Raw genomic sequence first — 60774 nt, forward strand, 5'->3', positions numbered from 1 at the left:
CTGATTCGCGTATAATTTATATGTATGCGAAGCCCCTGATGTCTAGTTTCTATATATCAAAGAATACTTTTTTAAGCTGTTGATTTCGAATTTACATCATTTTTGCAAGACAGGCTGTTTTCAGGAAAATCAGAGTTGCGCAGCGAAAGCCTTTTAAAAAATTATTTGCTGTTTTTATTTTTTTTAAAGTCAGCTTTCTAGGCAAGATTTTATAGTTGGTGATATGAAACAGTTTTTACTGAACAAGAATTTTTCTCGTTAACAATTCAACTCTAATCTGCTTAGCAGACGACTCCCTTGGACGCGTACAGGGGAGGGTGTCACACTAAATGACCCATGTATAAAGCATAAGAGATAGATGATCAGAATTATCATTGTGCAATTATAAAAATAAAAGAACATACTTACTTGTTAGATAGTTGAGACAAAATGATGAAACAGATGATGATATCAGAGGAATAAAATATGCAGAATCAGAGGAAAAAAACCGAGCCCACAGAATGTGTCTCCTTAAGACAATTTTCCCTCTCACTGTTGCCAAAGGTTGATGGACACTTGTCTCCCAGGATAGAACGAATTTCGTCTGAAGAATGGCGACACTACCAGTCAACAGTCCAAACGAAAACAACAATATGCCAGAGGGATCACACCAGAGGATGAACAGAAATATGCAAACCGGAAGGAAGAAAAATTTAGGCAGAGTTTTAGTGCAGAAAAAATCGACAAATTTCTGAAGTGTCAGTGTCTATTTATAGACACTGACCGGTCACGATGAACCGCAGTCGACGACGAACCGCCATGTCTGACGGCCGCGAACGGGTGCAACCGGTGACCGTTTCGGCGAACAGGTACAACCAGTGACTGACTCAGTGAGCAGACACAACCAGTGACCGGTTCACGAAAGGAAAGAACCGGTTCGGTTCAAAATTGCTAAAAAAACTGGCGAGTGAAAACGTTTGAATTTGAAAATTGGAGGGAAGCAACAGATACTTTTTTGGACAAAAATTTAAAAATTATTTATTAAAAAATTATTTTTATTACACCGAATCGAACCGATCCGAGTCGGCCAGACGGCAGCGCGCGTATGTGTGTGGTGGACCAAAGCCCACCTAGCTCCTCCCCCTCCACAAAATGTGTAGTGACCCAAGGGCCAATCTAGGAACCGAACCGATCCAGACGGCGGCGGCGACGCGCGTGTGTGTGTGTGTGGTGGACCAAAGCCCACCTAGGTCCTCCCCCTCCACAAAATATGTAGTGACCCAAGGGCCAATCTAGGAGAGTGATGTGGGAGCTTGTAAACTCTCTCACTTCCTACTAGTTGTCCAATGTGGGACTTGTTAACTCACACACCCCTTCAACTTTCCTTTTCTCTTTTCTTTATTAACTCACTTCTTATTCATAGCCAATGGATTATCAACATAAATTTTTCAACAGTTACCACTACTATTTTTGTTATTCGTGATGTTAATGTGTGGTCATTTTCCTATTACTATTATTGTTTAGTACCACCAAATGCCATTCCATTTTCAATTATCACCATCACTCTAGTAACTATTAATACTCAGTGGCGGACCCAGAAAAATCAATTCATGTCTGCACATTTAATGGCGGGGGCTGCCCCCAAATTTTTTTATTATTTAACTTTCACATAAAGGAGTTGACTTATCAATGCAGGAAAAAACATATAGGGTGAATAGCAATTCTAGGCGGATAGAAACATAAACTAGTAAAAAATGATGTATAAATTAAATATTACCAGTGAAGATATGTCCAATGATTGTTGAGTTGAGCGATTGAAGTGTGCAAACCCAGAAAATTAAGCCATCATATCTCTTCAGTTACTACCTGAAGAACAATATTTTGTCATAAGAATTACTGACATTTAGTCTCATCACAAAAAAGGTATTTAACATCTGAATTGCAAAATTAACAGTGACTAAACTCCATGAAAAGCTGGTACACTGAGATGGAGGAAAATGCAAAAATGTCCCAAAGTGGCCAAACCATCTAATTGAATTTATAAATGCGTTAAAAAACAAAAGAATATAAACAAGAAACATTTTATCTCTGAGGTTGAAACATTTTGTCTCTAAGGTTGATAGGATTCTTGGACAATTGGAACTGAAATACTATTTGAAACTTGTTCACTTTGAGATCTGGGTTTTGTATTTGTGGGTTTTAGACGTTTGAAATAAGATTGTATCCATGACAAATTTTAATTTATACTTAAATCAATTATACTCAGTATGTTAGTGAAACAATTACAACCTAAAAATCCAAAAATAAATATCAATTATACCGTTTGTTGCTATTAAAACAGTTATAACAAATAAATAAATATAGAAAGTTACCTTTCATTGACACCTGTCGAATTACTACGAACCTACAATTATTTCTGCTCTCAATATTTCAACATCATGATCCAATTTTTGCTTCCACTTCAAAAGTAAAGCTTTGGAGAATCAAACAAAGTTATCCTATATTACAATCAAACATAAACCAATTAGAGAATCAACAAAGAGATAAAGAAATATTAACTGTACAATTCAAAAAAATAAAGATTAAACTGTAACTCCTTACAAAGGGAATATGAACTAAGAAGTCTTTCTCTAATAAAGAAATATTAATTGTGCAATTCAAAAAAATAAATATTAACTTGATGTTCAAATTTTGGGAATTTGTTAATATAATTACCCATTGGAAAAAATTACAAGCAAACAAGAAAGGTCATATTCCGTTTTCTTGCTATCAAAAGAAGAATAATTTCTTTGTTTTATCAAAAAGAATAGTTACTTCGAAGTTCGAATAATCTTCCATACAACAAGATAAAATAACTAAATTTTTCCTTTATTTTCACGCTTGTGCATCAGGTTCTGTGGATGGGATAGTAACTATCAAATAAGATTTAAGTATAAATTTGCATCTTTGTTTTGTACCCCCAAAAAGATAAAAATAAAAAACATGTCATGGTTGTGTAATTGGTATGCTTCTTTTCTAGCTACTTTAAACCAATGATCTAATGCATTCTTATAGGAAGGAAAAAGCAAGAAGAATAGCATAATAGCGGGACCATGGGGAGGTAACGATGGGAGTAGCTGGGATGATGGTACCTTGTGTTAGAGAAATCACACTTGTTTATTTACACGGTAGGATTGTCGAAAAATGAAGAAGGCCAAAATATCAACTCTTATCACTTCGCTCAAGGCACAATTACATACTATTCTATGAGTGTACTATACTAAGAATGTATAACTGGTAAGATATAAATACTTGTACTACTGATTCTACAATGCTGAATGAAAATTAGATAAATGTATTATCAATCTACTAATTTAGGAAAGCAAGCAGGGCAACTAATTGTGTGTATTTGAATTTACATGTATGCAAATTCAAGCATATACCTCTGACATTCTAGGCACAGGGCAGTTAAGCACAACATCAAAGATTCAGAGTCGTGTCCATGTCTTTTTTTTTGAATCCACAGTTCATCCTTATCATCAAGATGAAGATATTGTACAAGAGAGAGAGAAGCAGTGTTTCCCTTGATCCACCGTGTTGTCTCAGTCAATCAAATTTGCAGCAGTAGAGAGAATGGAGAGGTAGCGTGTGGAGAAATTTGTTGCAAACTCTAACTTTTTTTTAAGATTTTTTTTTTAAATATTCATGTCTGCAAGTGCGGTCATGTGCGCCTACGTGGGTTCGCCCCTGAATATTACCACAAACATCACTTCTTATATCCAGTTCCTACAATGACTTCGAAATTCTAAAGTAATCAATAATTATTTGTTAAAATGATAAGAAATTCATTAGTCTCGAGTTGGAGCTTGCAAATGAAAAAAATGGTTTTTTATTTTATTTTTCAGTGAAGAAGTAAAAAAAATTAAAAATTAAGAATTAAAAATTAAAATATTATATACATATAAGAGTCTATATATAAATGTCCGAATGGATAAAAAGAGCGAAGAGGTTGAAAAATATTTCAGGTCTAAATTAAAATGAAAGATAGGCAATGTTGTACCTTGCAATTTGCATCATGGAGAAGATTCTTTGTAAGTAGAAACCCAACACATACTGCGCTGTCATCCCGAAAATAATCCAGCACAAAGACTCATCCACATGAGACTATAATTTCCTGTGTTTCAATACCTACATCAAATTTGGATATGAATATTTTAGACAGCCTCTCATTTTTTAAAAGTAACATTGCAACATTAGACACTTCAACTTAATATCTTCTTAATATAAATCATGACAGTGCCTTATTTAGATTTAAAAATTTCACGATGAGGATAATATATAAGGAATTTATAAAAAAAAATTCTAAATATCATTCTTCATTTTGAAGGTAATGGCATATGGTGCCAATATAAACTAAATATATTATTGGTTACGTCAAAAACTAATTAGGGAATGTTTTGGATGAATTTTTTTTTGGAAGCTGTTTTTTTACAATAAAAATATATTAATTTTATTTCATATGTGTTTATGGATGCAGTTTTTTTAAATAAAAATTAGGAAAAAAAACCCCAAAATAATGTCCTTCGATTTAAAATACTTTTTAAATATTGATAAATAACTTCAACTTTTTAAAAAGTTTTTTTTTTTAATTTTTTTAATATAAATGTGTTTGTTATTGTATAATTTTACTTGTATCTATTACTTTTTGTGCATTTAGATCCATTTCAATTTATAACTAGGTTATAAGAGGGGAGTGTGATTGTTAAAATTGTTGTGTATATGTAGATTAGAGTTTATAAACTTGATTTAGACTATTTTAATTTTGTAAATTTAATTTCGACGAAGAATAAGTTTCAAAGAAAGTTATTTATATTTAAAAACTTATATGTAAGGTTTGATTTTAATAAAATGAATCATTTTTGAATGGATAGTTACCAACATATATAAGTTTTATGAAAACATTCATTTGAAGTGAAAATATTTTAAAATAAATAAATTTAATTTTAAATTTTAGTAAATTAAAATTACGATTAAAATTAAATAAAATAAATTCAACGGTGACTTCTGATTGGTAGAAGAGTCATACAATAAAATAAAATAAAAACACAGGACCCAATTGGGTTACCAAGGGCCAGAGTAAGCAACAATATTATAAAGTGAGACACCATTGTTGTTTTGGCATCATCATTTGGTCCTTTCCATGGCTTCAGAGAAAGAAGCTGCTCTTGCAGCCACTCCCTCTGATGCTCCTACCATGTGAGTTTTTGATTCCACTCTTTTCCCTCCTCTTCTTTCTTCAGTTGCTTCTATAATCTCTGCACAATGTGATCCTGCATTGTTCTCTTTTTTTTTTTTTTTTTTTTTTTTTTGCGCTTAATATCTTCCGGTCTTGCAAATACTTTTTATGGGTAATCTGTTATATGTTCTGATTTCCTCGGTCAGTTTGAAAAACCCTGAAAAGCTTGCATTTTTATGTAGTTAGGCTTTATTTTTATTTTTTTGTTTCCCCATAATTGAAAAGCGAAATCTTATGGCCACAAAATTCTGTAAAGATATATGTTTGATGCAATCCGTTTGAATTTGAAAGCTAGCTGTTTCTATTATGGCTTAATTACCCTTTTTTTTTTTTGGGTGCGTGTGTGTGCTTACCTCATTTATTTGAATATCCAGATGTTCTGCCTTTTTGTGCTTTGAGACAGGAGCAGGACATGATACTATGTATTTATTGTGATTTTTATTTTATTTTATTTATTTTTATTTCCTTGTATTTACGTCCTTTCTCTTGTATTCTATGATGAACAGATTTGACAAGATCATCAATAAGGAAATTCCTTCTACTGTGGTTTATGAGGATGATAAGGTGCTGTCTGATGCTTGATGGAGTCTCCCAACATACCTTTATTATAGCGTTGTGCCTTTTTTTCCTCTCCTTGTTTGAGGATGTGACTGTAATTACAGATATAGGGTATTATACATTAAATAATGTTTCAAATGCCACACCTACTAGAAATGATAACATAGAGAAGTTTGCTATCCAAAGTTAAAACAGTACAGAAAAGATCTAAAAATGTGTATTGTAGTTCATTTGTTGTCTTAAGAGGTGCTGTTCAGTTTTGTTTTCCACAGTTTTAATGAAAGTTCTGGCTCTTCTGCGTTGCTTCTGAAGTCTTCTTGTTAACATTTCTTTACTTTCTAGAGTCTATACTTGTTGATCAGGTGAACATGTTAAATGGTTCAATGAATTGACCACCTTCAAAAGAAACTAGTTTTAGTTTTCTTGCTGGATAGCACTTTCTTAGACATAGCTCAAGTTCAGAGGTGAAATAGGTTGCCAATCAATTTATATGATCCTGCTAATTAATGAATCTATATGGATATTCCAAATTCTTTATGTTAATCTTTGCTGGAGTGAGTTTTCTACTGCACTCGTATTCTAGTCTTGGTTACTGCTTGATTACTTTCTTTGACATAAGTAAAACTCGGCCAAACTCATATATAGTTAAAATGTTTGGAAATTAAATATGCTTTATAGATTTGATTTCTTGAGAATATTTTTTTTTGTTCTTTCTTATTGTTAGTGATGAGTTCATCTTGAAATATTATCCTACCCTCTTCTCTCTAGGTTTCCTTCTCCCTTGAAGAAATTAAATTACATGATAAGAACATTGTTTCCAATTACATATTTTCAGTCCTTGCCTGATTGTAGACATAATTGAACATTTTATTTCCTAATTTCTTTTGGAATAGAACTTTTATTTCTTATCTTGTTCTAAAGGAAACATGACCATATTTTGCACTGGAACCTCTGATATATGATATGATCTGAAGGTTGGTCTGAGGAAAACAATAATCACTAAATTGCCAAAAATAGATTTGAGGAAATTCTTCTAATTGCACCTTCTGCGAAATGTTAAGAAATTTCTTAGAAGCAAGTCATCATTAGCTTTTATCTGGTGAAGCTATGCTATTTGATTTAATGGTGTGTCATAGGAATTGATAATCCTTTCATTTTTGTGTTTGACAGGTTCTTGCCTTTAGGGACATAGCTCCTCAAGCTCCTACCCATATTCTAATCATTCCTAAAGTTAGGGATGGGTTAACTGGTCTATCCAAGGTATTTGTTAAAGGCTTTTCTGCGTCAGTAGGCACATTATGTTATCTCAGATGTTCATTTGGAAACAAGCACCACATATATACATGTGTTCAGTATAGTTAATACATTAATTTATTATATAAAGTAAAAAGTTCTTTTTTTAAAAATAAAAATCATTAAAAAATAACATTAAGAAATTTACATTAGTAATGGATTTTCTTAAGTATCAGCATGCTGATAGCAGAAATTGTGCAACTTATATACTCATTTAGTAAATGATTTTGTTTTGAAGTTATTATTTGTGGAATCTATGACTCTGGAAGAATTATTTAATTGAATCCCTGTAATTTACCATCCATGTGCTAGATAAAACCGCTATTGTCTATAATCTTATAGTTATGAAATGGGCTGCATATTTTAGGATCCATACTTAGCTGTGTGGATGTGCTAAATTTAGGCAGGGTTGTGGTTAATTTGAATTGCTTTGTAAATATACTGCATATGATTATTCTTTTAAATTGCTTATGCTGATTCTGAATCTTTGTTTGTGCCAGTTGATTACACATATCTGGTGATGGCATTTATTAGTTACACTTAGTCATAGGCAACTTCTTTTTCAATTGGCAAATCAAACTGCATGCATAAACTTTTCAACACCTTGGATCTCCACCTACATGTGTTATCATATACTGATTTAGTATGGTATTGTTTCCAGGCTGAGGAGAGGCACTGTGAGATTCTTGGCCACCTTCTGTACACAGCTAAGCTTGTTGCAAAGCAAGAAGGTCTTGATGATGGCTACAGGATTGTAATTAATGATGGGCCAAACGGATGTAAGTGTTCTTCTCCATGTCATTGCAGGAACTTTGACCAATCATATTGTATTTTGATTTGTAGGTTCTTGTGAGTGTTTGTTCTATATTTTTATTGAGATGAGGATTTGTTTTTTTTTGCAGGCCAATCAGTTTACCACATTCATGTGCACCTCATTGGGGGAAGACAGATGAACTGGCCCCCTGGCTAAAATGTGTTCAAAGGATTCATAGTGACTTATATGGGTTTTACAACCTCTGCAGTTAAAATATTCTGCTTAATGCTATCAATCAATAATGGTTTCAAATGACTTAGAAGTGGCTACATGTTACACTAAGAAACTATGATGATGAGTTAGATGACCTATATTAATTATGTTTAACCTGGTATGTTGAATATATGCTAAAACTAAATTATGAAGTCGTATCTGGATTAGTGTTGTTGATGTTATTGCCTATGCTACGTTATAACAACATTAGTGTCAAGTTTGTCGTGTATGTGAAAAATGCTGGATACTGCCGTGCTCGTTTTGAGAATTGAGGAGTTGAGTTTTGGTAAAACTATTATTTTATTATTTTTTAAGAAATTAAAATAATCAAGTCATATGATTTTTATAATAAAAGATATTAATCAAAAGTTGAGACTTAATACAACTAATATAGAGATTAATGGTCAAGATTATTAATCGTTAGTGAGTTAACATCATCCTAACTAATTTCAGATAATGGTGATGTGGATATTGTAGTGACTTAACACATACAATTTATTATAATTATAGTTGGAGTTAAAAAAGTAATTGAGAAAAAGTTAAAAGTTGAAAATGTCTGTGTAGAAGACATAAAATTTAGGGTGATTCTATGTTATTTATTTATGGGAAAAACTACTCTTATGTTACATGTGATAAGTTTCTCTCCTATACATCTTTCGATAACTGTGCCATCTTTTTCTTTTCTTTTCTTTTTTATTTTTCAAGTGGTGGAACTCACAAGTTTATCTCTATGACATAAGATAAGTTATCTCCTTTAACATGAGATTAATAAAATCCTTTATTTATTACGGTCAAGTAAGCAACTCTATCTTTCATTTGATTGTTGGCAGTGAAATCTTTTATATATATATATATATATATATATATATATATATATATATATATAGCAACCTTTGATACCAGTGTCAAATTTAAAATTAAATTTGACACCTCAGCTGAGAGCCGTTAGATCAAAAAAGATCAATGACTCTGATTTGTAAGCATGTGACACCATTGATCTTTTTTGATCTAACAGTTATCAGATGAGGTGTCAAATTTTAAATTTGACACTGGTGTTAAAGGATATATATATATATATATATATATATATATATATATATATATATATATATATGGGTCAGGATCATTTTACACTAGTATAAGTTACATTCTCAATCTTGACCATTGATTTCACTTATATCTAAGGGCTCTAATATTTTAGTTATGTGAGCCATTGGATATAAGGATACAAGTGGATCAATGATCAAGATTGAGTGTAAGACTTCTAATTCTTACACCGGTGTAAGAATATCATGTCCCTATATATATATATTATCATTTATTTGAATTAATAATTAATTAATTGTTATAACTTATTAAATTATAACCGTTAGATGAACATAAATCAAAGGTTGGGATGAGGAGTAAGACTTTTGGAGTCAAAAGATCCCTTTCCATATATATATGTATGAGATAGGATATTCTTACACCAGTATAAGAGTTAGAAGTCTTACACTCAATCTTAACCATTGATCAACTTGTATCCAATAGCTCACATTACTAAAAAAATTTGAGCCCTTAGATATAAGTAGGATCAACGGACAAGATTGAGAGTGTAACTTACACTGGTGTAAAATGATCCTGACCCTATATATATAGGATGTATGGTTATTATTTCTGCAACTGCTTTACGTACAACAACGACAGATGTATGGTTATTGATAGGACCAAATACAGTATGGACAGACCAAGGTGTATTGGGCCTAATCACAAACGGTTGATATGAGGACGTGGATCTGCTTCTAGGGCTGGAGGATGTTGATGATGTTGTGGAGCCTCTAATCCTTTGTTGGCGCAATGGCTGACACTGAATGGGGTACCTGCGATGACGCTCCGATGCCTAAGTCAGTATCGGTCACAGGTGTTGTGTATTCTTAATGAATTAGATAATCATACCTGGGTATGTACCCTCTGTTTATATAGTGGTTATGATGCCGCCTTCAGAAGACGGTGTGGCCTCTGAATGGCCGTTTATGGGCTGCAAGTTTTGCTAGAGCCTCAGGATTTTTTTTCCTTTTTTATTGAGAATTGAGTAGTTGAGTTTTGGTAAAACTATTATTTTATTTTAAGAAATTAAAATAATCAGTTCATATGATTTTTATAATAAAAAATATTAATCAAAAGTTGAGACTTAATACAACTAATATAGAGATTAATGGTCAAATCGTTAGTGAGTTAACATCATCCTAACTAATTTCAGATAATGGTGATGTGGATATTGTAGTGACTTAACACATACAATATTTTAAAACCTTGCCCAACCAAGTCCAATGGTAGATAATACTTTAAAACTTATTTCAAAAAATAAAAACAAGTGATAAATTACAATATTTTTCAACTCCAATTAATATATTGCGTGTAGAAGTTAATTGAGAAAAATTAATTGAGAAAAAGTTAAAGTTGAAAATATCTGTGTAGAAGACATAAAATTTTGGGCGATTCTATGTTATTTATTTATGGGTAAAATGTATCTGGAGATAAATTATCTGCAATGACCCATAAAACTATATTGTTTTGAATTAATGAAGGGTATTTATATAATTTTGTTTATTTTTTAGGATTCACTTTTTCTGCAGTAAGTCCAATACGACGTCGTTTTAGGACGGAAATCATAGTGATTTTATAATTTTAATTTATTTCAGGGTTATTATAGTCTTTATATTTATAATTTTTTAATTTTTCAATCTCAAAACGACGTCGTTTTGGAAGTAAATTCAGATAACTTATCTGTAGTAATTGCAGAAATATTTTTCTATATTTTTTATCATATAAATTTTACCAAAACATCATTTATTAATTTAAAACGATATAATTTTAAGAGTCATTGAAAATAAATTATCTCAAGAAATACTTTCATTTATTTATTACAGTCAAGTAAGCAACTCTATCTTTCATTTGTGGCCCCCTTTACTTTTCAGTCAAAGGTTATTTGTCTCTCAACCTTTAAAAAAACAGGTTATTTATGAGGTTTGCAGTTTATAAAGGAACATTTAAGAATTATGATTTTGAGTTTAAAATATTGTATGGACTTACACACTTATAAAATCTTTGCTAAATGAATCAATTATATTATTTTTATCTGATTGTTTCATAAGCTTTTTAGACACTATTTGTTTGTACTTAACATATATTGTCAATTTTTTTTTCAGGATTATATTATTAAACCTCAAAAATGTTGACGATAATAATTCTTTCATTTGATTGTTGGCAGTGAAATCTTATATATATATATATATATATATATATATATATATATATATATATATATATATATCAACCAAAATAGAGATCTTTTAGTTGCTATTACGTTCGTTATAAAGACCACTCCTTTGAAGGGAAAGTAGCTGTGCTTGTAATCATCGGCAGAAGTGCAAAACCACACGTAATGTACAATAGCATAAGCTTTTTCTAAAATTGGAGAAAAAAGATTTAAGAAATAAAAAATATAGGAATCTCGTTATTCTTATCTATGTATGTATTCAGCACTTCTAGTCTTTGCTATTATGGTTTAGGTTAGAATTTTTAGTTCCAGTAACGTACTTTTCTATTTTTGTGTTTGGGGTAATCGTTCAGTAATGTATTTTTAATAAAATTTTCAAGTGTTATAATTATTTTTTAGTTTAGTATTTCTGTTTTTAGTTTAATGTTTCTGCTTTTGATGCAGAAAATATTTATCATCCGTATTTATATAAAATTAACTAAATTTTATTAATTTTTTTTTTTTCACTTTACATTAAGACTCATTCACTTTTATGTTAATGTATCAGAAAAATATTTTCTGCAGTAAAAATAAAAAAAGAATTCCCTTCATTTTTATGTAATAAAATAAAGCATAACTTTTAAAAATAAGATAAATTTTCATTGGGCTCCCTTTACATGACTTTGGGCCCGTTTGAATAAATTTTTTTAAAAGTAACTTTTTATGACTTATATTTTTGAGAATGAAATTTTTTTAAAAGTTAAAGTTATTCCCTTTTAGGGTTTGGTGTTTCTCGTGTTAAATGACAAAAGTTATATCATTTTAGGAGAGAGATAAATACAAAAAATGAAAATCATGAGAGAGAGAAAGTGAGTAATTTTTTTTAATTTAAAATTTAAATAAAAAATTTATTATGTGTTTATCTTTATCTTAAAATGACATAACTTTATGTCATTTAAAATGACAAATACTTTTTCCTTTTATATATGAATGAACCATATAAAAAGTATTTTTAAATAAAAAAATTATTTGAATATTAAAATTAATAAATACTTTTTATATATAAAATTACTGAATATATGGCGTAGTAGGGTGGAGTGGTTGGAGTCGGATTTAAGTAAAATTGTATTTTTTTAAAAAAAATATTTAACTTTTAATTTTTGCTTTTTTAAGAACGAATCCTAATTTTTTTTAAAAGCACTATTTTAGCTTTTTTTAAAAAATTTTTTCTAAAAATTGTTATCCATACACATAAAATTCTTCAAATAGGAAAAAAAAAATCACCCAAACGCACACTTTATCATTTTTAGTATTTTTTAATTTTTTTAAAATTATAAAAATTAATCATTTTAAATTTCTTTTTTTATATATTATGTTTCAAATCTCAACTGCTTACTCTTTTAATTTTTTATAAATCCACTCCTATATATTAAATTAGAATACACTATTAGAATAAATTAATCTTTTAGTAAGCATTTCTTAAAGAGCACATGCTATTTTCAACTTTTTTTTTTCTTCTTTTAAATTTTGTATTGTTTAGAGTTAAATTATCTTCTTTACAGGTGGGCTGTGGGGCCGAGGGAGTAGAGAGCAACAAGTGAACTGTGAACCCATATATTATGCCATAATTAGCCCAGCAAACAGATGTTGAAAAAAGGGATGAAAATACCCAAAAAGGCAACAACCCCCAACCAACTTTTGTAGCTCCTTAGCCTAATCTATTCTGTAGTAATAAAAATGGGAAGTCTCATCAATTTCTAGACTTATATAAACCAATGCAATTGCTCACTGGTTCGTTAGGTTAAATTAAAACTTGGAATTCATTATACTTCATGCTATGGCTTCTCTTGTACTTCTTCTGTCTTTGTTTGTACGTCCCAAGATTAGAAACCAAGCTTCCACTGTTATTGCTGCTGCCTCCTCAGACATTATAGAAGATGCTTCATGTTTCCATGCAAGATGGGCAAAGCAAAAAGAGAACAATGATCGTCACAATGAGTATGAGGAGATCATGGGGGAGAAGATTTTTCAGGAGCCAAGATTTTGTATCTATTTGATTTAGCCATAATATATATATGAGATTTATTAATCTCCAAGATAACTTACCTCGTGCATAGAAACAAGTTATGTGGATCCCACCATTTTTTAAAAATAAAAAAAGAATGACACAACTTCTTATGTCTCACTAACATGAGATAGTTGTCTTCTATAAAAGAAGATAATTTAAACCCAATATATATGGGAATATAGAGCTATTTGATTGTATTGTGATTTTTTTTGTTTTTAAAATTATTTTGTAGAATAGTTATGGAAATAAATATTTTTTATATTTTTTTTTGTTTTGAAAGTGAAAATCATTATATACATATTATTTCATGCATACGCTAAAAAGTGGGTGAGACCTATTATTTTCTTTCTTTCTTCTCTTTTTAATGGATCTCACTCATTTTTTTGTGTGTGCATGAAATAATTTTGTTTCGTATAATATGAGAAATTATATATATATATATATATATATATATAAGTAAAATCATTTCTGCAGCCGCTTTACGTACAACATCAACAGATGTATGGTTATGATTTTCCACATTTAATGCTTTCATCCTTTGTATGTAAGGGTGAAAGTGGGCTGGGCTAGGCCAAACATTGTCTCGAAAAACCCAAGCCTACGTAAAAAAATTTCAATTTGGCCTGACCCAAGCCTAGTACGAGTCTAACTGTTAGCCTGACTTGACCCGTTTATAAAAAAACAAATGGTCTGACCTAGCCTGTTAATTTTTAACTTCCAAGCATAACCATGAATCAACTTTACAAAATACTCAAATTCTGTTGCTAAACCAAAAATCATAATTTCAACGTCCAAACAGAATCATGAATCACAAAAAAACTCATACAATCTTCATTTAAGTCACTTTCAAAAGCAAAATGCTTAAACTAAATAACATATATTTCATCAAATCTAACAAACAAATTCATACTAAGTAAATTAAAATAACTACATGAATCCAACAAACGCATCATAATGCTTGTAGTAAGTATAACCTCTCCCAAAAACCTTTTAATATATTCATATACACAATCTAATATGTTCAATCTTCCTACATAAGAAATAAAGTCAAATTTCTATTAAAATATAATCGAATATAATTAAGTTATAAAATAATTGCAATTGATTAAATTTATTTCTTTTGTTTTTTCTTCAAGGCATATTTATTCCATTTTATTTTAGAGGAAAGTTATACTTACAACCTATTTTTGTTTACAACCATAATTTAACCGTTGATTTCCGCTAATCAACGGTTATCATTTATTGTGAATTAATAATTAATTAATAAATTTAATTTGTGAAAATAATAACCGTTGATTGGTGAAAATCAACGATTAAGATTATGGTTGTAAAAGGTTATAAACAAAAATAGGTTGTAAGTATAACCTTCCTCTTTATTTTATTTGAAATAAATAGTACAATATAGGCTGGTCTGTAGACTTATAGGCCAGTCCTTGTGAAAGTGAGTCTATGAACTTTATATTAAACAAGCTTTTTCAAGGCCCAAGTCCGGTCTGTTTTACGAAATATACTAAGTCAGGTCGGACGCCTGACGTAGGCCGAGCCGTACGCCCCTGTAGGCCGGCTCGGCCCAGTTTCACCCCTACTTGTATGGTTATGATTTTCCGCATTTAATACTTTCAAATATATATATGGCAAGTATTTGATTGCTGCACGTATAGCAGCTGCATAAATGTAAACCCCATATATATATATATGGGGCAGGATATTCTTACACTGGTGTAAGAGTTAGAAGTCTTACACTCAATCTTGACTATTGATTTACTTGTATCCAATGGCTCACATTACTAAAAAATTAGAGCCCTTCGATATAAGTGGAATCAACAGACAAGATTAAGAGTGTAACTTACACTTGTGTAAAATGATCTTGACCCTATATATATATATATATATATATATATATATAGAGGAATGATATTGTAACAACTAAGTTGTGTTACTATCATGTACTACCAATCAATCTCACCGTTAGATCGCTTACATTGATCCAACGATATTTCCATCTTGTATGGTCATGATTTTTCAAATTTAATACTTTATAATTGGTTCATGAATCATCTTCATATATTAATTAGCTTATGACTATCGTTCTAGGAAAATGAACAATTCCACGGTCCAATTCATGTCATTTTTTTTACCTATCCACTTTGTCATTTTCAGTTCCTCTCCTTTCCCCTGATAATTTCCATTTGTAAACTGAGACCTTATGAACAACCATATTGTAACATTACCACATTATTCTACTTACTCCACATGCTTTATGCACAAAATCTAAATAATCTTAGGGCACTCAAAACCGATTATTATTATTATTATTTAAAATAAACTAGAACAAACATGCATGATGCATGCAAGAGGTAAGTTGTTGCGCGTAGCAAAACTGTGGACTCTGTCTCTGTGGGCTGAAAGAAGAAGCAATCAACAATGGGTCTCTCTCTGGGCCCTGTTATTTTCGAGGGAGCATATCGAATCTGGCAAGCTGTAAATGCAATCAAGCTTACATTATTAAATATGAATCACCTAAATAAAGAAAAAAGAAGGGCCAAGTGCATTCACACATTGTTAGGGCCTGGAAAGGTTACCCCACAATTGCTTCTTGTAAGCTACTTTTTTGTTTTTGTTAGTAGTTGGATCTTGGATGTTATCATCTACTGTATCACATAATTTGAGGAAGCTATTGAAATTATTCTTTCTTTTCCTTTCTTATTTGGGTTCATATGTGATTGAATCCCATTTATTATAATTTGCCGTTAAGTCCATTGAATGAGCTCTTGTAATGATTTTAGACTCCCTTTTTTCATTCTAACAATGATATTAGAATCTATGATTTGACTCGACCAAATATTAAAGAGATTGTGATACAATTGAAGAGGCCTCATTAAAAGTTTGTATAATTTGTGATTATTAAGAATGTTTTTAGGGTAAGCTCCTCAACATTTAAGAGGCCTCATTAAAAGTTTGTATAATTTGTGATTATTAAGAATGTTTTTAGGGTAAGCTCGTCAACATTTAAGAATTTACCAATATAATATTAAAATAAATAAATTTATATTAAGTCGCGTATCAAATCAATGACTTCAAGAACTTATATTAAAAAAATAATTTTATACAGCAATTTGTTGTATATATATATATATATATATATATATATATATATATATATATATATATATATTTGTACCAACTTTAATTACCTCTTTGAAGCGAGTATCCTACAAGCTTCAACTATAAGATCTCAGGCACTGACGAGGGTGGAAAGTAGATAGTCCTTTGACATGTGAGTTGGAATGTACTACCAGTCGAAAATCCTAGTGCCTAGAGTCCAGAGGGCTGTGACAGTAGGATCCAGAGGTTATTCAGGTATGAGACTGTACATATGAGAATGACTTAAATGAATTAATACGTACTACCTATACTAAAAAGATGCATATACTTTTTGATAGCCCATAACTTAAGAACTCCATAGTTAAGCGTGCTTGACTTGGAGCAATTCCGGGATCTTGGGAAGTTTCTCAGGAAGTATGTGAATAAGAACAAAACACGCTGAAAAGTCTAGTGTTGATTTGTGGGGACAATAGTTCATTCTACTAGTGGTCGGACATTACAAGTGGTATCAGAGCAGGGCCTCTGTCCCAGTACGTTGTGGTTCGAGGATGAACCATGTGGAAGCTGGTGGGTAGGTAACATCCCGAGCGCTGACGAGGGCAGACTGTACAATTGACAATAACATGATGCATATACTTTTTGATAGCCCATAACTTAAGAACTCCATAGTTAAGCATTCTTGACTTGGAGCAATTCTGGGATGGGTCTAGTTTGCGTTGTGGGGATAGTCATTAATCCTGCAAGTGGCCGAGCGTTACAAGGTAATATTGGGTTTTTTTTCTCTTGTTTTGTCTGCTAAACTTTGGTTTTGTGGATTTGATGACCATGCTCCTATTGATTATAAGAATTATACTGAATCAAGACTACAAAACTAATGAACTCCTTTGATACCAAATGAATATCAACGAAACATGTAATCTTTAACTAAATAATTCTGATGTTAACCTACTCCCAAAGGTTTGGGTTCATACAGTAATCTGGTTAGGGAAGTCTTACGTGGCTTGAGCTCTGCCAATCAGAACCTTTCACATGCAGAGACCTACAAAGTTTTGAGCTTTAGTAGTTTTAGTTAAAGGTTACGTGTTCTTTTCTATGTTTATTATTCCAGTTATTATTTTCATATCATAAACATGCTTTGAGATAATGATATTTTTCGTTAAAGTGACTGGACTGGTTATAGTTTGAAAACTCCAATATTACTGAGATTTATCTCACATGTGTTTGTGTTTATACTAACTTTTCCAGAAAATAAAGATGCCTAGTATGTGTATCCTTGGAGATGGATGGAGTACCATGATTAATAACTTTGAGGACCGTACGAAGTTCAAAGTTATTTTGTATACTCGTGGAGTGACTTTAATTTTCTACCCCGGTAGAGTAGAAACATTTCTTTTTAATTTAGATGACGTAGTAGTCTAGTCTATTCCAGAATGTACTAGGGGAACTTGACTTTTTGTTTAATGTATAATTACATTTTAAGGATGTTTTGATATATGTCTTCTTTTTATAACCGTTGCTTTAGAATCTTATATCTCTATATAATTTTATAGTTCTTCTTATTTCATTTGAGATATGATTTAAGAAACAATGTGACATTCTTTATACTAACTAGATACAGAAGATGTTATATAAACTTTGTTAGCAGTGGCGGACGTAGGAATTTTAATGAGGAGGGGCGAAAATAAAAAATATTATATTATAAATAAAAATATTTGAAATATAATACAGACCTAATGTAAAAAAAATTAAAAGTAATCTATTACAAAGATTAAGACCACTTCATTTGACTCTTATTTTACGTATTTTCTTATTGTTAAACTCATATAATTGAATTCGTGTTAAAATTCAAAACAATTTCTTTTTTAATGTATGTAATCAAAGAATCATCAAGAAATTGGTCTTCTAGTTTATTTCAAAGCTTGTTCTTGATTTTATTTTACGCATGCAAATTCTGACTTTTTTCTTTTTTTTTTAAAATGTCAGAATCTACATGTGTAAATATGTTTGCTACAAAAAGTTTCATATGTTATTGCTGGAGAAGAGGTGAACCCATAAATAAATCATGTTATCCATTATCAATAAATTAGATACCCACAAAGTTATATATGTCCTTTCATTCTTTTTATAGCTAAAATTGTTGGAAATTTAAAGAGATTAAGAATAATTTAGAAGAACAGAATACAATTTTTTAATATCACAATCACATGTTTGGTAGGAGGTGAAAAAATTTTTCCTAGAAAAATGGGGTTGAAAAATTATTTGCCTATATTTGGTAGGAGGTGAAGTTAAAATATAGCTGAAATTTTTTTTTCCCATTATTTGCTTTTCTATATAAAATAGTTGGGGAAGATTACTATTGAAGGGGTGGAATTATTTTTTTCCCGTGTGATGGAAAAATTAATATAATATCATTAAAATTAACTAAACAATCCCGAAATTTTTTTGAAGAGTGTTTCAAGATTGATTCCCACGTCCCCTTCAATGAAAATGATTGTGCTTCCTCTTCAGTTGTCTTCTCTTGCAATTGCAAGCTGAACAATTTTTAAAAGTTTGATTTGAACCGTTGAGATTTTGTGCTTCCTCTTTACGCTTACGCATGTCAGTAATTTATCCACTCACACACATTTTTTAATATTATTAAAATACCATTTATATATATAATTTTTTTCTATCAAATTTTAAGGAGGACAGGGTCCCATCCTAGCCCCCTCTAGTTCCGCCTCTGTTTGTTAGTCATATTTAAAGCTTTTCACCCTTTCTCGAATATATATTTGGTGGGAAGAGAAATTACTTAACTTTGTGTCGTCAATTGAACAACCTATTTGATATTCACATTTTAATAACGAAATTTGAAAAGAATTACGTCGTAGTCCTGAGTGAAACTCAGACATTTTATAATTTACATAATTTTCGCTAATAAATTTGAAATTACACCAAATTATCACACGTGTATAGTTAGTTGCATTACACGAGGATTTGGGCTGCTTTCTTGCTATGCTATTTACGTAATTATAGAGAAGTAGATCTTTTGTATTAGAAACATTGTGCCTTTACCTCACTGGTGGGTGACTGGGGGAGCATCGGGACAAACATTATTGACAAAATACCGACAAGATAAAATTGATTCATAGGAAGAAGGTTTCTAGAATTATACAATTGGCCATCCTATTTCTTGTCCCAATCCCTGAAATGAAAGGCAGAGAAAATAGCTTTTGTGTTATTTTTTTTTATCTTGAATGGAGATTGATGTAAGTGTTGCGTGAGAATCCAATATCCTTATCTAACTTGTCTTTGGTAATGTGGCAGCCGCAATCGCATTGAAAATGCAATCAAGCTTTAGCGCCATTCTTTTTTTTTTTTTTTTTGTTGAGGCTTTAGCACCACTTTAGTAGTGTCCCCGTGTTTACAATTTTTTCGTCTGAATTAAGGTGAGCCAAATTTTTTAACTCTGGGTCTAGCCGTTGATTTTCTATAAGGGTAAAGACAAAAACAGAAGAAAGGTCTATGATTCAAGTAAAATTTGGATATGAAACATTTATAATCGGAAAACAAGGCTACTACAGATCCAGGTGGAAGAACTTTATGTTCCTGTCATTTTGTTTTAAAATATAATCTCGGTTCGTTACTTATTACCAACATAATCTATATTGATAAATTTTGAACGGAACTATATTTTTGAATTAAAAAAATGTGAATGCCCTGTAATCTATCAAACTATGAATAAAAATCATCATACCAGGCATATAAATCAACTGATATGAAATTGTTTAAGTTTAATCAGTAATTATAAATTCGAATCCTTCCTATTGAGTTGTATTAAAAAAAACTAGTTATAACCTACCTTATTCAACTGGTTTAAAATAAAATAAAAAATTACGTACTAACTGACTGATAGTGCAACCACCCATATTTGTTGAGGCCCGGAAATTTTAGCTCACAGATTGCCTCTTATCATCTCTGTTCCTCGTTGAGTCATAATTTTAGGAAGCCATTTAATTTTTTTTAGATATTCTAATCGGTTCATGGCTTCTCTACTAGTCTGATTCGAGGTGAGTCCGCAATTAAGGTTTTAATCACTCCGAAAGTTGGTAATAAAAATAATCAAACACATACTCTCACCTCGTCTACTCAGTTTCCTATTGCTAATTGAACTATTATCGTTTGGTATTTAATCGATTCTTTGTTTTCCTTTTGTGAAGATCTGAATGGACCTGGATAAGTTTGACACCACATTTCGTTCGACAATAGGTCTCTTAGGTCCTTGTTCGGTTCAAATCCGAAGTCTTTTGTCCCTCTCTGTCTCGGGCTTGTGCTTCTGAACAGTTCGGATGCATTATTATGCCCATTAGATGTCAATAAACAACAGTAAACTCATATAGATTTTGCTCAACTTGAAGATTCTGAGATATAATCCACTTGTATAATCCTAAATCCAAAACCTTATTACCAACTTAGCTCCTTTGCTTGCTCCAAAACCGAACCAGTTTAAATTTTGGATTAATTTTGATATGATTTTGAATATGTCCAAACTGATTTTAAAGTGGTTTTGAATTAATTCTATATCAAAATCGATTTTAAACCATAAATTGATTCGAAACTAATTTTAAACTAGTTTAGAATTTTTTTTTGGAAAAGGCAAAATCAGTTCGATTTTTAAACTGATCGATTTTTAAACTGATCGATTAAAACCGATTCGGCATAAAGCCTAAATCGAACGCTTCATGCATATCCCTTACTCGTCGGTATATAGTATGTGAATTAATAGAGATTACTTTCACTCCATTGGCAATTGAAAAATTATACATTAGTAGAAGTTCTGATCTGGGGTGTAAATAAGTTGGGTTGGGCTAGACTTTGGTTTAAATAGCTCAAGCTTATGTAAAATACTTTAAGCTATTCTGGTCTGTTAGCCTTATATAAGCTCAAATTATATGTGTGGTATTACCTATGTTTTAAAAATAAAAATCTTATCTTAGGCTTGTTATTCTGTTTGATCCTATTATATATTCAATAATTAAAAAAATATTACTTTATTATTCAAAATCGTTAAAATAATAATTTTATTCGAAATAAATAATATGATATAGGCCGATTTATAAGCCTAACATGTAAAAGAAAGTATATAATCTGTTTTTTTAAATAATTTTTTTTAGGCTTGAGTATGTTTTATTTGACTATGTATAATGTATCACATATTTTTAATCTTTTTCTATAGATATTTTATATTTCTTTATTCTTTTTCTATGAATTACTAATTTAACAAATATAAACATACTAACAGTCTGAAGCTCCATGAAATAAGATAAATAGGGAAGGTTTAGGGCTTTTTCACCCTTTTGCCCCTTATTAATTAATTAATAATTATTTTGTCCCTGATTCGAAACTATCTATCAATCTGTCCCTCTTTAATCAACAACCTTGCATTTTTAATCGACTAAATGGCCAAAACAGACAAAAATGGCTGTTGGGAGATTTAGTCGACTAAATCTCCCTACTTAATCGATTAAAATCATACTGACTTGTTTAAGTAGGGAGATTTAGTCGATTAAATCTCCCAACAACCATTTAGTCGATTAAAAATGTAAAGTAGTCGATTAAAGAGGGGAAAATTGGTAGATAGTTTCGAATCAGGGACAAAATAGTTATTAATTAATTAATGAATGATAAAATGGTCAAATAGCCGAAGGTTTAGTGTCGCAAAAAATGCTAAACAAATTGTGGCAGTTTGCACCTTACAGGAAGTGAAATATTTTGTGGAGGTCTTTAACCTACTGAAAGTCAAACATATGGTGAAGGTTAGAGAATGTCATAAATTGCAATATTTATGAGGGTCTGAAACATCCACAAAATACTCTAACAAATAGTGAATTCCACAAAATATTGTGGCACATGCAATACTGGCATTTGTGAAAAACGCTATAAATATATTTTGTAAGAGTCAAAGACCTCCACTTTACAAATATGACACCCACAAAATACGTGAATTTTTATAATAATAACAGCTATAATAGATATTTGTAATGAATTGTAACATTTATAAAAGTATCTTTAATATAAAATTTAACATTTAATAAATATAGTTTCCAATAAAAAAATATTTAATAAATATTTTCAAACATTACAAATTTAGTCATATCCTATTTTTTATCAATTATAATGAAGATTTGAAGTTTCTGAACAACACCCTCAATCATCGACGCAGATGTCAATATCAATTATCAATCTCAACTATTCACTTTGAATAATCTCAAGAAAAGTCACTTCAGTTTTAATTGCCTTTTTCTTATTTAATTTTTTCGTAAAGTCACTTTATTTTAATGATACACGAACCAAATAATAGTCAAATTAATAAAATAATGATAATGAGAGTCTACCAAAAATAAAAAAAATACAAAAATAATATTTAAACCTATTTTCCCTTATAATATTTTAAATTATTTTTTTTGTTGGATTAAAATAAAATCAATAATTATAAAATAATATTAAAGAAGAGTCATTAATTTGATTTTGATTAAATAATAAAAAAAAATAATTACAAAATATTATAAAAAAATAATACAAAAATATAATATTTGTCAAAAATAATAAGGACGTCTCTGTAGGATTATAAAAAATATTTTTTAAAGGATGAATTATTATGTCTATTGTATATATTTATTTCCATATCATTTAATTATAATCGCAATCAATAGTGAATGCGGTACGAGAGAATAAGAGATTGTAACTTAATAATGTGAAGATAAGTATATAAAATAAATATGAAAAAAATATAAGTATAATACTATATTAATTCTTAGATTTAAAAAAATTTGCAATTGTTTTTCCATGATATATATCATATTTTGGATATAGCTAGAATCCAAATATACTGACCAATCCTAATGTTGTTCTCCAATAGATCGCATAATAATAGGACACGCATACTCCATTTTCTAGTGAGTTGCAGGCAGAGTTCGATAAGTTCAAATTGTTATTATATATGTTAAATACGACGGCAAAAAAATTAAAATAACACTTTATTATGTGGAGAAAATAACACTTTATATTTTTTAAAATTCAACCGAATAATTTTCTTATTTAAATGACTAAAATAATTTTTAAATATGTTTTAATTAAATACAATAGCATTTTTTTTTGTATAAGACTTTATTTTATAATAAATATTGTTAAACATTACAATTCATCCATATTAATTTTTCGTTGCTTAAAATGGACTTTTCAAGTTTATCAGTAACACCCTAAACCATCAAACGTATGACCATATCTATTTCCGCAGCTCACTTAAACTATCAATAAAAAAGAAAAGACACCTTATCTTCTTTTTGGAAAAGTCACTTTACTTCCTAAGCCAAATCAGAAGGCAAATCAAATAATAATTAAACGAATAAAATAATAATGAGATACCCATTAGATTGTTATTATCTTGAGTGGGGTATACAAGAAGCCTTGTTATTAAATGTTAAGAAGATAAAGTTTCTTATAAAACCTCTCAATGTCTCAAATAATATCCTTTCATTTTTTCTTTCTTTCTCCACTAGTTTTTCTCTGTAGTAAATATGTCCACACAAATATTATTATATTTTTCTTTTATTTGCATATGAATTATCAATGGTTGTACGTTATATGTCCTGGACAAAAACAAGAAAAGTTTTCTTTCTTTTTTTCAATAAGAAAACATAGTATTGTATACTGAGTATATATAGTAAGGATCCAAATAAAATAACCAATCCCATGTGATTTTGTACATGGACCCAATATTAATAAGACCCCACATATTCCATATATGGGTATCATCATATATGCAAGACACATGCACCGTTTATGAGGGAAAAAAAAAGGAACACTTATGATTTTGTGCGAATAACATTATTGAATGAATGGTCTACAAAATTAACCTCACCTTGAATATCATCAAGATTAACTTTACCCAACAAAAAACAAGAAAAAGAGTAGATGCGAGAAAAAATATTTGTTATTTTAAATGACAATAAATTATGTCATTTTAAGAGAGAGATAGACACAGAATAAATTTTTTTATTTAAATTTTAAATTAAAAAAAACTCATCATTTTTTATCTTTTATGATTCTTATTTTCTTTGTCTATCTTTCTCTTAAAATGACATAACTTATGTTATTTAAAATGAGAAAGAGCATATTCACAAATGAAACACGTAAGTAGCAGAGTGGGGCTCGTGTTACAACAATGATATAGGCACTATCACTATCAAAAAAATGACCATACGATAGAAGCAGAAAAACAAGAAGACACAATAAGTGAGAACCGAAAACAAGAAAACTGAAGCAACAAGAAGTAAGCATTAATTAGTAACAAAAGAAGCAAATGGCTATGTCGCGAAAGCGAGAGACACGCGAGGTGTGTTGCGGTTAGACTTTGCAAGCGGTGGTTTATTGACACACCCTATAACCCTAGTACTACCACTACTACTTGTATTACTATTAACACCAACACCACTAACAATCACGTGATGATTCACGTGCATCGAAGGTGTGGTCCCACACTTCACAGGTTGTGGCCCCACACTCACCGCTTTCTCGCTCCGACAACTCACCAACAACCCATTTCCTCCCTTTCTCTTCCACTTCTCCGCCGCCACACCACCGCCGCCTCCTCCGCCGCCGATGTAATCCTCGTGCGCTTCCGCTGTGGTCACGCTCCACTCGATGCTGGCCTCGCTCGGCTCGTACGCCGTCGTGGTGGTGGACCCCTCGTCCATGCTCCGGCGACCGAAGAAGAAGCCGTTGTTGGTGGCGCCGGAAGCCTCGTCGAATGAGTCTCTGCTTCCGTGACGGTACATGATAGGGTACGTGGATTGCGTGGCGGTGGAGAAGCTCTCGATCTCGAAGAGATCGGAACTCGCGTCGCTCGCCGCGTCGTCGACGTCGACGGCTCCGGCTCCGGCTCGTGATTTCTGTTCCACGGTGTTTTCCGGTGGTTGAAAAACTTCAAGGGAATCTCGGGGTGGGTCTTCTTCAACGACGCCGTTTGGGATGTGGGGTTTTGGGTTTGGGTTTAGCACAGGGAAAGTGAAGCCATCGGTGAAGGGTGTTTTCACAGAGGTTACAGCTCCGTTCGGATGAAATCTTTGAGATTTCGTGGCTACAAAGGTTGTTGATGCTGCTGTCTGGTTCACAACCCAATTGTTGGGTGTGATATGATTAGGAACATCCTTGGACTCATGATCATGTCTTTTGATGTCGTTGAGAGAATAATTTATTGCCGGTTCCCGTGACGGCGGCGGCGGTTGCGACAATTGGGCGGTTTGGGTTTTGGATTGTTGAATGTTTTCTTTGACTTGTACTGATTTTTTACCTGTGCATGGACATTTTCTCCTTAAAAGCCATATAGGTTTGGAGAGTGATGATGATGTAAATGTTGTTCTGTTTTTCTTGTTGAGTTCATTGGGGTTTGGAGGGTTTTTCATTGAGACTGGGATTGCACCTTTTGGATGAGATAACAACCCAGCTTGGCTGTTCCAACTTGCTTCTGATGAAGCTGTTGGTGTAGCAGCATGGAATGAACGTGCTCTGTAGTTTCTGATGATGGCATAGCCATCAACTGAGGATGAAGCTGAGGAGTATCTTGTTGTCTCTGTGATGATGTCACCTCGTTCTGGAATGCGTTCCATGTCTGTGTGAATCATGGGAGAGACTCTACTGTTGCTGGTGATGGTAACTTTTTGGGTTTCATTGTTGGTCACTTCATTGAAGTACTTGTGAGCATCGAATATGCTAAGCTCAGAGGTGGAATCTTCAAGAGCTCTACGTATTCCAGATCCAATGGCATGATGATGTGGTTGGCAAGTGATTGGTTTATCGGGTCTGAGATAGGAAGAGAAAGATGCATCTCTGTCTCTCAGGTTTGGTGATTTTGGAGTCAGGTTGCCATGAAAGGTCTTCATCACTGTTTATGATCTTTCCAACTTTTTTTTTTTCCTTTTTTGAGGGATGTTATTTTAATATATTTGTAACTGGAAAAGCTGAGAGCATGAAACTGAACTAGGAAGTTGTTGCTTATGAAATTCCTTATGCTGATATATATGTGTTAAGGTCTGTGTACCTGCTTGTTCTGTCTCCAATTATAAAGCTGTAAAAACTAGAAACATCATATTCCCTCACCCCACCTTTTTTCCTCCCTATTCAATGAAACAAATTCCCAACCTATGATCTGCTTCACTTACTTTCTCAATGTATTATAAGTAAACAACAAAAGTCTGAATTTAAAAACAGAATATCCGGACTAGATTAGGATATCTAATTATCTATGTATAATAATACAAAAAAAATTATCTATATGTATAGATAGAGTGATGGAATAACCAATTATATGTGATATACTTCATCATTTGGTTGCATCATGGCCATCTGTTAGTAGCTATCTCTGTCTAGATATTCAATCATTGAAACAAAATTCAGTGCCTTTCGATTGTAAGCCAGAGATAACAGTAGGGCTAGCACACAGCACAGTAAAATAAAAAAGAAATAAAGTACATTAAAAGTATTTTTTTTCTCTACACAATTTTAATAGGCCTATGATTCTCCATGTTTGTAAAGTTGCTATTAAGTACAATTTATTCATTTCAGAGCATGCTGCTGTTGATATATAGATGTACTATATCTTGACAATGCCTCTGGGATTCCCAGTTGTATTACATATCAGAGAGCTATTTAAATGTGATGCCACACCTCAAATTCAATAGCTATTATCAAAATATAACATGTTTAGGATTTTATGTTGATATATGACAGACATTTAAGCTCTTCAAATTATTGACCACTGTTTTTTCTATTACTCAATTACCTACAGTTAAGCAACTAGTCCAAATCAGTGTCTTGGAATGACAGAAGAATGTTAGGTCTATGTTGTATGCTTGGTGAGCCTTATAGGACTCCGAGGCAATGAAGGGTTGAAGGTTACTATTTCAGGCCTAAATATTGCTGGAATAACTTTATCCCTTGATTGATTGTTTGTTTCCAAACTCAAGATCCGTGACCATTTTTCACGTTCTTTTACTTATTTTGTAAGTAAAGTTTTCTCTTCATGTGGCCCCCTGGTAAGTTTTGGTGGCATTGATTCAATAGAATTAGGCAAGGAAGCAAGTCCTATCTGACATCATAATCAGCCAGATTGCTATGTGAATGTGTGAGGGTCCATTGGATTTGACATTTAGGGAAGTAAGGTATGTCTGAACTCTTGAGAGACCATGAAGAATTGTCCTTGTGGGTTAACCCAATCAATTATCAGAGGTGGATTGATTTTGGAAGCAGTGCATGGTGGGTCACAATTAACCTTCTAGCTAACATGCACTGCTTTATTGCCTGCCTTTAGACAATTTATGTGTATGGCTCTTGATCAGGTGGTGGTCCAAATTTTGCCTTAGAACAAGATTTTGATTGCATTCTTTCTATCAGATAATATAATATATTCTTTTTACTTTATAATTCTTTAACTCGTTTTCAACATCTATTCCTTTACAAACTTTTTAGTTTGGTTGATGCCGAGTAGTACACATTAATCGTTTAGTGAAAAGGGGTGTTGCCTTTTACACTTCGTGTTTTATTACTAATTTCTTGATATAATATTGTTTTAATTTTTTTGGTTTCTTCTTTCTTCTTGATAATCCTGTTGGAGATAAGATTCCCTTATTCAATATTATAGTATGTACGTTGTGTGAATGTGTGCGTAGTTTAAGGGTTCCCCCCAACGCGAAAAAAGAAATGATAAATTATAAATAATCCCCTAATGTTTTAGCCATTTTCAACTTCCATACATAAAGTTATTTTGGTAAGGCATAAATTGCCTGTAGTTTGAGTCACAATTAAAAATGTTAAATTCAGTAAATTTTAACATCTCATAGATCGGGTTGAAAATCAGTCGAGTGAGTTTGTAAATTGCTTTATATTCTTATTTTGAAGGCACATGCTTCACACATAACCTATGAGACATTAAAGCACTATAATTTAACATCTTTAATTCTAACTCAAACTTCAGGGAAGTAATGTGTTACCAAATACACTACGAATGCAAACTGAAAATGGTTAAAAGATTAAGGGTTTATTTATATTTTACCCAAAAATTAAGAAATACGAAAAAAGAAAAAAGAGAACTCAAATGTGCTTAGAGCCTACACTTTCATACAAGCCCAAAAACTTGCTCTAAGCCCAAACCCAACAGCTTATAGTACAGCATTTAATTAAGGAGGTCCAGAGGGTGGGCCAGACAAAAGTAGAGACTCGAGTAAAGTGGTTAAACTATTTCTTTTTAATTGATTGATTTTCTCCCTTTCCTTTAACCGGCAAATTCTCTGTATCATCAATCAAAGCATAATCAGAGTTGGTTAACACACCTCGTGTAATTGAAAAAATTACTTTAGTATTGGACAATAGACTATGCTTTTACTTTAAAAATTATTTGAGAAAATTTGATCTTTACTTAATTGGTAGAAAATGCCTAATCTATTAAGAGTTAATATTTCTTATATTGTAGGAGATAAATTTTATTTTTTATATATACATAAAAATGATAGTATAATAAGTATTTGAATATTTTTTTTAAAAAAAACTTTAAAAATATGACTGTCTCATGTTACTTTTGAAGAAGTCACCAACTTAGCTCGCCAACTCCTAAAGAAATTAAATGGACCTCATACAAATGTTTTTTTTTTTTTTACACCTTCTAATTTACATTTCATTAGTCCAAGACAAATTGGCCTGATAATACACAATTGAACTTGGTCAAAGTGGTGATTAAAGGATGATTGTGATGGGATACTCAGTTCTGCTTCGCGAAATGGTGTTTGTTGGATGATGATTCTTAGGATAGTTACACTCAAATGCTCAAATTAATTTATGAGAGATGAGCATAAATAAATTGAAAGAGGATGATCCTACATGGGTTCAAGTCTCTCTTTTATAGTAATGGCATAACCTGCATATCTCCTTAGTATATCGCATTAATATAGCGACATACATTCTTATTGATGGATTGTGATAACTTCATCAGCTTATCTCATCTGCGGGATACCTTTGGTAAGTTATGATATGTTATCAAGTGTGGTTGTGCATTTGTGAGACTACGTGCACACGTGATATGCAATTTTTTCCATACTTACTAGGCCTTTGTCTTGGGTTACCAACATTCATATTTTACAATCTTTTTATAAGAAAAAAGGAAAAAAATCTCTCTTATTTTCATAAAGAAAATTATTAAGTAAAAATATAAAAAAAATGAAGTTTAGGAATATCATTGTTGAAAAACATAATCATACAAATTCGTATGATAAATCTATTAATTAAAAAAAAAAAAAAATCCTAGCCAACAACGAAGTACATGTCATACATAAATCTTCAAGAGTGTAACTTGTAAGAATGTCTCTTTTCTTGGTTGCTAGGAGCTTCCACCACCACACACACAAAAAGTGAATGGAAATATGGCTAAACCAGAGAAAGCTTTTTTCGCCATCCATCATCTATGGCTCATCTTCCTTCTTCTTTTCTCAGAACTATTTTCCATATCTCATCCCGACCTAGTTTTCCTTTTCTTCTACATCCTCTCAATAACCCCATCACTCTTACTCCACCATACTTCAATCCACTAACTTGTTCAAAGCAACACCTGAACCGCAGAAGCAGCAACTCCAAGCTCTTGGCTATTTCTTACAGGTATTTCACCGAAGAAGAAGATGATGATGATGATGATGAGGATGCCGATGAAGACCACAACTTTGATGAAGCAGTGGCTCTCTTCAATAGCGGAGAGTACTACAAATGCCATGACTATCTTGAAGCCCTTTGGAACAACGCTGAAGAGCCCACCAGAACACTGATTCATGGAATATTGCAATGTGCAGTGGGTTTTCATCACCTCTCCAACCAGGTTTTAATATAGGAATTTATGTTTATCATTTAACATAATATAACTTCACTCTCCTACACACACATTAAAGAGGTGGGGTCCACATGTTTTTCTTTCTCTTTCATCATTCCACTTTCTCTCTCCCTTTTGATGTGAGAGTTGGAAACAAAACTTACATTATGTTACATAACACTAATAAAACCCTTTAATATATTACTTTGTGTCAAAGTTTCATTTTATTTATGGTATGGTTTTGCTTGGATTATGAGTTATTGTATTGAAAAAAATCTGTTCATGGGGCCTAATAGAATCATAGAGGAGCCATGATGGAGTTGGGGGAAGGAATATGTAAACTGAGAAAGATGGAGTTCTCAAATGGACCATTTCTTAAGTTTGAGAAAGAGATTTCAGCTGTTTTGGATTTTATCTACCAGACTCAGATAGAATTAGCTGCATGTGAGTCATTCTAACCTTGAAATGCTACCATGCAGTGTGTTTGGTTTTGAAGAAATTACATTATTTTTTTTCACCCTTGAATATGAGCAGGTAGTGAGGATGTTTGTGTTGCAATGGATCAATCAGAAAAGTCGTACCAACTTCTGGGGGAATATGCTGCAGGGCAGCGTATATATTATCTAGAACTTGGTCATGATGCATCAGTGTACATAGTGTTCTGTCCTCAAGGGTCTTATGGTGCAATTGAAACCCCAAAGGTTAAGCTTCCCAAGCTTAAGGCTACCATGGAACATCTTGTAGCCTATGAATACAAGTAAACATCTCAAGATCAATCGTGTAGATCAAACCGCATGCAAAATTTGTTCTTCACTTCAATTAGAGACTGCGTGCTACATATTACTTGCCAGGAAGAGTCCTAGACAACCTTTGTAAGCCCAAGAAAAGTAAATAAAAAAATTACTCTTGTATTATACTCTCTTATAATTGCTTATTTTTTTTAATTTTTTAATTTTCTCTTTTAATCTATACTAATTAAATTTTACCTGAAATAATTATGAAATAATCTATACTTAATAGTTGAATATCAAATAGAAGACTATGGGTGTGAAGAGACTGGAGCTAAATTTGATCATGATTACAGAGGATGTCTAATTGACCATGACTACTGACTACAAAAAAAAAAGCTCAGTATCCAGCAAATGCTAGTAAATAACATAGATTTATGAGCAAAATTCATGAATACAAGCAATTTCCATTGGCAAATCAAGGATCATTATAGTAGATAATTTTTTTTCCTTGTTTAAGCAACGTAAAGCATTAAAAGTCATCAATAAATGTCGTTATAAAGGGCCTAAAGTAAAAATGAACTGGTTCTAATTCTAATGTTATCTGGCTGAAATTCCCAGCGCTGACAAGTAACAAATTAAAAATGAATGCAAAATGGAAGCATCAACCTCAGAAACAAAATTGCAAGCCCTATCACATAAACAAAACCACTTCCTTTTCAATTTCTGGGCATCAGCTCAGTGATTGTAACTATTAGTCAGCTGTCACCATTCACCAATTCAGCTTCATGCTCACATGTCTAGGTGAACTTGGTGGAGATTGCAAGACTCTAATGTCAGTCTCATGAAATAATCTAACTCTGGTTGAAGCTGGAGAAAATCAGCATTTTTTATAGTCAACTGAAATTAAATTAACCATGGAAGACAACATTATTAAGCAGAGTATGATTGGACAATTCGCACAAATGGAGTGTAACAAGTGTATAAAGTGTATAGAGTATGTTATTAAATACATGTGTTACCGGGCAATATGGCCAAAATGATATGTTTATTATGGTAATGCATGAGTGACACTTATTTTGACTAACATCAAATGCAAACATTAATTATCTAAATGCACAATACATTCATCCACACCAGAATTTAGAGTAAATATATTGTCATCACAAGGGACACTGAGAATTAATGCCCTCAAGCTCACAAGAGGATCACGCCCTTTTCTCTATTTTACATTAACATGATCTCAATTCCATAGATAGACAGCGTAACAAATTTGTTGTATACCTTTTTTTGGGTCATGGAAGGATACTATTCATTGAAAACAACATTTCCATTTATATAGATATTTTTCCTCGTTATCTTTTAACTTTATTCTAGTAGAAATGCACATAGAATTTATATATACAGATTGACCAGTGATCCAGGCTTGAATAGATCAAAGTTAGGTTGGGTTTGATAACTGACCATGATTAACTATTAATGGTACTTTGCCCAACCTCTGTATATTCACGCTTACCTGCATATGACAGATTATTACGATCCTACTTTAAGGTATGGGACTTAGAGTCCCGTATCGGAAACATAAGGTTATAGTGTGGGGTTTATATGGACTTTGGACTCTCATACCTCATAAGCTAGCTTTTGGGATAAGGTTCGTATCAATTGGTATCAGAGCTTTCCATTATGTCTCCCGTAGCAATCGAGCGGCCTAGGTGGTAATGTTGGCATTGCAGTGTTTGCTCAGGACTAGTAAAAGACTAGCGTAAAGCCAGCCCACAAGAGTGCCGGGGCTGCGGAGCGTGATGGAATGTTACGATCCTATTCCAAGATATGAGACTTGGAGTCCCACATTGGAAATATAAGGTTTTGGTAAGGGATTTATATAGAATTTGGGTTTTCCTACCTCATGAGCTAGCTTTTGGGGTGAGGTTCTCCCAAGATTTGTATCACAGACACAAATGGAACACTCCTTGGTTTATGGCTTCATCCTTGATGATTTTTTTCTTTTTTTAATTCCTCTACTTTAGCTTTTTCCTTGCTAAATACAATTAACCTTAACTTTACATACCTATCTCCCATATAATACAGCAAACTTCCAATCACTCTTCTTGAAGGTCAAAGTTTCAGAAGAATACAACTTTGTTCTAGTGGTTGACCATCCTCAAAGCCTTCCATGTTTCAAGCACTATCATCTTTTTCCAATTGAGACGGGTCCTTTTCTTTCTTGCTTTCTAGTTAATATTAAGACAACACCATGTTAAATATTTATAACTATTCACCTTCCCTTTTTCATTTAGTTTATTTAGAACGTTATTAGCCTTGGCAGCCTTGTAAAGAACCTTGGGATACATCACCCAAAAACTAGCTCAAAGGGTGGGGTGCCCAAGGCCTTATAAACTCCACATTAGTTGCACATACAACCAATGTGGGACTATATATCTCAACACGCTCCCTCACACGAGAGCCCATTGGGCTTGAAGAGTGGAAGATGCAACAAGCCCAGTCTACCTGTGCTAAGAAAGTTCACAAGAGAAAGTGGGGGGCGGCGAGGCTCTGATACCATGTAAAGAACCTTGGGATACATCACCCCAAAAACTAGCTCAAAGGGTGGGGTGCCCAAGGCCTTATAAACTCCACATTAGTTGCACATACAACCAATGTGGGACTATATATCTCAACAAGCCTCTACAACAGTCCACAAAAAGAAAAAGAAAAAAAGTGATGATTGAAGAGATATTAGAAACCCAAATACATGCCGAGCACAAACACATACCAAAATGGCACACATGTACATCTGCACACACACACACACAACAAAGTGAGAGAGAGAGACCTGAAAATCCTTGTTTCTTCCTCAATAAGCAACGGTCTGATGTTTATAATTACTCTATAGGCCTTGGGAGGTTCGACAGCGGAAATATATAAACTGCATTAAAATCTAAATCAGATATTAAGGATCATATTTCTTCTGCTCGTTAACTTTCTGTACATGGCTCAATAGGAATCTCATATATACATTTTGCCGTCCTTTCTAATTTTAAATATTATAGTATAACACGTATTTTCTTTTCTTTTCTTTTCTTTTCAGTTAAAAATGGTCCTTAACTATTCTGAGTGTCTATAACCAGAATTCTTATTAAATTGAAATGAAAGGGGAAAAAAAATATATTCCTGTCTAAGAGGCTTAAGATAATCAATATACATAACTTTCCAAGTTAATAAGCTAAACTCTAAGGTTATCTTTGCTGATCCTACATACAACTTTTACTATGCAGGATCTAATTCTCTCTAGCAAGAATAATTTGTTAGAAGATAAATATATAAAAAGGATACAAAAGAATCAAGAAGGACACATCCTCCTGCGTCTACCAGCCATGGTAGATTTGGTCTGATTCTTGACCAATCCAAGCTGCTCACAAGTATGCTACATAGAAAAAGTACATGTTCATTGAATATATTTGATAATGTAAAAATTATGTATTTCATGCATATCACCCAATAGGGTGTGTTTACAATATATAATGAGAGCATAAGTGTAAAAAAGGAAACAAAATGAGTACAATATGTTAAAAATGGTCTCTATCATAGTTGAACCCACCAAGCCTAATTATGATAATTACTAGGATTTTTCCAAAGATAATTTCACACTTTCACTATATTTTCAATTGGCAAGAGTTACTTTGGTGCCGAGACTGAACATAGACATATAGAAGATGATATAAAACAGTTGCGTACCTTGCTACGTAAGTGGCATTCCCAATTAAAGCAAAGAGAAACATCAGAGGATTGAGGCCCTACATATCATAAAAGACAGCTTTAAACCCTGCCCTCTGTGCTAATTGACACTGCTTCGTGCAACTAGAAAAATATATCTTTTCCTGCTCTCATAAGGGTGATCTGGTGAAGGGAGGAGATTTCTCTGCCATACTCCTATCCCTAAGTTTTCAGTTGCTAAATAACAAATAAGAGTAAATACATAAAGGCCACCGCTTTGATAGTTAAGAGTCCTAACCTCAGCATGACCCCTTCTAATCTGCAAAATTGATGAGAATTATGCATCAATACAACAATCAGCTTAACAAGAGGAACCAATCCAGTTTAAAGTGCATGATCTACTAGAAAATGACACTTAATAGATGATTTTGAAATTTTCCAAATATACTAACCAGTTTCTCATGGAAAATACCAAAAGAAATCATTTATCTTGCCCTTGTCTATTACATTTTTATGCGGATTATTCTGTATTCTTGTTACGATCCAGTAGCAAGGTATGAGACTTTGAGACTCACATCGGAAGCATAATGTTTTGGTGTAGGGCTTATATGAACTTTGAGATCTCCTATCTTACAAGTTAGCTTTTGGTGTGAGGCTCTCCCAAGGTTCGTATCAATTCTTCTATTATTTTCTATAAAATATTTTTCCAGGTTTACGGATAATACAGGTTATACAAGTGATGTGATGAATGACTACAGTCCATTACCAGTTAAACAATAAAAATCTAATCTCCCAGAACAGAATTTTTTTTCTGTAGAGATTCCAACCTAAGCTACTAAAATAAACATATAACTCACATTTAAACAAATTTGAGGTAGTCTTCCACCCAAATATATAAATGTCATTGCCCAACCAAGGAAGGTCCCAAAGCTACTGCTTCCTGACGTGCCATTTTCGGACAACTGATCACCATTAACCTGAAAATCCTGTAAGAATTGATGACAAATAGAACAGTAAATAAATATTTTTCTTTTAATATACTTAAAAGTTAAAAATCAATATAACCTTAAATACTGCTTAAAACTAGATCTTTAGTCATCCACAAAAGTAACTAACAGAAAGGGGAACTTTAATTCTGATATGGAAACTTAACACAATATCTACGCATATACATTTGGATAACAACAACAGTATTGAAATGATTACAGAGAAGCACTGAAATGTAAAGAAAAATACAAGAAATTGAAGGGAAAAAGTCTTAGATAACCTAGAACACTTCGAGAGGCTCTAGTCTCTCCCAATCCCAGCCCAAACCAAAGATTCCAGATAATCCACATTGGTTTCCCCACTCCTTACTTAACCAACATTCTTCCTGCAAAACCTCAAGTCCCTAACTGAATTCTGTTCAACTGCTATATCCTCTAGAATATTCTTCTCTAACCAACTCCCTTGCTGACTTAGCATGCCAAAGAACTAATGATCTCCTATATTTCTTCCAACAATACATCCTCACGCCTGGTGTTCTATCAAATACATTCACTCTCTCTCATCCAATTGACTAATAATATGTCAACAATCACCTAGCCATTGCCTAACAGTAACCAAAAAGTTTCAGATCGTGAATAACTGGTTAGAGGTACTAACTGGTTAAACAGGCATAGTCTTCTGTAGGGGCAAAAGGATGTGGGATACAAAATCATACATCAGGAAGGGGAAAGTACTTGGAAGAGGGTTACGTTCGACTTCACAACTGATCATCAAATTGACCAAAAAAGAAGTGACAAATTAAAAAAATAAAATAAAATCAGTTGACGATCAAGTTATTCCTATTCTAATAGTATACACTAACAAAATTAGAAACAGCCAGGTGCATATCCAACCAAGGGTGATTTTACATACCTAACCAATTTGGGACTTGCATTACCTGAAAAAGCTTTCGCCCAACATAAATCACAAATTGTTGTCTTGGGTTTGCGACCATGGGATTAATTCTTTTATCTAGTGATTGAAGTAGATTAATAGTACCAAGAAAAGTTAACGTTGACACCTGAACCAAGATTATATGCAATTAGATTTCAATGCCGGTGTTGGCATAGTAGCAGTAGAACTAGAACGCTTACCAAACAAAGAGCAGATTTGATCCTTAAAGCAGGTGCAGATTGTGTGGCAACAGCTGAACCAAGCAAGTTCTCTTGTATAGAATCTAAAATAGGAGAAGTAGGTGTCATTCTCTGGGCTAAGATGGATCCCGCTGTTGGTGTATGACTCTGAGATAGATATCTTGCGGACCTAGTGAATTCAAAACAAAATGAGTATACCAGTAAGAATTTCAGTAGATTTTGCTGTGTAGTGAAAGTGGCATTATTCTTTGATGTTAATACCCCAACTGAAGGATATTGAACTGCAGAATTGACGAGGGATGAGATCCAAAATTTCCTAGCAAATCTAAGTACAGGTTATGCATAAATAGTAATGTGCTATTTGAAATTCGAATCTTATCTCTTTATGACTGAAGTAAGGGTTATTGCCGGTTTCCAAGAGAACAAGATAAGCTTATCCTCACACATTGACTACCAGAACCAACCACTGACCACCATAATTTCTGGATGGTCCTATGAGATTGAAGGTATTTGTATTTTAAACTTACCACTTTGATGAAATGAATTTAAGTTTTTCAATTATATACTGCCCTAGATGGAGGGAATCAGATATATTTCTTTATACCAAACACTTCACGAGATTGAGGTTGACAAAAAAGCTAGAGCACAAGAGTACATTTTGAATAGATTTCAATGAGAAAGATTAATTACTGGTAGAATAATTCTCTTCCAGTAGAAATTCTTTGAGGACGTGCTGGAAGAGGAATAGGAGAACTCAGACCAGTGCCTCTGTTGAAATCATCAAATCCATTACTCTGTTCAGCATCACTGGCTTTTTTAACTAGTTCAGCTTTTGTTGGTGTCTCAACCTGCCCATGCTTTGAATGCTAGAATACAAATGAAAATAGTATATTAGGAAATTAGAGTTTACACTAAGTACCTCAACTTGTCTAGGCTTGCTCACAAACTTTTTGAAAACAGTTGTAACTATGAAATATTGTTTTTCGTAACTTTTCTCTACCATCTAATATGACCATATAGTAAAAATAGACAAAGGAAAAATGCAGGAAAAACTCTTCGCATGTATATTAAACCATTAATAAAATTCAATTTTAAAATATTAGCTCGAAAAAGATAAAACTTTTTTTTTTTTTTTTTTGGTGATTTGAATGATATGGATTGTCTGCATTATGCAAATAACTGCCAAGATACCTCAGCCAAAATAGCTACTTAATCTTTCTCCTTGGAGATAAAGGCCACAGTTATATGATTATAATCTACCCACACGGTTGAGTGGGTGTGCATTATACAAAAACCAAGTCCATTAATAGTCAGTACACATAGAAAGAGGGCAGACAAAGGCACCTGATTATTTGAGGTCCAGAGCAAGACTGACTCCGAATCCAACTTCTTTGTAGATTGTTTAATATTGAACTTGATCATTCATTTTGATTCCCATTTAAACAGGAAATACACCACACATATTGGAAACAGAATTTACCAAGAGTCTATTACTCATGGGTTATCTTCACTTCACATGGAGGAGGGAGGTATACTGTTTCCAATTTTGAAAAAGCAATAATAATCAGAAAACATAGTATAGGGATTTGCACCTTGAGCAGTCTCTCATATTGTAGTCGAGGATATATGCGTCCATAGTAAATGGTTTGTGAACCAAGTACAATAGTTATAATGGTATACAGCTGCATATTAATACATCAGGAAAAAGATCACATTAACTAGATGAGGCTGGGAAAGTCAGTTATAATGGTAATACCATAACCCCTCAGTCTTTGGCTAGAGTCCTTACCACTGCCATATACAGTTGAGTTGGAAGCTGCATAAACAAGAAATAAAAGGAATAACTTAGGATACCTTTTTTAATCAAGCATCACCAATTATGTATTGGCATATGATACACAATAAGTTCAACACAAATACCATTCAAAAAATGGGTAAACAAAATACACATGAATCTCCCAACAAAAAGAGAAATTCTTATTCCTCTAAGAGTACTGCTCCCAGTCCACTAAAAACGTAACATGTGGATATCATCCCAATACATGCAATTGGATCAAACCTAAAATATCATATAAAAAAATTGCTATAAAATCTGAACTGTTGAGAGTATCTCTCTTGGAGTACATAAGTATTTTCCTAACGAATGCCTTCTGAGAGAACAAAATGAAAATAGTCTTCTTTTGCCAACTAATTATTTGAGAATGTGAGAGAATAATCCTGTGTTTGTGTGTTAGTACTTGATGGGCTTATACTAGTTGTATTACACTTGGAAAAAACTTGGTCTATTAGTACACACACAACAAAAACATACACTCTTAACATCTCCAAAAAGAAAAAGAAAAAAAAAGAGCAATGTTAATTGATATTGTGAATGAAGTATTTCTAAATAAATTGATTTTGTAATTCATTCAAAACTTAAAAATTCAAAGACTTAGAGAACAATAATCTTGACCATGAATGGAGCATGAAATACTGTTGGTAATGCAATCTGTATTACGGTTTTAAAATAGAGTCTTCAGTTTCAGAGTTACAAGAGCTTTGACAAGGCAGATTAACAATTTCTGCAGATTTTGTCTAGCAACTTTTCGTTTTACAGTTCTTTATTTATTTATTTTACGGTATACTATTATATTGTTCATTTTTTAGAGAATTTTCAGAAATTCTCAAAGATTGTGAGAGGGTTTTCAAGGAGTTACTAGAGTGTACATGGTTTTCCAGGGAATTTCCAGATTTACGGAACCAAATCTAGTGTTAACAAAAAAAAAAAAGGAATCATCCAAGAAACTTTATCTAAACCCAGTTTTCTCAACGAGATAAGTTTTAGTAATAAAATATTTGGTGATTCAAGCACGAACTGTGTTATTTGGCTTATGCGCTATCCAACCCTTGCCTTTTTCCTTGGTTATTGTTCAAAATTATTGTGATGTAATTTTTTTTTTTTTTAATAATGAAAATGGTTTGAATGTTGATAATAGGAGAAAGTAATAGCAAACTTCAAGATTGCTCCTAAAAGACAGGCTACTTAAATCTTTAAAACACAAGAGAGACACTCACAGTTGCAGGTTCCAGCATGCATCCAAAGAGGTTGAATACATCTCTGCATTATAAAATAAATTGTATTACAATAGTGGACATATATAGAAGTTTAGATTTAAGGTTATGTCCACCATATTTTAATGATGTTTTCTTCCCCTTCCCCTTCAATGTAACATTTTGATTCTCCTAATTAACAATTACATGCACCCAACTAATCTAGAACCTACAACCTCACCTTCCTTATTCTTACTTATTACTTCTTAGGAACAGATAAAATTATCCTTAAAAATGAGAATAAAAAGTTCAGAGATGATATTATATGAAAAATTGCATAAAAAGCTCATCCTGAATTTTTCACCTCAATAATAAGGGGATACCAAAAAGATTCTGAGAGCATAAATTTCCCTTCAAGCCATATTCCTAAAGTGGTTTAAACATTGAGTGAATAAGCTCGTTGCACAACTCACATTCATTTATCTAGTAATGAGATCTAAGATCACATACTCAACCAAAGGTTAAATAGATTGCACTTAATACCAAGAGATGTTAGAGATTCAAAGAGACCATCAGAACAGACAAACACATAAATAAGAATACTTAGGTATCAAATATTTAGATAAAACCAGATAAGAAAAATGCAAGCAGCCCTTACGAAATTTTAAAGAAAATCTAATTTACCCGATTATCCATGTGATCAAGAAAGTGACAGAGAGACCTTCAGTAGATTTTGCTCTGTAGTTTGTGATTATTTGAGGTATCTCAGCAACAACCCAAACAATGACACTGATTAGACCTAAGGTGAAAGAAGCTGTCTCCCTCACACTGCTCATATACATTTTGGCCAATTGCAAGCAATGCTGATTGCTATGACACCACAGGGAGAGGGTTGAACTCTCAAAGACTCCTATTACATCAACGGAACTAATATCTACAACACTGAAATGAAGTAAAAACAAGTTTAAAATAAGTACCAAAGTCTCTCTCCTCAGCAACACACTCTAGTGCACTACCACATGATCAGAGATTCAGAATGTGGCAGAAGAAGCAAAATTTGACAATAAAATAGTATATTCCATTATGGGAACTACAAAAAAGAAGTAATATAATAAGAAAGGAATCTTGGGTTGGATTTATGTTTAGAAAGTTTAAACCTTTTTATGGGCATGTTTTCACCTAATGAATTGCTTTGGTGTTTGGTTATGTAATGATGAACGAAAAGGGTAGCAAAGCCAAAAGGGGGTGAATCAATGAATAAAAATTTGAATATTCAGAACGCAAGAAACAGAGAAAGCTGAACATTCGTAACAACATCAAAATTGTAAATAAAACTATCCAAATTCACGTTCATTAAAGGGAAATGAAAAAGCCCAATGATGTTACTTTTGGTTTGGGAAAGAGGGAGAGACAAAGAATCATTGAATGAACCGCACAACAATAACATGCAAAGAAAAACGAATACCCAAAAAGAAAAGCACCAAAATTTTGAGCTGCTTCTCCGAGTTACAACGCTAAATGCAATCGAAAGGAAACGAAACCTTCACTCACCATGCTTTTTTTATAATTTATTATTTATTTATGCTTAATTAATGCATAAAAATAACCTTTTTGTTGAAATTTTCAACAACATTTGTTTAGTATAAACTATTTTAAATATAAAATATCATAGGGAAACCCTGCCATTAGGGGTGGTAAGCGAATTTTCTCGCGGCTGGCCTGAAGTTACATGTCGTTGAAATCGGGCTTAGAATTGTATAAAATACGAGAATTATTTTCCTATCAAACGAGAGTGATATATGATATATGAGAATTGTATAAAAACGTTAGCTTCAAAATTGGAAATTTCGACTACTGGTCCTGTTCGTACGAATCTATGGTATACCTACATTGAATTAAGTTTTATTAACTTATATTTGAAAAAGTTCGCTTTTTCTGCCGTTACTGCATATCACTTATCAGCAATAAATCTAATACGACATCATTTTGGGGCAGAAATCATAGTATTTTTATAATTTTAATTTATTTCAAGGTTATAATAGTCTTTATATTTATAATTTTTTAAGATTTCAATACCAAAACGACGTGGTTTTGAAAAAAATGCAGATAGTTTATTTGCAGTAACTGTAGAAACATTTTTCCCATTTAAAAATAGGGTAATGTTGTATTGACAAATCTTTTTTCTTACAAACTTACAAATTACACTAAGTCTGACTAGCCATATACTCTTAATTGAAGTCTGACTAATCACACTTAGTGTATAGTTTGTAAGTTTATAAGAAAAAAAGTTTGTTAATATAACCGCTCTCTTGAAAATATTCTACCATAGTACATTTGTAATATTGTTATATATTAGAATTAGTGATTAATATTTCTTATATTGTAAGAGATAATTGTATTTCCTATACAGAAGTATGTGGAACTCATGCGGGACTATGTGAAAAGAAGAGAGAAAAAAAAAGAAAATGTGAGCGCACACACTTTTTATATGTGTATAAGAGATAAATTTTATCTCTCTCACAAGATGATAAACATTAATCCCAATTTTTTTTTATAATAATAATTATTTAAGAGATTACATATTTCTTTAATAAGTAGGGTTATATTGACAATTTTTTTTATAAACTTACAAATTACATTATGTATTACCGGTAATACTCTACTTAAGAGTGTATTAACTGTGAGACATAATGTAGTTTGTAACAGTTTGTAAACAAAAAGTTTGTAAAAATAATATTTCCTTTCATTAATAGGAAAAACATTTCTCATGTTGCATAAGAAATATTTTTTCATGTTGTGACTAGGAGTGAAACTAGGTCGGGCCGGCCTACAGGGGCCTACGGCTCGGCCTACGACAGGCCAGACTTGACTTAGTATATTTCGTAAAATAGGTTGGGCTTGAGCCATGAAAAAACTTGTTTAATAAAAAGGCCATAGGCCTACTTTCACAAGGCCTGACCTATAAGCTTACATGTGGGCCTATATTGTATTATTTATTTTAAATAAAATAGAATAAGTATGTCTTTAAGAAAAAACAAAATATATAAATTAATCAATTGCAATTATTTATAACTTAATTATATTCGATTATATTTTAATAGAAATTCAACTTTATTTCTTATGTAGGAGAAATCAACATCTCAACATGTTAGATTGTGTATATGAATATATTAAAAGATTTTTGGAAGATGTTATACTTACTACAAGCATCATGGTGTGTTTGTTAGATATGATAAAATATATGTTATTTAGTTTGAGCATTTTGCTTTTGAAAGTGACTTAAATGCAAATTGTATAAGTTTTGTTGTGATTTATGATTCTGTTTGGACATTGAAATTATTAGTTTTGGAAGTTAATTCATGGTTGTAAAGTTGTTCATAGTTCTGTTTGGAAGTTAAAAGTTAACAGGTTAACAGGGTAAGTCAGGCCATTTGTTTTTTATAAACGGACCAAACCAGACTAACAATTAGACTCATACTAGGCTTGAGGCATGCCAAATTAAAATTTTTTTGCGTAGGCTTGAGCTTTTCGAGACAAAGCTTGGCCCAGCCCAGCCTACTTTCACCCCTAATTGTGATCCTTCGATTTGTATACAATTTTTTTTTTTTTTAATAAGTGTGGAACCAGAATTAGTTGAGTTAAAACATTAAGAAACAATTCTTATGCAAGATGAGTAAATCAAAGTCTTTTTTAATAATCTAATTATCATAATATTATGATAATATATGCTTAGAGGAAAAGTTAAATATTTTCAATGGTATAATAATATGTAATTGTAATTATATTAGATTTCTAATTGAGAACTAATAAATTTGATTACAAGACTTCAGTTTTTTTTTTTTTTTAATTTCAGCTGTTTTAAATGTATTTACTTTCCTAAATTCTACGTGGCAAAGCATTGTGCCATCTTGCCGAGCGAGAAACTCTATTCTATTCAAATTAACTCTCTGCGTCGACGCTTTATTTTGCTTTACCTTTATCTTTTTTACTTCTCTGAAAAGATTAAATTTAAATATGTTATCCTTCCTTTGCCTCCGATGCATATATCATTTTTAACTGAAGCCCACACATTCTCACTTTCTTTTATATTTTGGATGTTCTTTTCTTAACTTCAAAGCTTATCTTAAGCATCACTTCCGAAACACGGAAGAATTTCTCAATATTTATTAGACATGAAAATACACAGTAACAAATTTATAAGATAGATTGCTAAAAATCTAAATACAAGCAAATATGGATGTTAACGAGCCGAGCCGAGTCGAGCTTTGGTCTTAAAAAGCTAAGCCTGTATTTAAATGTGTTAGACTGACCAAGCCTGTTACCTGTTATAAATATAATTATTGGTCTGTGGCCTGATTTATTTATAAAAAATAAAAGCTTGATTTAGCCTGGTAGCCTGTTTAAAAAAAAATAAGAAAATAAAATTTATCCGAACAGAATATATAATTAACAACACTAGTAATTTCATTAATATTCATAAATTTAATGTATATCCAAACAACATAATATAAAACAAAATCATTCAAAAACTCTGTTTAACCAATAAAATAGGGTGAAATGGATTAAGGAGAAAGAGATGACTATTACAAATAGTATATAAAATATACAATAAAAAAAAATAATATAGTAGGCCAGCCTGAGAGGCTCTAAGGCCGAGCTTTTGAATTGGAATCTGAGGCTTTTTTATTAAACGAGCTTTTATTCAACTTCAAACTTGATACGTACAACCAATTTTAGACATGTAAGTTCATGTCTTCACAGTTAACAAGCCGAGCCAATTTTTTGGTTAGCGGTTACATCTTTTTGTTGGACAAAAGTGTAAATATCAGTAAAGATAACAGGCATGAATGTAGAGATGTTTATGTTATCATTTCTTTTTTTTAAAAAAAAAGAATGAATAGAAGAGTCATGACGTTATCCTAAAATTAAAGCTCACTCTAACGTTGAAATCAGTGAATTAAATTTGTTGATGAGCATATATCCTTTTCTTTAGATATTGGTTGCTTATTGGTTGGGAATGGGAATCCAAAGTGCCTTATATATATCACCACAGACACAAACATTCTTCACCTACTTGTCAAAGTTGTTAAGTCTTTGAATGCTCATGGTGCTCAATTCCCTATAAATCAAAATTGTCACGCTATATTCTGATCAAATACTTGCATTGCCGATTTGCACTACAGTGGGAGTAACTGAATTACAGATTTGCATTTTCGGTTGAACAAGGTAATAAACTTGTTTATCAGTTTGTCTTTCCTTCCTCTCATATATAAAATAAGTTATAACAAGACTATCTCACAAAACCTTGAATAATTATACACTGAGTTTAATTTTCATCAACACATATACGATACATTGAGATGTAATAACCCTTCCTCTCCTAGAGATTTTTTTAATTATCACAACAGAAATGTTTTACTAAAGAACCTTAACTTAGTGTAATAATCAATTAAAGATCTCGATTTTGAAACTCATCTCCCAGATATGACTATACATATTGTTTTGTTCTCTAAATTGTTTTGATATGTTAAGTTGGATAATTTTATGTTTTAAGCATTTTTCATTGAATAGAAAGATTCTCAAGTCAAGATGAATCCCTTGATTAGTAATAAATTAAATAACGAAATTTTAGTCCTCAATTAGCTGATAATAATTGTTTTTGGTAAATAATAAAAGTTTATATTAAGAAAGAAATACTCCCATACAAAATTAGGGAAGACCACTAATCTCAACGAGGGTTTATTGTAGGACTGCATATTGTCTACCAAGAAAATCGGAAAATAAAACCTAAGTTATGACTAACGTGGGCGAAAGACTCAACTTGGTGTGCCAAGTTGAAATGATAATTTATTACATAAAAATAATATATACAGCTTAAGACACAATACAGAAAGTTTGAGCAGTGATATGCAGTCAGAAAAATTCTGTCAAAATTTTCACATAATTCACCTAGGCTATATGGGTGATTGTGGGATGAAATAAAATGTTAAAGATTACTCCTCCTGCTAAGTATGAAAAAACGTGTCAACTCATTTTATCAAATATTTCAAGCAAAAATTAAAGTTCTGTCAATCGAATATTTTTTGTAATCATTTTTGTTGAGCACGATTATTGATTCTAAATGTCTGGTCATATGGTTATTATTATTTACTTGAAGTTTCATCTAACTTAATTAATTATATATATATATATATATATATATATATATATATATATATAGGCTTTAATGTTTCTAAAGTGAATGTAGATAAGTTATCTATATTCGCTGCTAAAACGACGTCGTTTTGGGTTGAAAAATTAAAAAATTATAATAAAAAAGACTATTATAACCCTGAAATAAATTATAATTACAAAAATACCTTGATTTTCGTCTCAAAACGACGTCGTTTTGGACTCAATGTAGATAAGTTATCTACATTGACTGTAAAAAAAGCGAACCCATATATATATTTTGGAGAGTACTAATTACATGTATTTTACTTACTGGTTTGAATTTATTTATATTTTATTTTTCGGGTAAAAATTTTGTTTGTTTTAACTCATTGTAGATCAGTTTGATTAAAAGATAGAAATAAAAAAAGAAGCCTTTGATCGCATGTTTGCTTTCGTTCGCTCATTAATTTTTAAGACTTCCTTTATTAATTGTAAAAGAAATATCTCACACCATCATCAATTTTACATAACTATTTTATTAATTAAGAGACTTATTTGATTACATTCCATACAATATTAGTATGTTAGAGTCCAGGATCTTACTTTGACACCCCCCAATAATAATAATAATAACAACTTAAGATTTTAATCCATAGGATGCTTGAATTTATGCATTTTTATGTATAGTTAATATCTGCTGGATAAAAATATTTCATTTTACCTGTTATTTTAAATTTAAAAAGAGAAAATGTTTTTAGAATATATCTTTGTCTGCTATAATCACTTTTCCAAATAAAGTGATAAATTATGTGAAATAATAAAGATAGTATATAACCGTTTAAATAAAACTTAATAATTTAAATAAAATAGAGTCATATTGTTTTAATAGTTTATTAAAATACTTAATAAACTTCTTTAAATTTTGTACAATTATTTAAAGTGCAGATAAAAATTTAGATGAGGTACATATCGTAACTAATGTAGATTATCAAATTGAAATTGTGTGTGAAAGAGTCAACTAGATCTTTCCGAATTTTTCATCCATAACTTATTGGATAACAAAGTAACTTATCATAACCGACAAGCAAACTAACATTTTATGGTATTTTTATTTCAATGCATAGGGCAGTGAACGCCAAGATCAAGTTCCGTGAAGAGAGTGGCACACGAATCGGTTAGTCTCATCAACAATGAATAACTTATGCAAACTAATATTTATTTTGTATACAAAAAAAAATATTTATTTTGTGGTACTTTTACATGGGACTTTATTATTATGATTTAATTAACATTCTTCCACTCTCAACGTTCTGTCCCATATCTACCAACAGAATTCAAGAAATCCAATTCTGTATTGAATAAGATGATTGTACATGAATATAGGGTCGTTAACTATACAACGAAACTTACTTGTAGTAATTAAATGCCCTAACTAATAGGATTAACAAATAGTGGTTCGTTGGAGTCTTCCCCTATGAGGATTTCTGCATGAGTGGTGATCGTAATGATCACATGTATGGAATATAATAGAATGTAATTCTTAGAGAGATATAATAAAAATTATTAATGTGATTTTTGCTTAACAATTTAAAATTTTGGGGTGAATTGGTTCTTCACATAGTATTAAAGCCCCCGTAACCAATTGATCACGAGTTTTGATCCTTAGCACCTCCTATTCTATTAATAAATAATAAATATTAGGGAGTTTTTTAGCATTGGTAGGCGGGCTACACATTATTAACCCTTCAAATTCAATGTGCTCTTTTAAGAAGCATACTAGAGAAATATAATATAAAACCATTAATATTGTCTTCACCTAGTAGCTTAGGTTTTTAACTTGAATTTGTTCTTTAGATAAATACCCCTATGAGAAGAAACAACAAACTATACAAGTAAGGTGAGGATGGTAGTGGTTCCAGAGAAACACTCTCTTGAGAATGTATGTTTAGAGGATGAGGATTCGAGAAACTGTTGTGTTAAAAATCCCATGGTTTCCCTTGAAGAAGGTGAACTGTATGATGTAGAGATGCTGGAAAAAGGCCCAGAATTTGTAGTGGTCTCTGAAAATACTGAGATGCAGGTTCAAGACAATGCTCACGAGCCTAAGGGTAATGGGAACAGTCAAGGGAAGAAGTTGATATCCTATAAGATAAGTTGTTGCGTATCAATGGGAGCGGAGGTGTCTCGGAGGATGAGGGAGAAGATGTTTGGATGGAATGCCAAACAAGAGAAGAAGAAGAAGAAGTTAATTTGGACGGGGAAGTGACTGCTCTAGATGGAGATCCTCTCTGTCCCACATATGCTTACTCCAAGAGCCAACATAAGGAGGACTGTAAACAATGGAAGAACACCCTCATTATAAAGCTTCTTGGGAAGAGAATCAGTGCTAGATTCTTAGCTGCTAGACTCCAATGTTTATGGAGTCTGGTGGGAACTTATGACCTAATAGACCTTGATAATGGTCATCTGCTATTCAGGTTCCATAATGATGAGGACTATGCCCATAAACTTCATGAAGGTCCATGGATAGTGCTAGATCATTATGTTATTGTTCAAAGATGGCACCCTCTCTTTGATCCCTACGATGAAGAGGTTCGTAAACTTGAAGTGTGGCTACGAATACCATGGCTTCCCTTGGAATTATATTCCTCAAGTCACCTGAGGAGAATCGACAGTATCTTTGGGAAAACTTTAAAGGTAGATAAAAAATCGCTGAGGAAAATCGATGGTGAGTAACAAGGAAGAAGTAACCAAGGATAGCTCAGAAGAAGCATTGCAGTAACCAAGTGTCTTTTTTGTCTACTGCGGAGCAACGAGATCCACCATAGGAGGCCAGGGAAGGGAGTAACAAGGAATGAGTAACCAAGGATAGCTCAGAAGCATTTAGGTCTTGGATGGTTATTCAGAAAATGGGGAAGGGTCGTCGGAGAAGGATTATTCCGGTGATAGAGACGGGGATGGAGGCCAAAGTCAACCCTCTGAATAGATAGCCCAACCTCCGAGAAGTGACCAGTATAAAGCTGATCGAGGGGCAGGGAAAGGTCCTAGGAAAAAGGTTGTTAACCTAAGTGACAAAGGGAAGGGCGTTTAGGACCCCTCCTCAAGTGCAGTAGGAAAAAACAGCAATAAAGGAAAGTATAAAATGACTTATGATAAACCTCAAACCTTGGAGGTTGAGAAACATAAAGGTATGTCAGGAAATCAGAAAGCAGCTAAGGGTAGCGGTTTAGAGGCAAAAGTCATTCAGACTAGGGTTGTGGGTCCCGAGGCTATTGTTTTAACGAAACCTGATATCACAGAAATAACTAAGGACAATATGCAGGTTGTCGGGGCATCTCTTGATAGTAGCATGGCTTTGTCTCAGGGTTTGCAGAACCATAATCAGCCAGGATTGATTTCTAATCCCATGTCGAAGGAAAAGGGAAGGGATATCGATGAGTTGACATTGCCTCAATCAGTAACTATGGAGCAAAGTATTATTATTGTTGATAAATCCCTAATGATGTTAGGGAATTCTCTCTCCAATTAGGAGTTGTTTGGCTAGTCTTTTTTGGACTCTCTCCCTTTAGCTTTAATAGTTTTTTATGTTTATTAGTGCTTGGAATGTCAGAGGGGTTGGTAAGCATGGCCTTCCAGCTCTTATCTGGGACCTGAAAACTAAGTTTAACATTAAGGTGTTAGCTCTCCTTGAGACTAGGGTCAGTGGCCCTAATTCAGACAAAATTATTAAACGTTTTCCTTTCAATAACTCCTTCAGGCAAGAAGCAAAGGGTTTTTCTGGCGGAATCTGGTTGTTGTTGGATGATTGGGATATTGAGCTTCATGTTATCAAGTCTCATCATCAATTTGTTCACACAAATATTCTGTATAAAGACAGTTTGAAGACGAACTTTGTTATATTCACCTACGCGAGTTCGAGAAGAGTAGAAAGAAAAACTCTTTGGTCTGAGCTCACCAATCTCTTTCACCCTAACCACCCCCCTTGGATTATCCCGGGGGACTTCAATTTGGTTCTTAGTGCGGATGATAAAATGGGGAGCAATGAGTTTTGTACTGGGAGTGCCCAGGATATGATTTCCTTTATGAATGCTTGTGATCTAAACGACTTGGGTTGCAAGGGACCCCTTTTTACATGGAAAAGATGTAGGCTGCACCAAATACTTGACAGGGCTTGTGTGAACAAAGCATGGAACCTATCTTAGCCGAATAGAGTTCTCATGCACCTCCCGTTCTTTTGTTCTGATCACTGCCCTATCCTTGTTTATGATAGTGGGCCTAGTTTTCACCCTACGGGTGGCAAACCTTTCCGCTTTCTAGCTTGCTGGCTCACTCATGATCAATTTGGCATCCTTGTTAAAAGCTGCTGGAGTGGTGAAGATTGGCCTGGCGCGAGAAGTGAATTCCAAAGTCGAGTCTCAGATTGGCATCATAATGTTTTTAAGGCTGAGAATAGGAAGAAGAACCACCTCTATGCTAGATTAAGAGGGATAGATAACCAGCTATCCTTGAGACCTGATAGAAATATGGAAGCTCTTCAATGGCAACTTTGGAAAGAGTTGGAGGTTATTCTTATTAGAGAAGAGCTTGCTTAGTTCCAATATTCGCATTGCAATTGGTTGCACTATGGGATAAAAATACCAGGTTCTTTCATGCTGCAACTGTTGTCAAGAGGCAAAGGAATCATATAGAGGCTTTAAAGGATGAGTAGGGGTCTTGGGTGGCTAACTCTGAGGATCTCATTAAATTAGCTATGGATTTTTTTGTTAACCTTTTACATGGAGAGTGACTTTGACAGACAAAAATTTCCCGTCTCTGGCCAGTTCCCTCCGTTGGATGTCAACGCTCTGCATAGTCTAAGGTGTATTCCCACATCTGAGGAAATCAGGAGAACTGTTTTCTCGATGGGTAAGTTTAAGGCGCCAGGTCCGGATGGTCTTCAGGCCATTTTCTTCTACACTCAATGGGAGACCATTGGAAACTCTGCCTGCAACATGGTGAAGGACATATTTATTTCTCCGGGGAAGATTCAAGACATAAACAACACCCTCATCTGTCTTATCCCTAAGGTGGATTGTCCGGAGCGTATGAAACAATTTAGACCGATTAGTTTATGCAATGTGACATATAAAATTGTCACAAAAATTTTGGTCGAGCACTTGAAGTGGTGGATGAGCAAGCTAATAGCCCCAACTAAGTGTAGCTTCGTTAAAGGTCGTCATAGCTCTAACAATGTGGTAATCGTTTAGGAGATAGTGCACTCCATGAAAAGGAAAAAGGGTGAAATTGGTTTGATGGCCATAAAGATAGATTTAGAGAAAGCTTACGGCCGGTTAAACTGGGATTTTGTTTACGATACTTTGGCATATATAGGCTTCCCTACTAATGCTGCTGACATTATTAAGAGTTGTATCTCGACCAGCTCTATGAATTTATTATGGAATGGTCGTACCACTATGGACTTCAACCCAACTAGAGGGATTAGGCAAGGAGATCCTCTATCTCCCTACCTTTTTGTCCTTTGTATTGAAAGGTTGAGTCACCTTATCCAAACTGCAATGGGGGCCAAGGCGTGGAAGCCTATTCGGTTAAAGAAGAATGGGCCTTGGTTATCTCACCTCTTTTTCGCAGATGGTATTTTTCTTTTCATGGACGCGTCTTTGAAACAAGCTGTTGTGGTGAACCAAGTACTTAGGGTCTTTTGTGATGCATCTGGTCAAAATGTGAGCCAAGAGAAAACCAGAGTTTTCTTCTCCAGAAATGTTATTCATGTTCGCTCTAAAGAGATTTGTGACAAGTTGGGCTATTGTATGACCAATGATCTTGGTAAGTATCTGGGGGTGCATATTCATCATCAACGTGTGAACACACGTTTTTATTCTCATATTCTGGATCGGGTTCAAAGTAGGATGAATAGTTGGAACAAGTCTTCCTTATCCTTGGCTGGGAGGGTTACTTTGTCCAAGTCTGTCCTTGCTGCTTTGCCTTGCTACTCGATGCAGACCACTGTCCTTCCTTTGAGTTTGTGTGATGCCCTTGAAAAGAGAAGCCTTAATTTTATTTGGGGTTCATCTCAGACCCAACGCAAGGTGTACTTGGTGATCTCGTTATCATTCCAGTTACGCTCCTACCGTGTCTCCTCCTCCCTAATCTCTTTCTAATCTGATCTGATCTCTCTCTCTCTTTCATCCAAGTTCTTGTTTTTTATTAAAGCTTCCACCTTTTATAATGTTTGATTGTGTTCTTGATGTTCTTATTTTACAGTGTATTCTTTTAGTTTATGTTTTTTCCTTTTGTGAAGAACGCTACTACAATTTTTGGTATTGGGTGTCGGTGAATTTTTTTGCTGCTGTTGCCATTGGTTACATCAGTTGCGGACCCATAAAATTTTATTTATGTCTGCACATTTAGCGGAGGGGGTTCGGGGGCAGCGTCCCCAAATTTTTTTTTTTTTTGTAAATAAAGTTTAAATCAACGCTTGAACCCGCTCATAATCTAGTTGCTTCCATAACAAGCTGCAGGCAATAGTTTGACCAATTATTTTCCCCTTAAATCTTACCAATCCCCCAAAACAAATATGAGAATATACTCCGGTACATCCATACATCATCATTCTATTTTATAGTGATGAATAAAAAAGTCAACACTACCTGTACAGAAGGCAAGCAAAATCACAGTGAAGACCTCGTCTCTAGATATTAACTTATTTGAGAATGTCCTCTCTTTTTATAAAAATGAAACGGGAAACAAAGGATGAAGAGAGCATGGGGAATGGGTACATGACAGGGGAGGAAGAATAAGTTTTCTGTCTAATCAATTTGCGTTTCTACGTTGTTTTAATCATCTCTGTACGTTGTTACGTTGCTAACTAATATAAGAATAAATATCCTTTTTGATCCCTAACAAAAAATTTGGTCCGCACTTTAGTCCATTATAAAAAAATTTAGTTATCTGGTCCCTATGAAATTCAAAGTGGATCCATTTTGGTCTTTTTGAGGAATTAATGTAGGTCTTTTTTGAATTTGTGAGGCACCATGATTTTAACTAAATTGATCAACTTTAAATTTTTTAGGGACCTCGAGACTAATTTTTTTTTGTAAGGGACTAAAATGGGGATCATGTTTTTTGTTAGGGACTTAAAATGATTTTACTCCTAATATATATATTGAACCAAGAGACAAATAAGGATCTGCAACCAAAAAAAAGCAAAAAAAAAAAAAAACTGAAATCTAATATTTTATGTCCGCACTTTTTTCATTTGCCCGCAAGTGGGTCCGCCATTGGGTTACATCAGATTTTTTTTCTTTTTTTTTCTCCCTTTATGTAACACCTTGGATTCCGACTTTGAATCAATTTTTCTTATGTGGTTTTGGATTGGAAAGGAAATTTGTAAGATAATATTTTGATGGGTATTATTAATTTTGCTTTATTTTTTGTTAAATTATTGAATATTAAATGAAATATAAACTATATAAATTAAAATATCATTTAATATTAAAATGTATCCCAACGTGTCGAATTCCATATTTTTTTAGGATTGACGTGTCGGAGTGTCATGTCGTATCGTATCACGTGTCGCGTGTCGTGTCGGTGCTACATAGGATGAGATACTGTGTGCTCTCCCATTTCATCAGGAGGTTTGGGAATCAGGAATTTGCGTGTTTTAAATAAGGCTTTTATCATGAAGCTTGGTCATGGGATCCTTACAAATAGAGATGCTTTGTGGGTGCAAGTTCTAAGGAGTAAGTACAATATGGATGACATTCTTCTTCCATCCATTGGTCAGTCTACCGTAGCCTCGAATCTTTGGAGGGGTGTAACTAAATACTGGAGCAAAATTTTGGAGAGGTCTAGAATCATGATAGGGGAAGGTATGAAGACAAAGTTTTGGATGGACAAATGGATTCCTCAAGTTGATCACCTTGCTTCTGCCGCATCAGCTCCCATCCCTGGTAAGGTCCTCAACCATTTCGTTGTTGAGTATGTTAATGAGGGGGATAGTTGGGATTGGCCTAGCATCACGCCATAACTCCCTCAAGTTGTAACCAATATCTTAGCTGGGATTATATCGCCTAGTCCCACAGATGGTGATGACAGAGTTATTTGGTAGCACTCGCGTGATACCCTGGCATTGGCAGGGTCCTCATCGTATTAAACTTTTTCTTTGGCTAATGGTTAGTGGGAAGTTGTTAACAAAATGAGCAGAGGGTTAGAAGACATATGAGCGATTCTTCAGCTTGTGATAGATGTAATGGATATGTAGAGGATCAGGCGCATGTTTTTAAAGATTGCGTCAAGTCTATAGAAATCTGGATGCAAACTTTAAACCATGCGGGAAGTGGAAATTTCTTTGACCTCGACTTCAATGATTGGATTTGCTGCAACCTAAATCCTCCTACCCCTAACAGCCACTGGAGCACCATGTTTGGAGTTACCTGCTGGTTTATATGGAAGGAGAAAAATAATGTGATTTTCAATAACAAAAGATCTGACCCCTACAGTGTTGCCAATGGTATCTCCCATTTTGTGACAAACATTGAGGTGGTTGATGCCACGTTGAACCTTGCTGGCTTGCACCCATCATTGTGTCACGAAAGGTTAATTAAATGGTGTTTCCCTCCCCTAGATTGGGTCAAGGTGAATACTGATAGCTCCAGTCGTGAAAATAGTAATAAGATGAGTTGTGGTGGTGTCATCCGCGATTGCAGTGGTAGCTGGTTGGTTGGTTTTTCTAAAAACCTTGGATATGGTAATGCATTGTTGGATGAATTATGGGGCCTTTTGACTGGCCTTGAGATAGCCTGGTCCGAAGGTTATAGAAAAGTCTGCCTGGAGGGAGATTCGAGCTCCGCCTTGCACCTTATCTCTATCAGTTGTGCTTCTCGTCATCCTCAAGTCAATTTGGTGAACAAGATTATTTCCCTCCGTTGTCGGCCGTGGCAAGTAGTCACTTCCCATACCCTTCGTGAGGGTAATGCTGTTGCAGATTGGATGGCTAGCTCTTCCTCAAATGTAGACTGGGATATCCATCTATTCTACGATCTTCCCAAGGAGTGTGTGAATTTTGTTATGAATGACCTTATGAGGGTTACTACTCCTAGGATGGTTTGTAATAAGTTTTAGGTCTTATTTTATTTCATCCTGTTTCTAAAAAAAGAATGAAAAGAGGCAATATTTAACGATTTTGTGAAGATATCAAGAACTTAGTCTCCGATAGAGACTGACAACAGATGAATTAACCTAGATTGTTTCTTTTCACGAGTAACATGGCAATCAATTTTGTTATGTTTTGTTCTTTCATGAAAAGATGGGTTGTGGGCTAAGCATATTACATAAATAATGTTGTCGCAGTAAACAGATTCAAGTCTAGAGTGAGGAATAGGAATGTCTTGCAATAGATATTATTGCAACCATTGAAGTTCATAAGACAAACTTGCAAGAGCCTAGTATTTGCTTCCGTGGATGAGCGAGAAACTATAACTCATTTCTTAGATTTCCATGATATTAAGAAAGAATCTAGAAACACACAATGACCAGTGATGCTTCTTTGGGTATCCCATCAAGATGACTAATTTGCATCAGCAAAGACACTTAATTGAAATGATGAACTAGCTACAAAGAAAAGGCCAGTTACAAGTGATTAGTTTCAGTACCTTAGGACACGATGTGTAGCATGAAGTAAGTATTAATAGGTGATGGTTAGATACATTTGTCTTCAAATGAGACATTTGTATGAGGCATAATATGATAGAGGAGTGCCTTGATCACGTGCCAATTTTATGCTTGGCTCCATAGGTGTTAAGGAAACGTTATGTAATAAGCCACAATCAAATAATAATTCCAATGTATATTGTTTCGTTAGTTAATTACGATCCCAAAATGGGACTTGGAGATCTCAAGACCAAAGGAAATATCAAAGACTTCCCAAGTCGTTGATCTTAAATTTTGTCTAGGAAATGCTTTACATGATTGATTTCGGCTATAGAGTTTCCTGGCGAAACCATATCATCTACATTTACTAGAAGTGTCGTAAACATTGGTAGCTGGTTGAGCACAAATAGAAATTAATTAGCCTCGGATTGAATATAACCCAAGGCCAAAAGAGTATATGATAGTTTAGGATACCACTGTCAACTTGCTTGTTTTAATTCATAAATGGATTTTGGCAATCAACACACTTGATTTGGCTTTTAACAAGGGGGACTAGGTGGTAATTCCATATAAACTTCTTCATGTAAATTTCCATGTAAGAAAGGTGATATTGACATCTAATTATTCGAGCACCTAAATCTTTGATGCAACAATTGATAGCAGTGTTCTGATGGTGGACTTAGGGCAAAATTTATCAAATAGAATCATATTGTTTTAATAGTTTATGAAAATACTTAATAAATTTCTTAAATCTTGTACAATTATTTAAAATACAAATAAAAAATTAGATGAGGTACATATCGTAACTAATGTAAATTATCAAATTGAACTTGTGTGAAAGAGTCAATTAAATCTTTTCGAATATTTTATCCATAACATAGTGTATAGTTAATTGCAAAGCATTAAATATTTTTAAATTTTGGTAGCAAGAAAGGTAACAAAGTAACTCATCATAGCCGAAAGCAAACTAACATTTTATGGTTTTTATTTCAATGTAGGGCAGTGAACGTCAAGATCAAGTTCGTGAAGAGAGTGGCACTCTAATCGGTTAGTGTCATAAAAAATGAATGACTAATGCAAACTCCTATTTTTTTATATGCTCAAACTAATATTTATTCTGTGGCAACTTTTACATGTAGCTTTATTATCATGATTTAAGTAATATTCCTCCACTCTCAATGTTCTCTTCCATATCTACTAATAGAATTCAAAAAATCCATATTTGTATTGAATAAGATGATTATACATGAATATGGGGTGGTTTTATATAGAATTGTATATGGGGTGGTTTAATATGAATCTATACAACGAAAGTTACTTGTAGTAACTGAACTAGCTACTAGCTACTAGGAGTAACAAATAATGTCATTTAACTATATAGAACAAGGTATACGCTAGGTAGTTATAACAGAAATGGGTTCGTTGGAGTCTTCACATGTGTGGACTTCTGCATGTGTGTTGATCGTAATGATCACATGTATCATATATAATAGAAGGTAAGTGTTAGAGATATATAATATAAAACCATTAGTATGACATTTACCTAATAGCTGAAGATTTTAGGTTGAATTAATTCTTTATATAATATCAGAGCTTCCTTAACCAAGTGATTATGAATTTGATCCTCGTTGCCCCAATTTTATTAATAAATAATCAAATATTATAGAGTTTCTTAGCATAGGTATATGGAGTTATGTATTGTACACTCTTTAAGTCCAATAGGCTCTTTTGTGAGAAGGCGTGTTAGAGAGATATATAATATAAAACCATTAATATGATCTTCACATTATAATTTTAGTTTTTGGATTGAATTTGCTCTCTATAGTAATACCCATGAACTGAATTAGAGTATGAAGTTCTATATTTGTATCTCCGTAGGGTGTAGTATGTTGATCTGAAGGATATGAAAAAGGAAGTGATATAAGCCAAAGCTTTAAGGTGTCACCGTACTAGCCTAAGTCTAACTGAAGGTGCAAAGGGGAAGGTGTGTAGAAGGCTACAACTATGGCTTAGCAGTAAATTTTGCAGAGTAACATAAATGGAGAAGATGAATTGTGAGGGATCTGAGGTCTCTTTATATAGGAAGTTGGAGATTCACTCCAAGTACGCAAAATGTAATGCTATAACCTTTTCCAACCCTATGGACCCCAATAGGTGTGAGGTTGTGTGACCAATGACGTGTAGAGGGTCATGCCTGTGTGGGGAGCCTGGGGATGTTTATACAAGGTAGTCATGTACACCATGTGTCAATTGGTTGCAGTCTTACCGAACAGATATTTGGGCTAGCCGGATAGGGCCATTCGAAAATATCGAAACAACCCCTCCCCCCAAGATGGACTATCTATATTAGTCCTAGCTTGCTAAAGAAAGAACAAAATAGGAAACATGTAACAATGTTGTGAAGATATTAGCAAACTGATCTTCGATGGAGACTAGTAAAAGATGAATTAACCCAGCTTGTTTCTTTTCACGAGTAACATGATAGTCAATTTCGATATATTTTGTTATTTCATGAAATATGGGTTGCGGGCTAAGTGTATATTGTAATATGATCATAGTAAATTGATGCTAGTTTAGAGTGAGGAATAGGAACGTCTTGTAGTAGATATTGCAACCACTGAAGTTCACACATAAAACTTACAAGGGCCTAGTATTTTATTTTCGTGGATGAGAGAGAAACTATATCTTGTTTCTTAGATTTCTGTGATATTAAGGAAGAACCTAGAAACACACAATGACTAGTGATGCTTCTTCGGGTATCTAGGAAAGATGCCCAATATACATAAGCAAAGGCACTAAGTTGAAATGAAGAACTAGCTACATGGAAAAAGGCCAGTTCCAGGTGATCCCTTTAGGTACCTTAGGATGCAATGTGTAGCAAATAAGTGAGTATCCATATGTTGGGAAGCCAACTGACTTAACTGTTTGATTTGATAATATATATATGGACCAATGATAGTTAGATACATTTGTCTCCAAATGAAACATTTGTATGTGGAAGAATGTGATAGAGGAGTGCCTTATGTAAAGAATCAATTCAACCCAAAAGCTTAAGCTTGTAAGTGATAAGCTTTCAATATTTTATATTATATTTCTCTAACACCCCTTATGCAAGAATTTTTTTCAACTTGAAGGGTGAATATTGCATAAGCCCAATTTTCGGATTCTACCTTATATTGACTTAATTCTATTAAAAAATGGGAGGCGGTAAAAATCAAAATTATAACCCTATGGTCGACTTGGCTATGATATCATGATAAGCAATCATTGACCTAACATCTCAAACTTATAAGTGATGAGCTTTCAATGGTTTTATATTATATCTCTCTAATAGAATAGGGGCGAAAAAGATTAAACTCATGACTATTTAGTCATATCGACTCTAATACCATATAAAGAACCATTTCAACCCAAAAGCTTAGGCTGATAAGTGATGGACTTTCAATGGTTTTTATATTATATCTTTCTATCACTTTGATCACATACAAGTTTAATGCTTGGCTCTATAGGTGTTGAGGAAACTGTTGCATCTAATAAGCCATTATCAGATAATAATTCCATTGTATTCTTTTGGTAATTCAAAACGATCCCATAATGGGACCTGGAGATCTCAAGACCAAGAAATATCAACGACTTCCCAAGTCCTTGATCTTAAATTTTTTGTAAAATGATTTACACAATTGATTTCTACCATAGATTTTCCTGCCAAAACTATATCATCTATACATACTAGAAGTCTCGTAAACATTGGTGGCTGGTTGAGCACAAATAGAGAGTGATCAGTCTCAGATTAAATATATCCGAAGGCCAAAAGAGCATATGACAATTTTGGATACCACTTCCAACTTGCTTATTTTAATTCATAAAGGGATTTTTGCAATTGGAACACTTGATTTGGATTTTAACAAAGCAGACTGGGTGGTAATTCCATGTAAATTTTCATATAAGGTGTTACTGACATCTAATTGTTTCAGCACTCAATTCTTTAATGCAACAATTGATAGCCTTGCTCTGGTGGTTGCAAGTTTGACCACGAGGCTAAATGTATTAAAATAATCAACTCTTTCAAGTTGAGTGTAACCCTTAGCCACAAGTCTAGCCTTACACTTCTTAATTGTCTCATCTATATGATATTTGATTCAGTATACCCATTTGCAACCAATTGATTACTTCCCTTTAGGATTATCACAAAGGGTCCATGTTTTATTGATATCAAGAGCTTGAAATTTAAACTACACTGCCTTTTTCCATTTTCTAGTTTCCACAGCTTGTATGTAAGTCTCAGGCTTTACACGAGTGATTACATTTAGGCAGAATTTTGTATAAGATGGAAAGCAATTATCATTTGTAAGTACAAAAGAGAGAGGATGGCAAATGTTGTTACCTGTATACGATATGGTGACCGATTCAACTCATAGTGGTAATCATTGAGGTAGCTAGGATTTTTTCACTTTCAAAATGATCTACGAAGAAGTGCTTGGATTCTGAATGTGTAGGTAATTGGGAGTGCTGCTAAGGATTAGTGGTAGTGTTTGGCTGGATAGGAATATTTTTTGGTTGAGTTGCAGTTAAATAAGTAGTGTATGCTTAAGGCTTAACAAGTTTAGTATAAGGAAAAACAAATAAGTTTGAATTGGTTTGAAAGGTACTTTTTGAAACTTCCCTTGAACTCCCAGTGTATTATTATTAATTATGGCATTAAGCGCAATAAAAAATCAGAGTAATTAAAGCGAAAAATGCAAATAAATTTTTCTTTTATAATCAAGATATTAGATTCAAATAATGGTGCTATATAGTCCACACGCTCTTTATTTAATTGAAAATTAAAATGATATGCCCTTTAATCGTATTTAGCACTGAACCATCGTTACCAATTACAAGTCGGAAATTATATGACCTCACAATATTCTCTAATATTTTACTATATTGAACTAGATATCTTGGGCTTTCCCA

At 33.0% G+C, this 60774-nt stretch overlaps 5 protein-coding genes across 5 annotated transcripts; 3 read left to right on the plus strand and 2 right to left on the minus strand.

The window, feature by feature from the left end:
- Positions 1-5082: 5082 nt before the first annotated feature.
- On the plus strand, positions 5083-8174 carry LOC133300463 (adenylylsulfatase HINT1). The gene is made up of 5 exons (XM_061500019.1): positions 5083-5214; positions 5761-5818; positions 6983-7072; positions 7767-7884; positions 8008-8174. Exons 1-5 carry the CDS (start codon positions 5159-5161, stop codon positions 8073-8075), a joined length of 390 nt encoding a protein of 129 aa, XP_061356003.1. The 5' UTR covers positions 5083-5158; the 3' UTR covers positions 8076-8174.
- Positions 8175-24760: 16586 nt separating this feature from the next.
- Positions 24761-26714, minus strand: LOC133300460 (protein PHYTOCHROME KINASE SUBSTRATE 4-like). The gene has a single exon (XM_061500017.1). The coding sequence runs from the start codon at positions 26461-26463 to the stop codon at positions 24889-24891; it is 1575 nt and encodes a 524-aa protein (XP_061356001.1). The 5' UTR covers positions 26464-26714; the 3' UTR covers positions 24761-24888.
- A 3219-nt stretch (positions 26715-29933) lies between these two features.
- Positions 29934-31380, plus strand: LOC133300461 (uncharacterized). Its single transcript, XM_061500018.1, has 3 exons — positions 29934-30437; positions 30725-30872; positions 30963-31380. The coding sequence occupies exons 1-3, from the start codon at positions 30033-30035 to the stop codon at positions 31187-31189; spliced, it is 780 nt and encodes a 259-aa protein (XP_061356002.1). The 5' UTR covers positions 29934-30032; the 3' UTR covers positions 31190-31380.
- A 3064-nt stretch (positions 31381-34444) lies between these two features.
- Positions 34445-40931, minus strand: LOC133300444 (uncharacterized). The gene is made up of 11 exons (XM_061499989.1): positions 40705-40931; positions 40045-40087; positions 38780-38806; positions 38583-38672; positions 37681-37856; positions 36991-37159; positions 36795-36917; positions 35728-35847; positions 35169-35189; positions 34892-34950; positions 34445-34580 (listed from the first exon to the last, which is right to left on the minus strand). The coding sequence occupies exons 1-11, from the start codon at positions 40860-40862 to the stop codon at positions 34445-34447; spliced, it is 1122 nt and encodes a 373-aa protein (XP_061355973.1). The 5' UTR covers positions 40863-40931.
- A 10017-nt stretch (positions 40932-50948) lies between these two features.
- Positions 50949-54199, plus strand: LOC133300445 (uncharacterized). The gene is made up of 3 exons (XM_061499990.1): positions 50949-51239; positions 51420-51996; positions 53805-54199. Exons 1-3 carry the CDS (start codon positions 50949-50951, stop codon positions 54197-54199), a joined length of 1263 nt encoding a protein of 420 aa, XP_061355974.1.
- Positions 54200-60774: the final 6575 nt, after the last annotated feature.

The sequence above is a fragment of the Gastrolobium bilobum genome, unplaced genomic scaffold, assembly GCF_033153095.1.
Source record: "Gastrolobium bilobum isolate Gb01-03AN ecotype WA unplaced genomic scaffold, APGP_CSIRO_Gbil_v1 utg83583, whole genome shotgun sequence".
NCBI classification, from domain to species: domain Eukaryota; kingdom Viridiplantae; phylum Streptophyta; class Magnoliopsida; order Fabales; family Fabaceae; genus Gastrolobium; species Gastrolobium bilobum.

Coding starts and splice junctions, on each gene's coding strand:
- LOC133300463 (XM_061500019.1), top strand. CDS start 5,159: ATGGCTTCAGAGAAAGAAGCTGCTCTTGCAGCCACTCCCTCTGATGCT. Junction 5,819..6,982: donor TGGTTTATGAGGATGATAAG/GTGCTGTCTGAT, acceptor TGTGTTTGACAG/GTTCTTGCCTTTAGGGACAT. Junction 7,885..8,007: donor TAATGATGGGCCAAACGGAT/GTAAGTGTTCTT, acceptor TTTTTTTTGCAG/GCCAATCAGTTTACCACATT.
- LOC133300460 (XM_061500017.1), bottom strand. CDS start 26,463: ATGAAGACCTTTCATGGCAACCTGACTCCAAAATCACCAAACCTGAGA.
- LOC133300461 (XM_061500018.1), top strand. CDS start 30,033: ATGGCTCATCTTCCTTCTTCTTTTCTCAGAACTATTTTCCATATCTCA. Junction 30,438..30,724: donor TTCATCACCTCTCCAACCAG/GTTTTAATATAG, acceptor GGGGCCTAATAG/AATCATAGAGGAGCCATGAT. Junction 30,873..30,962: donor TCAGATAGAATTAGCTGCAT/GTGAGTCATTCT, acceptor GAATATGAGCAG/GTAGTGAGGATGTTTGTGTT.
- LOC133300444 (XM_061499989.1), bottom strand. CDS start 40,862: ATGTATATGAGCAGTGTGAGGGAGACAGCTTCTTTCACCTTAGGTCTA. Junction 40,088..40,704: donor TTGATCACATGGATAATCGG/GTAAATTAGATT, acceptor TTTATAATGCAG/AGATGTATTCAACCTCTTTG. Junction 35,190..35,727: donor TACCTCAAATTTGTTTAAAT/GTGAGTTATATG, acceptor TCAATTTTGCAG/ATTAGAAGGGGTCATGCTGA.
- LOC133300445 (XM_061499990.1), top strand. CDS start 50,949: ATGGAGAGTGACTTTGACAGACAAAAATTTCCCGTCTCTGGCCAGTTC. Junction 51,240..51,419: donor TCATCTGTCTTATCCCTAAG/GTGGATTGTCCG, acceptor GTAATCGTTTAG/GAGATAGTGCACTCCATGAA. Junction 51,997..53,804: donor TTGTATGACCAATGATCTTG/GTAAGTATCTGG, acceptor CCATTTCATCAG/GAGGTTTGGGAATCAGGAAT.